Raw genomic sequence first — 72,089 nt, 5'->3', positions numbered from 1 at the left:
TTTTTGGCGACTCCACTGGGGAGGATTTCTATTTTAATTCCTGAATTTGTTTCGGCAATGATTTAGAATGAGTGGATGAGACTCGAAACGTTCTAAGTATTTCATGTGCGTAATTTTGATTAACATTATTGTCATACGCATAAAAAAGATCTCATTGGAAAGACCATTCGTAATAAGTTAAAAACATAGGATTTTACACGTAGGAAATTTGAGAAATATCTTTCACAACTAGGACCGAAAAAAAATTGCGCGAAACTGAAAAATTTTATTGAGCACAGAAAGCTGCTGAGGCATGTAGGAATTAGCGCCAGGGGCCAGAGCATTGGCACCAGAATTTTAACTGTAGCGCCAGACTCCAGTATTGGCGCCAGGCGCTACAGCTAAAACCTGGCGCCAGTCTCTGTTTGCTAGTGCCAAATTCTTCCAATACCGGGCCAGAAATATGTGTTCTAATTTCGACCAGTTTTTCGTATTGTTTGCTCGATCCTTCTTCCTGATTGAATTTTTTCTCACTTTTCTGAAACCCATATGTGTTCTACATGTGGACATAACCCTCTAGGAATTCATGCTCCATCTACCTGATTGAACGCTCTGAGCAACAAAGGGTACATCCGAGATTGTTGAATTCACCAAACCATGGAAGCGAGTTTTTTCTAAAACTCGCGGTGTCCCATCCACTCGCGCCAACCCTTCACGGTTAGGCTTTCGCGCGGTGCATCCGGACAATTAACCATGGACCCTTTATTGACTAAACCATATCCCGAACTTTAGAGAACTAGAGCCATAGTAAGGTTGCAAACTCATTGCATCATATTGTGCCTACTTGACTAATTGTGCATTATTTGTTGTGCATATATTCTATGTTTTCTTAACCATTTGTTTGACTTGTGTTGAGATCAAATAAATTAATGACTTAAAGAACTTTGCCTAATTAATTAATTAATTAATTTGAGTCAATAAAGTCTAATATTTTAATCAGAATTGACCTAGTACGACTTTAGGCATACCCCTGTTGATTAATAACACCGAAAACAGTCCCAGATTGAAGCTCCAGCATTGGCGCCCAAGTCTGGACTGTAGCGCCACTCTGTGGAGTGTGGCGCCTGGTGATAACTCTGTCGTCTGGCGCTACACTACACAGTGCGACGCCAGTCCTGTCGTTTTGCCGACAGTTCGGATTATTGGTCGAGTCATCACCTAGTGTCTAATTAACCAGTTTGCTAATTAATTCGATTAATTTTCGCTTTCAATAGTACTTGGTTGAGTCATTAATCGAGTTTAGGCACTAAGTCCCATGGTCTTAAACAAGAGTCCAAACATGTCACTTACACTCAACGCACACACCAATACACACACTTTGACCATGTCTAAGGGAGTCTTGCATGCGCGTTTTTTCCGTCATTTTTTTAAGGGGGTAAGTCGGATATTAATCCTCCAATTTAAAAACTATACTTAGTTCCCTAAAAATATGTACATTAATTTTGGCAAAAATATGCACCCAATTTTTTTATTTTCTCTTTTTTAAAAAAACCGTAAAGTCAAGTCGATTTGAGTCAAGTAATTAAAACGCAAAATGGTTTAAATTACAGCGCGTGGTCAAGAAAGGAGGGACGGTTAATCAAAGACAACCTCTTCGTACAAGTCCAACTTTTCGACAAACCCATAGCTCGTAAGAGGAAAGCTAAGACCATAATGGCAACACAAGAAGAAGTCAATGAGCTTAGGAACCAACTGGTTACCGTGACTGAACCACTGAAGCTCCTCACACTTAAGATCGATGATCCCGTGAAACAACAACAGATGGACCTCATGCAAGAGAGTTGAAGCAAGCTATCTAGCGACTACAAGTTTCAAGGGCTTACTTCACAAGGGGTCTCGGTGGACAAAGATCTTCTTCCGCAGAAGTTCAATGCCAACGACATCCCGAAATTCAGGGCAAATGATAATCCTTATTTTCATTTAAGAGCATTTGAAATGATAATGAGTATTAAGGGTATCGATAAGAAGGTTTTCCCCTCTCTGTTCTCACTATCTCTCGAGACCGTTTGCCAACAATGGTTCTTCTCTCTCGAGAAAGAAAAGACCTCTACCTTGGAGTCCATAGCAAACGCTTTCGTTGATAGATACAAGTGCAACATTCAAGTTGAGACCGACCATAGGGAACTTGAAATCCTCAAGCAGAAAGAGAACGAAGGCTTCACCTCTTTCTTTAATAAATGGAGAGAAACCTCAGCTAAGATGATCGAGGTGCCAAGTGAAAAAGAGTCTGTGAGGTTGTTCATCAAAAACCTTCAAGAAAAGTATTCCAAACATCTCAAGTATCAAAATAATCTCCATACCTTCAAGGCCGTCTACGACATTGGGATCAATATTGAAGACGACCTGGCTAAGTTAAAAGCTGCCAACAATAACTCCAACAGTGGCTGGAAAGGAAAGAAGAACGACAATCCTTCTTCTTCCAAAACCACCCACTCAAACAACGTTAGCACTTTTAATTTAGGAGAAGTCCTTGCTATGAACAATCAAGAACAAAAGAAACCATTTAGGAGAAACTTTACTCCTATTGGCATGAGTTATGACACCGCATTTGATCGATTAAATGCAAAAGGTCTTATAACTCTTATTAGACCATTTTGAGACCCACTAGTCGAAAAGAGGTCGGCTAATTAGAACCCCAATGCACACTGTAAGTATCACCAAGGTAGGGGCCATCTCACCGAAAACTGTTGGAAGCTTAAGGAAGCTATCCAAGACTTAATCGATAACAACAAGATGCCATTTCCCCTTGCCAGTAAGAAGCCAAGCATTGATAATGCACCTCTCGCTCACGCCTTGGCTATCTCTGATGACGAAAACGAGGTTGACCCCTCGTCTCTCATTATACCTGTCAAAGAAATCCATGCTATTGAAGAAGACGAGAAGATATTCTTCGATGCCATGGATAGTCTTCCAGAACCGGCGAGTAAAGAGGACATACAATCGCTCACACTGTCTATGATTGAAGGGTCGCGCTTGATACGTGAAACTCTCAAAGCTATAAAAGAACTTCAAAAGAAATATGACAAGGTTCCACTCTTGAAAGATGAACCCAAGAGAGAATTCACACCCATGAGAACAACTTATGAGGCAAAGCATTTTCCTTTACAAGTCACTGAAAAACCCAAGAAGAGTAAGAGAATTTACACTCCAATTGGGATCCCATATGCACAAATGTTCGAAATGCTCTCCGAGAGTGGTGAGATCAAACCTCTCGAACCAATGAAAAGGACAGATAGGTATTACTGTCAGTATCATCAATCAGGGGGTCACACTATCGAAAACTGTTTCAAATTCAAGGATTTAGTTTAGAAAATGATTGACGAAAAGAAACTAGTCCAAGTTCTACAAGAAGACGATGCAACCATTAATGGAGTTTGGGACAGTGATGAAGAAGACATCTATTTAAAAGACATAGTAGGATCTCCACCTTATGTGTCGTACGCCATGGATGACTTTTGGGCTGTAGAAGACTCGTCGATAGACATCCTCACAAGATTCGAGAGAATGCAACCTCCCGTTTCAACACAACCTATGCCGACCACACAACAAGTTCCCATACCTATCATTGAAGACAATGATATCGTTAAGCAGTTTAAGGAGACAAAAGTTGAAATGAACGTATGGAAACTTTTGGCGACATCTCGAGAACATAGGGCGGCTGTAATGAATGGCTTGGACAAAATAGGGATAAATTCTGACACTACTCCTGAGGGGTTAGCCAACTTCCTCACAAGTGATCTTCCTAGTCCAATTAATTTGATCACCTTTTCTGACAAGGATTTACCTCTAGAAGGTGACAAACATTACAAAGCATTAAACCTCACAGTAGTTTGCAAGAGAATGAATGTTCCTATGACTCTTGTAGACAATGGATCGGCCATCAACGTCTGTCCACTTAGAACTACGAGGATGCTAGGCATAAGGGGTGAAGATTTAACTCCGTCTACACAAGGAATAAGGGCCTACGACAACACCCGACGTCAAGCTCTTGGTAAAATTACCCTGAACGTAACGGTGGGAGCAATAGAACATGCTACTACTTTCCAAGTTGTAGGCATTAAAGCTTCGTTCAATTTACTGTTGGGGCGCCCTTGGCTTCATGACCTAAAGGTCGTCCCCTCATCTCTCCACCAACAAGTAAAAGCTATAGTTGGGGGAATTCCTATCACCATCGATGCTTCGCCTATGAGGATCAAGTCTATAGAAAATCCAATCATAAATGTGGAGCACGACGAGGATGATGAAGACTTATGGGGCTTTAACGAAGAATTCTCCTTAATCCAAGAGGATGAGAGGACCCCTCTTTGCCATGACCCCCATTCCAACATGGTTGTGAATGCTATGCTGAAGAAACAAGGACATTTTTCTAGGATGACCCTAGGAAAGAATAAAGGAATAGCAAAGTCGCTGGAGTCACCTGGCCTCCCTAACTTAGACACTTTCGGACTTGGTTTCGAACCAACTTGGAAAGATCTCAAGCGAGCCCAGGAAAAGTCAAAGGCACGTAGAGACGCTCGCATTCAAAAGAAAGCAATCCCAATGGATCAGTACCCTATTACACTTAATGGTGAATTTATAAAAGAAGGAGAAGACTATCCATGCCATGAATTTCCCGAGCCATTTGTTGTAAACAACATAAGGCAACCGGGATTTGAGATTTTCTTGGATTGTTATTTCACAGATGAAATCCTAACTCCTGTCCATAAAGAGAAAGCACCCCCATGCTTTGACTTTAACGTCATGGGATTACTATTTGGGCAAGAAAAGTATGAGCCAACTTACAGAGAAGACAACTCCTCGCTCATTCCGACGGTTCTACAAAGAGAAAGCTTCGATCCCTCGAAGCTAATCACTCCAGCTGAAGGATCACTACAAGGGTGGCGCAAGACTATCAAGGTGACTACTCCAAGCGGAAGAAAAATATCCATCACGACAGGGCAAGGACCAATGTTTGAAGAATCGTCTGAGTCAGAGTCAGAGTCAGAGTCTGAGTCGGAGTCTCTCCCTATAGAGTCTTCTAGGTCTTTAGTAGTAGCCCCTTCCCATCCTATTTCTTCTCCTAGAATAGTTAGTGATCAAGTCCCTGAGGACATATCACTCTTTGATGTAATGATCTCAGAGTATAATAATATTTCTCCTTCTCCTTATTTCTTGTGTTCTTCTCTAACCAAAGATGACGAGCATTGCTTAACTAACAATGAAAAAGACAAAGAAATTATTAAAGCAATGGAAACACTCAAATAGAAAACACCGGTAATTGAAGAAACTGAAACGGTTGATATCTCAAATGATTCAACCAATAAAAGAGAAGTTAAAATCGGATTAACACTAAATGAACAAGAAAGAACCGATTTAATTAACTTACTTAAAGAATTTATCGATGTATTTGCTTGGTCATACGAGGATATGCCAGGCATTAATAGAGAAATAGCTCAACACACTATACCACTAATTCCAGGAATGAAACCCGTAAAAAAAAGTTACGTCGAATGAAACCCGACGTAGCTCTTAAAATAAAAGAAGAAGTTCAAAAACAAATAACTGCAGGTTTCATCAAGGTATCTAAATACCCCGAATGGGTCGCCAACATCGTCCCAGTTCCGAAGAAAGACGGAAGGGTAAGAATGTATATCGACTATCGAGATCTAAATAAGGCAAGTCCAAAGGACGACTTCCCTTTACCACACATCGATATTCTGGTAGATAACACGGTAAATCACGCGCTCCTCTCGTTCATGGATGGGTACGCAGGTTATAACCAGATTCTCATGGCAGAAGAAGACATGGAGAAAACAACATTTATAACACCATGGGGCACTTACTGCTACACGGTAATGCCATTCGGGTTGAAAAACACGGGTGCTACTTACCAACGCGCAGCAACTGCCTTACTCCATGACATGATGCATAAAGAAGTCGAGGTATATGTCGACAACATGATTGTGAAATCAAAAGACCGTCCAGGCCATCAAGTAGCCTTAAGGAAATTTTTCGAAAGGCTAAGTAAATATAATATGAGGTTGAATCCATCTAAGTGTGCTTTTGGAGTCACTTCAGGCAAGCTTTTGGGTTATGTCATAAGCTCTCGAGGAATAGAGATAGACCCAACCAAGATCAAAGCAATCATGTCAATGCCACCGCCTAAGACTGAGAAACAGATTAGAGGATTTATTGGCCGGTTGCAATACATAAGTAGGTCCATATCAAAATTGACGACAATATGTGAACCAATCTTCAAAAAGCTTAAGAAGAATGTACCAGTGATATGGGATGATGAGTGTCAAAATCCTTTGAAAAGATCAAAGCCTATCTTGCAAATCCTCCCGTATTAGCACCAACACTTCCCAGAATACCTCTTAGGTTATATTTGACGGTTACCAAAGAGACAATGGGAGCCATGCTAGCACAAGAAGTAGAAGGCAAAGAAAACGCAATCTACTATCTAATCAAGAAGATGCTCGAATACAAAGCACGCTATACACCACTCGAGAAGTTGTGCCTCGCCTTGGTGTGGGCCACAACCAAGTTAAGACATTACATGCTAGTGCATACCGTCTTCGTAGTCTCCCGATTAGATCCACTCAAGTATCTATTTGAGAAATATAAACTCAATGGACGCATATCGAGATGGATAGTCAATCTAGCCCAGTTTGATGTAAGGTTTATGCCATAAAAATCTATCAAAGGATCTGTGGTGTTAGACTTTCTAGCAGACTTCCCAATAGAAGACTCGACGCCAATACAAGACAATGAATTTCCAGATGAAGACTTAATGGTCACTGAAGATGATACCTGGACCTTATACTTCGACGGAGCCTCAAACCAAAAAGGATGTGGCATTGGAGTATTACTAGTATCACCTAAAGAAGAGCATGTTCCAATCTCCATAAAGCTTGATTTCGACGTTACCAACAATGCTGCTGAATATGAAGCATGCGTGGTATGCCTTGAAACAGCTTTGGCATTCGGAGTAAAAAAGTTAAGGATATTCGGAGACTCTTATTTAATTATCAATCAAATATCTAAAAGGTGGAAAGTAAGGAGCGAAAGCCTAGCCCCTTACCAAACCTATCTGGAAACTCACACCGACCAGTTAGAGAAGGTAGAATACACATATCTACCTAGGGAAGAAAATCAATTTGCTGATGCCTTGGCATGACTGGCCTCAATGGTTAGGATTCCCACGCAAATCGAGCAAATGCCTCTAACTATAGAGAAAAGGCACAAACCAGCATACATCCAGGTTATAGAAAACTACGAAGTAGTCCAAGAAGAAGAAGAAGAAGTAGAAGAACCGTGGTACACGGATATACTCAATTATGTCACCAAAGGAGAATACCCTCCCCATGCTGACAAAAGAGCAAAACGAGCATTAAGACTCTTGGCTTCCCAATATGTACTCATAGGCAACGAGCTACATAAAAGGGTACTTAAGGGTCGAGCTCTCTTATGTGTAGGAAAATAGGATGCACAAAGAGCAATGAGAATAGTCCACGAAGGAATCTGTGGCACTTTATAAATGGCAAAATGTTAGTCCAAAAAATAATGCGAGAAGGATATTATTGGACTACAATGAATAGAGATTGCCATCAATATGTAAAAAGATGCCCTAAGTCCCAAATATATGCCAATTTACAACATGTTCCTCCATCCTTGCTCTACACCTACACATCGCCATGGCCATTCTCTACGTGGGGAATTGACATCATCGGCAAGATCACTCCCCCAGGAACAGGAGGCCACAAATATATACTAGTAGCAATTGATTACTTCACAAAGTGGGTCGAAGCGCAATCATACGCTAAACTCACTGCAAAACATGTAGCACTCTTTATCGAGAGGAATATTATTTGTCAATGTGGAGTCCCACATGAAATGATAAGTGACAATGGAACTCACTTTCAAGCCGAATGTGAAGAATTGTTACAAAAATATAGCATTCAACATCTTCATTCTTCCCCTTACAGACCTTAAGCAAATGGAGCAGTCGAGGCAGCTAATAAAAATCTAAAGACTATCATTGAGAAAATGACGGAAAATTATAAGGATTGTCCTGACAAACTTCACTTCGCATTGTGGGGTTACCGCACGTCAATCCGTACATCAACAGGAAATACACAATTTTCCTTAGTATATGGAATGAATGCCTTACAACCTGTCAAACTAGAAATTCCATCTCTACGCATCGCGTTAGAGAGCAAACTCGATAAAGTTGAATGGACTAGGGCAAGATATGAAGAGCTAATTTTACTCAATGAAAAACGACTAGAAGCTCTACATCACACTCAGTGTTATCAAACTCGTATGGCTAGGCATTTTAATAAGAAGGTCAAGACAAGAAATATCAAAGTAGGAGACTTGGTGTTAAAAGCATTAAGGAAAAATGTTTTAGATCCAAGGGGAAAATTTAGACCTAATTGGTCTGGACCCTACATTGTCAAAACAATCCTGTCAGGAGGTGCAGCAAAACTAACTGATATGGATGGCAATGAGTTCTCGAACATGACAAATCTTGACCAACTTAAGAAATACTACCCATAATTACTTGAGTAGGATACTCAAGAGAGCTACGTCTGGCCTGAATCCTTAAGAAAGGATACGTAGGCAACCCTTTACGGGTGCGGCCACTTTATTTTTCGACATTCTCGCATCCTAGAATTAATTAAAAATTTGACAGAATATCGGCGAAATATCGGTGTCGCAAAGCAAAATCTGGCGCCAGCCAACGACCATCAGCGCCAGCTGACGGCAATGTCGCCTGATGCCAGACTGATGTGGTTGGCGCCAGTTGCAGATAAGCGGCGCCAATTCACAGCTAAATTCTTGGCATATTTCAGTGTTTTTCGGAAAATTTTCGACTTCCGTACTCGAAGAATTTTTGGAAAATTAATTTTTTTCGGTTTTCATTGCTTTAATAAAATAAATTTAAAGTAAATAATTAATTAAAAGTTGAAATTTCATTAATAAAATAAAATTACATTATTGATATAATTTTAATAAAGCTGAAATAAATTAACTTTAAATAAAAAATATAAACTAAGTCTAGTAATTGGAAATTAAGCAATGCTCCTAATCTTTCTTTTCTTTCCTAGCCCTTTTCCAATTTTTGTCTGCTTCCTCCTCCTCATCCATAACCTTAGCTAGTAGGCATCCTTTAGAGGACCTACATTCAATCTTATAGTAGATAGTTTCCCCTTCAGGTAGGACTCCATGCTTCTTTTCTACCCAAACCTTTTTATCTGTGGTGTCAGCTTTCCTTTTTCCTTTATCTTTTGGTGTACTTTTCTTCCTAGGCATTTTAGGTGTTTTGAATTCAACTCTTTCACCTAAGCGCTCCTTGGCAGGAATCACCCTGTCACCTAGACGACTCTTCACATCAGTTATACCCTGATCTTTCTACAAGTCCTTTGAAGGTTTCCTCAGCAACCATTTCTTCACATCATTGGGCAAGGAAGGAGGAACGTTTTGGGTAATTACTTCCCATAAAGGTCTAGTACTCCAATAAGCATTAAATCTGGCTACTTCCTGGGAGATAGGGAACTCGTAGGGAGGACGAAGATCTCCGGAAGGAATATTCTGAAGCAAGCTGTATTGTCTTTTTACTCTGCAAGAATAGTTATAAGTCATACGAGACAAAGCTGGAAGACGGCAGAAAGGTTGCTTGTTGACACCAACCATCCTTTCTATTTTCCACCATGGGATGACCCACTTGATAGCAAAATTGCGAGATTCGAAGACCCTTCTCCACTCATGGCGCCCCATTTTAGAGAAGCGTTTCTTCCTCCTCACGAAGCAATTTGGAGTGTACTTCTCAATGTTGTCCTGAGGGCTAATTAATTCTAGCCTTTCCATTAGCCACATCTGTAAAAAAAAAAAAAAAAAAAATTGCAATGCAAATAAATTATTATTACTGTACAAAAATATATTTTTTGATTTCTGTAATTAAAAATATTATTTTTCTACCTGTAATAAAATTGGAGAGCCTCGAAAAGGTACTTTTGGGTTCCTTTTAAATTCATCAAGACTAATCATAGTCTCTCCAACTATCAATGGCATTGGATTTCTCCCTGATTCAATTTGTTCTAGTATAGTGGTTATAATTGATTGACCCTTATTATTTTTATCACTACTAAGGAAAAATTGATTAAGCATGCAAAATAAGAAAGCCCTTCTTCTATAAATATGAAAAGATTCAGAAAGAGGTTTATCAAAATAATGGCGAGCAAATTCTTTCAAATTAACTATGTTGCCATCTACTATTTTTGATAAATCCCTTTCTTTTAAATTGAAGAAGCGTTCAAAATCCTTGTAATAATATGCATCTATTCGAGGGATTACTATGAGGTCTATTGCAGGGAAACCTAAAATAGCACCAAATTCTTCCGGCAAAGGGCTAATTTCATCATACCCTATTCTAAAGCAATGAGTATCAACGTTCCAATATTCTAGAGCGGTATGAATGAAATCTAAGTCAAGATCTACCCCTTTGATACCATAAATTCCCCCAAGTGAAACAAATCTAATTCTTTTCTTTCTTTGGCATTACGAGATCGACACCATTCATGGGTGTATTGGGTAAAAGTTTTGGTGACTAGAGACATGATATTATTTTTCTAAGGCCAAGAACTATTTTATTTGCTGAAATTATGAAAAGAATCGGCTGGGCAGGGGGCTATTTATGCACGAATTAGGAGCAGTTTTAATCAGAATAGAATACGGAGTCAGCGCTACTTGGCGCTAGACGCCGCGATTGGCGCCAGACGCCAAAGCTTGGCGCCAGACGCCAAAGCTTGGCGCCAGACGCCAAAGCTTGGCGCCACACGCTAAGTGTAGTGCCTGGCACTACACCCAATTGCGTGGCGCCAGCTGGCGCCAATCTGCCACGTCATACGCGCTTTCTAAAACCGCGTTTTTACCTTAATTAAAGTCTGCTATTGACTTTACGACTCCCTTAACTTTTTCTAAACATCTTTTTTATTCTCTTTTTTAAGATCAATATAGCTATTATATTAATTATAATATTCCTTTTGGATTTTATTTAGGTTAATTTCCAAGTTTTTTTTATAAACCCAAGCTTTTATTTGACTTTTCCTTTTTTTTCATTTTTTTTTTTGGGGGAGAAAGTCGGATACCCTCCATCAATAATAAAAATGTTTGAATTTTTGCGCAAAATTACTTGTCACACTTTCTTGCACACACAAACATGCACATAATACTGTAAATAAAAAAATTGAAAAAATAAAAACATGATAATAAAATAAACTAATAATAAGTATATATATACAAAATATGTCTAAAAAATGAGTCTAACTAAAAGGCAAAGTTCTATACAAAGTCAGAAAAAAAAGAAACACGGGAACAAACTACGGCGCCGGGGGCGTACACCCATCATGTCGTAAAACTGCACCGTACGAGGAGTAACCTCTCCACCAGCTCCGGCTCTAGCTCCAGTCTCCGCAGGAGGAGGAAAACTCAACGTGGGTCCACTCCACCCGAGATCAACCTAAGGCTGAGGCTGCGGAGGCTGCTGCAATGACGAGCCAACCTCGTACATCCCAACACCTCTAAGAGCCGAGGTAGCCTCTCCCTGGCCTACCAGTGCAGCATGAGAACCCTCAGAAGAAGAACCCGAGCCCTCCGCCACATCAGTACAGGCAGCCTCAGAGCGACCGCCTCTACCCCCTAACGTAGTGTGGCGACGCCTCGAGCTAGACCTCGCCGGATCCCTCCGCATGTCAGGTCTCGTGCGGGTATGAGAAGCAATAGGCTGACCCTGCAAAAAGAATTAAAATCTGAAACGAGGCAAAATCAAAGCGGTAATGCAAAACACATGAAAGAAAGACTACCTCCTGAGCGGCGTCGTCCCGACGGTAGGTAGCCGTATTCCTCATCCGCACAAGTTGGCTCCGGAAGGCATCTATACATCGCGCCATCACCGAAACCACCTCGCGTGAGAACTGTCAAAGAAATAAGTCAGTAAACATGCGTAATATATATGGACAAAAATTGCAAATAAATAAGCTTACCCGAGTCTGGTTGCGAGGAATCGACCGCTCTACGAAGCGCTCGTCCTCAGGAGCCGAAGGAATCATCTCCTCGATCGTCCTGTATGTCCCCTGGTAATGGATAGACATACGGGGTGGCACGAACTCAGCAGCATCGTCCTAATTAAGCAAAACAAAGTCAGTATAGCATTACTTGGGGGCTACTTACAGAAAGTAAAAGCTGAAAAATCGTACTGTCGCATCCTCTGCCGGTACAGGAACCGGAGCTAACAACGGCAGTAGCTCCTCCGCATAGCATCGCCCGGGGATCGTGCAAGATCGCCAAGGGGTACCAGCTCCCTCCGACATGCTCAACAACCTCGCGGCGTCAAACATGTGGCGTGGTGGAGGAGCAGGAACGACAAAAACATCGGAGGAATGCTTTCTAGAAACCCTCTCTCCCAGGTATGCGATCGCTCCGTAAGTCCCCAGGAAATAGTGACACTCAGCAGAATACTGTGCGGCTAACCCAGGGACTACCAAGCCAACCCATAGCCGGTACACCACCTCAGGCTCCTGCAAAGAGCATCAATCAGGCAAGGATCTGCTAGAGCATCACAAAATAGCAAATAAGAAAAAATCGTACCGCGATGATCCAATCTCGGACATATGTAGTGGACATCCCCACACGGCGGCTGCCCCAAGAAGAACTCACTGGAAACCCGCGCGGCGACGGTCTCGCCGGCGCAGCAGAAGGGAAGTACTCGTAGAACCAGATATATAAGAAGTTAAAATTATCAGCAAGTTCTAGCTAAAGTGTAGAGCTAAACTTTATAGGGAATAATGTTTACCTCTACGACCCTCCAAAAGCCGGACAAAGCAACATTCGTCCCAAAGGACCGGTGTCAACACGAGTCTCTCAGCGCACGAATGAAGTCAGCATAGGCGAAGCTAGCCCAGTCATAAGTCCCGATCCAATGTAGATCGCGGACGGCAGGAAGGTAGTAAAGCAGTGCCCTACTACCCTTGTCAGGGGAGAACGTCCCTGACAACAAAATAAGCGCAAAGATGCGCACCCGCTGCTCTCGGGTGGTCGCATCATCATCGAAAGCCGCTGCTAGAGTCGAGAGGCGAATCCCCCTAGCATTGAACTGAGACGACTCGACCTCAGCTCGGGCCCGAATGGTAATCGGCCCCAACATCTCCTCAACCTCGGGAGAAAAGACGTCGATCCCACTGTCGAACGGCAGTGGCACAGAGCTGAACTCCAATCCTGTGATGAGACTGAAGTCCGTAGGAGTGACCATCATCTCACCCCAGGGAAAGTGGAAAGTGTTGGTGGTGTCCCAGAAGAACTCCACTAGAGCACGCACTACGTGGTGACCCCCGCTGGAGGCAACCATCGCCTCGGAGGTCTCAAACAACGCAGCGAGACCGCAGGACTCCCATAGGAGTCTCGTCTCGACATCCCTGGCGATGTACATCTTGTACAAATCGCCCAAGCCATCACAGCCGGAACCGTGACAGCGCGTCCTCCCAACAGTGATGCCTCGTCTCACCCTCTCAGAAATATGGTGGACGGGGGCAAAGAACAAGGTCCGCTCATCCCACTCGGGGAGTCGACCAAGCGAAGTGGACGGCGCGGCGTCATCCTCCACGGGCTCATGCTCTCGTCGAGTGTCTCGGGACCGTGAACCAGAGCCTCGCTGTCTAGCCATGCTATATTGTGCAGAATTATCATAAATTAAGGTTCTATAGTATCTAAGGTTCGCCTAGTCGCATGATACTATGTTCGCAAAAAACAGCGTACATAGTACCAAAGCAGAGCACAAATTCAAATTGAGCATATACGGCATTTTTCAAGCAATCAAACAATTTCTTGAAATACTATAGTAATTATTGTGACAAATTGGACAAGAATTGCTAGCAAAAACATCAAGAACAAATCACATTGCATTCCCGACCTTAAAAGGTCCAACAATGGCAATTTGCTCATTTCTTCACCAAATTGAGTCAAACAAGTCTCAAATTACTCCCAAGGCAATATATAAACATAATCAAGCAATTTCATGGCATAAAATTTGATAAATAAAGAGAATTAAGCATTCTAAATTTCGAAATTTCATGAAATTCGAATATAAACATGTGCAAAATTCATAAAAACCGATGTGAGTTTGAAGAAAACTTAAATATATCGGTAAAATGGATGAAAAGAGCTTTAATTTGCAACAAATTTGAGTGAATTCGGTTGAGAAACGAGCAAGAACGAAGCAATTTAAGTTCTGTGATTTTTCGAGCAAGGCACGGCGAACAAAACAACGAAAACGAAGAAGAAAGGGGTATTTAAGGAAAATCCCGTTCTGGCGCCAAGCGCTAGGCTTTGGCGTCAAAAATCAGGCTTGGCGCCTAGCGCCAATCCCAGCGCCTGGCGCTAAGGCCATTTGTGTGGCACTGATGCTTTTTTAGCGACGCTAGGACACTCAGTCACACAGTGGGGTTGTTCTACCTTTTTGCAATATATTTTGGGTTCCTTGGTACGCCAGTTAGCCCCTCTAAGCAATTTGACATGATTTTTAGTAATTGGCTTGATTGCATAAAGTGATCGACCTGAGGAAAGATCGTCTCACTTAGCTTAAAGCGCCTAGGCATTGGCTCATTAACAAAAGGCACTGACATAGTGGTTCATTCGCAAAAGGCACCGACGTAGAGGTTCAAAGCAACAAAAGCGCCGACGTACAGGCATAGCGGGAGCAAAGTTCAAGCGAGCTATTAAAGATCGACAAGCGGAGATCTTCGGTAATTCCTTTGGAAAATTATCACAACAAATGAGGATGGCTTCAAGCGAGGATATCTTCGACGACATTCCCTAGATTGTGGAGAGTTGTCACAAACAACTGAAGGTAATTTCAAGCGAAGTACTCTTCGACCATGTTCCCTTAGACGTGGAGGATGGTCATAAAGCGGAAGAAGATTGTTTCAAGCGAAGCAATCTTCGATAGTATTCCATTGACGTGGAATATTATCAATGTGGATGAGGATTGTTTCAAGCGAAGAAATCTTCGATAGTATTCCCTTGGACGTGGAATATTATCAATATGGGAGAGGATAGTTTCAGGCGAAGCAGTCTTCTATATTGGAAGCAGTTACAAGCGTAGAAGTTTTCAAGCGGGATGATATTCTCTGGGCAGGAGGTCATCAAAATAACAGTAAAGCAGCAGCAAATCGGTTGCTTTAAGAGATGTGTGCTCGACGGTGCAAGATGCGCGTTTCTTAACTCTTTTATCTGTTTGACTAATGATAGTTTGCAGGTATCGGCGTTACAAGAGTGATTTAGGATCGCCGAACGTTCTGAATCATTCTCCGTCCCTATCGATACTTTGACTTTTATTTTCGAAACTCGCGTTTCTCCAAACTCAGTCAAAGTGGGGGCTTCTGTAGACACCCATTTGTATCTCCCAAAAACCAAACCCGGTGATGAGTACCTTTCACGTCGAATCATAATCGAATGAAGTGAAAGTGTGGAAATTTTAATGTTGTGGATAGTTTTAATTTCTTTTCTTTTTTCTCTGTTTTTGAAAACTTATTTTAAGAAAATAGCCAATCCAGTTTGGTTGGTCCATGATATGGGTCCAATAATAGTGTAGTTGGATGAGGCTTGACAAAATCTTTCCAACGATATATTATAAGCCCGATTCCGATGAATATTGAGGAAGTTATGGCCAATTTACTAAACTGGGCCCGGTTTGAGCCTTATATGCGGCCCAATGATCTAGGGGAGGACTTAATATAGATTTATCATTCGTAATGCAATTAGGAATTGTTTTATTCTTCTAGATTCTTCTAGAAGGTTCTTTTCATTCCTAATTCAATAAGCATTGATAAATTGACTTTTGTTGACTTTTTAGAGTTTTAATTAAAATCAAAGAGCATTTTTGAGGGAAATACGATTTTATCCTCATGTACGCGCGCTTTCCAAAGCGCTTAGCTTCTGCTAGCGGCGGGGCGGCAAGGCCATTAAGTTCAGTTGGATTTCGGATTTTCGAAGGACGCGACCCCCAACCCACGGGGGGAGCAATTTTTATCTGATTTTAGGAAAACGCGTGAATTTCCAGGTTAGCGCCGAACGCCAGCTGTAGCGCCTGGCGCTACGCTTGACGCCAGGCGCCAGGGTCAGTGTCTGGCGCCAATAGCCAACGTTTTAAATTTGTAATGTTTCACACTTAATAATTTTTTTATTTTTTTTTTTGAAAACAACGTTTTAAATTTTTAATGTTTCACACTGAATAATACATAGGGGACATTTTTCTCAAAAAAAATAAAAAAATAATAATGTGGATTCAGTACTACATAGGGAATTCCAAATTACAATACACTTTTTTGTCTTCTTTTGTTCCTTTCTCTTTCTACGTATTCTACTCTTTCTATCTTCTCTTCTCTTCTATCTTCTCTTTCCTCCATTAAATCAAGTATTCAGATGCATGCAAAATCAAACTTAATCCCCTCTCTTTTCTCTTTCAAATTTCAAAGGCAGCATGTCATTTATTTTTGCTAACACTTCTTTCATTCTTTGTTCATTCATTCAACAACCAACCACCACAACTCGTCGTCGCCGGCGATCTGTTCAATGACCCAGAAAATACATAAGTGAAATCGGAATTTTCAGGCGACCAAAAGCCCTATACTTTTGTTGTCTATATGTGTGTTGTAAATTAGCAATTCACAAAATTTTTGTAAAATTTTGAATTAAACCCTAAAATTTTAAATTACAAATCTTGATTATCAACTATTTCAGACACTTTTCCGATCCCCGAGTTGACACTTTCCCGGAGCCGTGTCAAGGGTCGTGTCTCGTGTCCTGTCGACACGCGACACCATTAATTAAACCATTTAGGGTAAGATGAAAAATGAATAAGAGGAGGGAGAGAGGTAGGTGACGGCTTTTATACAATTTTGATATAGGGCTTTTATACTAGGGCTTAAATGATAGGTGTAACACCCCAATAATTCTCCCTTTTCCAAACCACTTAATTTAAATAAAATAGAGGAGAACCATTGGCATGTTACCGCCACGTGTTAAAACGTTAAGGCTTTATCAAAGTATCGCAGTGGAAATCCAACTTAAATCTTAAAATAATATAATTTAGAAAACCAATAAGTCAAAGCTTACAAATTGGAACCATAAAGACCCTTATTTAAAACCAAACCAGTTATAAAAATCCAAAACATAAACGGAGTAGCAAAGCATAAATAAGTTCAACACAAGAATCGAATACTCTCAATCACACCAATCCCTTGACAATGCGTATGTCAAATCCCCGAACTCCACATCATCAAGCTAACCTTGCAATACTTCTCCCCAATAATACAAGTGTAATAATTGGATCATCACAAGGTCATTGGAAGGCGAAGGCCATGACCAAAAGAAAACATACACAAAAGCATGCAATCAGCATCCCATACAAACAATTAATCCAATATAATCCAACGTGCTTGCATCCAAAATTCCATACAAATTAAACATAATCAATTGACCAAAACATGTCTCATAAACATAAGCACATGAATTAATTAAATGTATAACCAAACAATTTTCATCCAAGTGTTCTCTAAACATGAAACTAAGTTCTTTTCTTTTAGTACCTAAACATGATACTACTTACAGCGAAATAAACATGTAAGTACCTCGTATAAACAATCCTTTGTGCCACTTTTAATCAATTATTAAAAGTTTCCTAGGGAATAATCACTTCCTAGAAAACAACCAATAATCACAAATTAATACCCAAACTAATTTCCAGCAATATAACTTTTATTAAAACTCCTTAAAACTTCCTTTAAAACATGTTTTTATGCTTAATTAATTTTTAGAAATTGAATAGATACAAAAGCCCCAATTTAATTGCTCATAAGAACCCTAAAATCCCAATTTCAATAATTAGAACCCTAGGTTTTAAAATTTTAAAATCTATAAATTATAACAATTCTAATATGAAATTATTAGTTAAAGCATCAAAAATATGATTTTGATACTAAAAATATAATATTTATACTACAAAATAAAAACCCAAACACAATTAACATTAAGCAAAATAATGAAACAAAGGAGGAAGGAGAAAAGGGGGCGGCTGCCGGCAAGGTGGCAGCGGCGCCAGGGTCAGATGGTCGGCGTTTCGGCGACCGACAGCGGCTGGCGGTGAATAGTAGCAGTAGCAGGTGGAATTAATGAGCATGGCTCACGTATAAAAGGAGGAAAGGGGAAAGGAAAAGAAAGAAAGAAAAGAAAAAGAAAGAAAGAAAGAAAAGAAAAAGAAAGAAAGAAAAAATAAAGGAAAAAGGAAATAATAGAAATAAAATTAAAGGAGAAAGAAAAATAAGGTTAACCTTTTGTGTGGGAAAAATTTTGGGGATTTATGAGGTATTAATAGGAGATAGAGTAGTAGGGTAAGTAGGAATATTGGGCTTCATAAAAAATAATGGGCCAATTAAGGAATAAATGGAGTAGGCTTTATTTGTATTCACATGAACTATAGAATGATGGTCAATAAAATAATTTTCCACGCAAAATAATTTGAAACTTTTTAAAATAAAATCCGAAAAAATAGAAAATAAATATTATAAATAAAATAAAATTTCATTTATAAATTATTTAAAATCACGGGGGATTACAATAGGTTCCGGTTTCATGTACCCTATAGGGAACCTATAATAACAGGGTACCCTACAGGTTGGTCCAAAATTTTATTACCCGGAACCGAAACCCAAACCTGTGGCAACAAGTTCCCATTTTTATTACCCAGATCGGAACCTTGTCTACAGGTTCATCGGAACCTGTGGTTCCTAGCAGGTTCCGGTTCTCAAGGAACCCTAAATTTTTGCTCACCCCTAGTAAATAATGAAAGTAAATGCTTAACACGAGGTGCATTCTTTGTATCTCTGTGGATTTGTTTATTTGAGAAAAAACAGAGAAGATTTGCAAAACCTGCATTGGTACTTCTTTTTATTGGTATGCTTCTGTGTTGTGCAGAATGGAGTACCAGAAACCATTGAGACTCTCAGAAAAGCTGGAATAAACTTTTGGATGTTAACTGGAGACAAGCAGGGAACTGCTATTCAAATTGCACATTCTTGCAATTTTGTACCCCCAGGTACTTTAATTTGTGCTAATTGTTGTTTTCCTTTTATATCGGTATATAAATTGGGTAAAGCCCCAGAGATATGAAAACCAATCTTGAAAAACATGAAGCCTCAAATCTCAGAAGTTTCACATATACATTTTCTATATCTTATATACAGACGCCTCCTATGCTTTGGGGATCTATTTGTTAATGTAATAGGACATCAGCAATATCTCATTTGTCTAATATACATTATCTCAAATGATCCATTTGATAGAGAGCCTACTCTTTTCCTGAATCTCTGTAATTTCTTATTCTGGTAACAATAACATTTATAAATGGTTCCTCATGTTTAAAGTGCTTCATGCTAATATGAATCTCATATGTGTGGTACGAAAACTTTAAATCTACATGAACAACCTTTCAATGCATCCTTTTCCATGTGCTAGATACGTTCTACTCCTTGTGTGCTCAAATAAACGCCCTATATGCCTTATGCATATGTTTATTAGATGGTAATAAAATATTAAGATAGTGGAGATTGGTTGAGGTTTTTTTTTTTTTTTTTTTTTTTTTTTTTTTTTTTTTTTTTTGGAAAATAAGAGAAATTTTATTACCAAAAGTAAAAGTTACAACTTACAAAAGCTAAGTTATAACAAACACCAAACCCCACAGACCTAACAAACATGCCAACCAATCACCAAACAGTTCAAGCTCAATCTCCTGCCACCTTCTAGGAAGGGTACAGGAGAAAGAGACAAGAACACCCTGAGCACAAGCTTCCATCCACCTTCTAGGAAGGGTTCTGGAAACAAGGCCCAAGAACACAAAGACAAGCACATAGCAACAACAATAAACACCACCCCTGCAAACTGTAAAAAGCAAACCTCCTCCTAGACTCAGTTGCAAAAGCAACAAGACTAGACAAAAGAGGGTAAAACATCACTCCAGGGATAACAACAAAACAAAACACCAGAAATCAACAATAGCAACACTGATTTGCAACAATTACAACCAGCAAAATCATCAAAAATCAGCAAAAACAGTAAAAAAAAAACCAAAAACAGCAACACAGACAGCAGCACTAAAGTGCAGCAACACAAACAGCACATTGCAGCACCACAAACAGCTACAACACAGTGCAGCAACTCCAGCAACAGCGGCAACATCTGCTGTCAGAACAGCAACAGAGCAGCAACAGTTCAGCAACAGTACAACCAGCAACAGAGGACAACACCTCAGCAAACCAGCTGCTGATCAGCACAGCAGCAAAACAGACAGCAAGGTAAAGCAATCAGCAACAGCAACAGCAGCAGCACAACAGGGCAGCAGCAGCAGCAGTAGAGCAGCAGGGCAGCAGCAGCAACAGCAGCCAGCAGCAGAGCATCAGGGCAGCAGCAGTAGCAGAGTAGCAGCAGCCAGCAGCAGAGAACAAACCAGCAGCAGCAACACAACACCCAATAAACCCAGAAGAGCAGCAAAAGAAAAAACAGCAACAACAAAACCCAAAATTAGAAACCAGCACTCAGAAGTTAGGAATCAGAAATCAGCAAGAACCAGCAACAACATCAGAAAACCAGAGAAGCAGAAGCAGCTCCTAAACAGTCAAATATTTGCTTCCTGCTGGGATTCTACATACTGAATGAAAGACAATATCCCTAACTAGAGCATCAACAGATTTGCAACAACCAGTAAACAATACTGCATTCCTCTGAATCCAAATACCATAAACTGTTTCAGTGAAGGTTACATGGATCACTTTGTTTTTCAATCTTGAACTTCTGCAGATTTTCTTCAACCAATCAATCAATCTCATCACTAAACTGCTGAACAGGCTTGGAAACATGTAAGATACCCAACACCTTGTTCCAAACCTGTCTAGAGTATTCACAATCAAAGAATAAGTGTTGAACACTTTCATTGCTATTCAAACACAAGAAACACCTTGGATCACAAGAAATACCTTGGATCACAAGAAATGTTCCATTGGAGCAACCTATCCTTAGTGACAAGCCTATTCCACAAAGCTAGCCACAAGTACTTTTAGGAGTTGCTAAGTTATGACAAATGACTCTCTTCCAAGGAACCTTAGGGACTTGAGGTCTAATAGCAGCATAAAGCTTCTTGATTTTCACTTTGTTGCCCTGTATGAAACCATCCCATCCCCCTTGGTTGAGTTAAAGTGAATAAAAAAGGAATACAAGAGAGGTTTGGTCAGTCATGTCTGCTTAGGGGGCCTTATGCACATGTTTATTAGATGGTAATAAAAAATTAAGATAGTAGAGATTGGTTGAGTTAAAGTGAATAAAAAAGGAATATAAGAGAGGTTTGGTTAGTCATGTCTGCTTAGGGCTAGGTGCCTGTCACCAAATTCAAGAAAATGTCTCTTTTAGGATAGGAAAATTGCCCCAGAATAATCCCAGCTTTGGGGCATCCGTTTAAAATAATCTCACTTTTGAGTTATTTTTAAATAATCCCACCTTTACCCCCCGATCTTTTTTAATGGTCCCATTTTACTTGGAACCGGTTGATATGTAAACTTTATTTTTTAAAAAATTAATTGACACGTGTCATCATGTGATTGGTCAAAAAATAAGTTTTAATTTTAATTTTGTTTTAAGAAATGATTATTAGTAATTAGCTATTAATTAACTATTTTAAACTTTTTTTCTAAAAAAAATAAAATTAAAACCATACCAGCTCTACCACCTAGGTTGCCGGCAGCCATGTTAACCCCCAGCCACCACCAACGGACCCCACAAATTCTCTCTCCTTTACCCCTCGCCATTTCTCTTCTCTCTCCTCCGACCCAAGCTCCTCTTCTTCTGCCACCGAAACCCGCATATACATCGGCTACACACTCCTCCTCCTCGGTTGCGGCGTTTGAACTGACTACTACTTCCCTCTCCCTGAAAACACCAAGCACAAAAAAGCCCAACTCTTGATGATCTTCATACCGTCTCTAATTGGAGTGGTACCCATGAATTTCATACCAGTAATTTCCTTTAACCAGAATCAATTTGGACCTTGAAAAGCTTGTTGATGAAGCCCATCAAAAGTCCCAGAAGAAAGTCGACAATTCAAGGGGAAAGGGGGGTAGCGGTCAGCGCGGCGCTCAGATGCCGGGGGGCAGGCAGGACTTTGGGCAAATCCCAAATTTCTTTAGCATTTTTACAGCCCATAACACGATTGTGTTCATGGGGACCAAGACCACAGTGAAGTAATTTAACAGCAAGTGCATTAATTTCCATTTTTTCAAAATCTTCCTTATCAAACTCAGACATGGGTTTAGGTACTACCTCATTTTCACCAACGGTTTTGGTGATTTCGAAATCACCAACTTCAATAACTCTCCAAACTTGGTAGTTCTCAGCTTTGATAAAACTTTCCATCCTGTTCTTCCAATAGGTGTAGAACTTCCCATTGAACATAGGAGGACGCTGTGTAGAGTAACCTTCTTCTAGTTTCTCGTGATTGTTCATGTTGCTTCCAGGAACTTAACTCGTCAGGGTTTCCTGATTTCTTCGAGGAACAGGCTCTGATACCAATTGTTGACTCGAATGAACAATACAAGAGGGAAGGTGAATTGTATTGTAGAGGAACTAGGGTAATTTTTGCGGAATTTATAAAGGAACTGGAATAAAAACTAAAAGTGCAAAGAGAGATTTTACGTGGAAAACTTCTTGGCCCTAATCAAGAAGAAAAACCACGACCACAAGGGATTTTAACTCAACTCTTAATAATAATATAGCAAACAACCTATTACAAATTAAGACTCTAAACTCAAGTTCCTCTATGAACTTAAGCTCCCTTTAACTGATCCCTCAATCAGTTGAATTCTCAAACACTCTCTCTTTCTCCTTGCTTCACTCAAAGCAATAAACACTCTTAGAGTTTCCCCAAACTCTAACCCAATACAACTCAAATATTAAACTCTAAATTGCTAAGTACAAAGACACTCAAGGACTTAAGTGGATTATGACTCTTTTTAAAAGCTAAAAGACTGTAATGCTCAAGTGTATTTTTCCAACTGAAAACCAAGGCTATTTATAAAAGAGTTTGGCAGTTAAATCGTACTTGCCTTGATCACCACTTAACCACAACTTCCTTAAACTAAGGAAGTGCAATTCGTGGATACTTGGGCAGCAAGCTGAGCATATTACAAGAAAGTGGTTTAATGCTTCCTATTTTCTCTCAACTCCCTTGACCAAGTGAAATAGCCGTTTATAAAGAATATTTTACAAATTAATTTTTCCAAAATAATAGGATAAAATTAAAACTGAAAATCTTTTTAACTAACAAGATATTTTAACTCAAAAAGATATTTTTCGAAATAGAATTAAAAAAAGTTAAAATATGGAAAGATAAAATCTTTATCAAATAAAATTAAATCCACTTAAATCCTATCAATTGTAATGTACTTAACACAAATACAAGTTGCCTAAAGTAAAGATAAAAATACATTAGACTCCTTAATACTCTGAGAAGCTTCGACTCTGAAGCTGCAGTTCCTCACTCAAGGAACTTTCCTTTGAAGCTTCAACTCTTGAGCTTCAGTTCCCTTCAAGGAACACGACTTGATTGATTTCTTTATTCTTCCATAACTAGCTCTGATCTTGTTCCATGCTCCCTTCTCAATCAAGAATTTCCTAGCACAAACCTGTCAAAAATCAAAGCTAAAACCGAAAGTTAAACTTGTTATAGGTTTGCTTAGGTTCCTTGAGTCATCATCAAAACATATAAGGTCAACAATATTCCCCCTATTTGATGAATGACAAACCTAAGCAAACTTAGTAAAATAAAGAAGTAACAATCAAGTAAATCAGAACTAACTAAAAAAAATCAAATAACAAGGAACTGAATTTAAATTTTATACCTTATATACCTTAGTTACAGATGGATGGAGAAGTCAACAATTGAGTTTGCCTTACTTTTCCCCCTTTTGGCTTTCATCAAAATTACAGTATCAGAGCCTGTTCCTCGAAGAAATCAGGAAACCCTGACGAGTTAAGTTCCTGGAAGCAACATGAAAAATCACGAGAAACTGGAAGAAGGTTACTCTACGCAGCGTCCTCCTATGTTCAATGGGAAGTTCTACACCTATTGGAAGAACAGGATGAAAATTTTTATTAAAGCTGACAACTACCAAGTTTGGAGAGTTATTGAAGTTGGTGATTTCGAAATCACCAAAACCGTTGGTGAAAATGAGGTAGTACCTAAACCCATGTCTGAGTTTGATAAGGAAGATTTTGAAAAAATGGAAATTAATGCACATATACATCTAAACACAGCACCATTTTAATGGTTTGTGTCCAAAGCATAGAACAAAGCACATATAGGCAGAAATAGTATGCAAATAGTCATAAAGCAAGCAAGCAACATCCATATTAACAAACTGATGTTCCTCCAGAACATCAAAAACAAAGGAAAATACCCTGTTTAATTGTTTACAGACCAAAAGAAGCAAAATAAACCAAGTTTAATACAGACCAAAATCAAAAGATAGTTTGATAGATGAGATAGACAGAAAATAGGATTAGGCTTTAGGGGCTGGGGACTTGTGCTCTTCTCCTGTTTCCTCAGCCGATTCTTCTTCAACAACAATATTTTCCAGCTTCTTCAACAAATCAGCCTGGCCTTGAGAGAGAGTTGAAGTGCTTTCCTTCATTGCTGAGGTGAGTTCCTTAGAAGCATGCACCAGGTCTCCTACTAGCTTCTCAAGAGCCCCAATCCTCAGGAGCAGAGTTGGTCGAGCATCAGACAGCAGCTTGACAGCATCTTTGAGTGCCTTCAGTTCCAAGGTGGAACTCACAGAGCTAAAGGCAGCAAATCTTGTACCTACACTTACTGGAGTAGAACGAGTGACATTGTCTTGCATAAATATGCCCTGTTCCCCCTGAACAAAGGCTTTCTCCTCACTGAGATCCACAAAAGCAGCTGGAGCCTTAGCTTTCGTTTTTGGCTTAACAGCCAAACTAATGCTCTTCCTTTTCCCAGTACCAGAAGCACTACTTTTCCTGCCCTTCTTTTCATAACTTTCTTCTTTTTCCTTATTTTCTTCCTCTCCCTCACTTTCCTCTTCTTCCAGCCATTTGTCCAACTCCTCTTCCTCAGTCAGAACCTTAACTCCTTTCTTAGCCTTAGGAGTTTGTTTTGGAAGGAATTAGGTAACACCATCAACAACATGCAAGTTTCTACTTTCAAGGGTTTTGGGTTGAACAAAATGATTGGTTTGTAGTTTGAGATGTTCACAGTTCTCCACAAAAATACCAAAACTCTCAATGAGAGTAATGATCAGATTTGCATATCCAACTTTCAAATGGTTTGCAAGACAGTGGGTGAGGTGTTTTATCATGATGGAAGGGAAATTGATTTGTATTTTGTTTTCAAGGCAGTACATCAGCATAGCATCAAGGTGGTTAGCCTCATGCCTGTACTGAGTTCTTGGAACAATGGCTAAATGCACAAAGATAAACAACAGTTTTTGAAGGGGAAAGAACAGATTATGATTAGTTTGGACTTTGGACACCTTTCCACCAATTGATTCCACAATATCTTTTATGGGCACATCTCCTACACTTTTATCAGTAGCTCCTTTAAAATATTCATCAAACCCCTCATTTGGAGTTCCAAAGATAGCACATAGATAATCAGCATCAAAACTAATTTTCTTATTTTTAAATCTTGACACACAAACACCATCATAATTCTTAAAATTCGCACAGAATTATTTCAAAGGAGCATGAGCAAGCACATTATTGTAACTTTCAATAAACAATTGCACCCAATTTTGAGCCTCTAAGATTTCAAGTAATTCTAGAATACTTACTTACTTCACACCACGGCAAGTTGATGCAGAAACCATGAATGAAGCGTTCAGAGCTTGCTTCGATTTTCTTTTGAGATGGAGACTTTTCCAACTGAATTTTTTCTCCTAATTCCTCCCAGCCCCGATCCTCGAGTTCCTCCAGCTTTCGTTTCTTTGACTCAGCAGGCAAGTTCTTTGGTTTTTCAATAGAGGGTTTTGTTTGATTTTCTTGCTCGATATCCATGGGTGAATCTTTTTGAGGGGTAACTTGAGGTTTTGGTGAAACATCCATGGGTGAATTCGCTGAATCGGTAAAATGTAGGGTGTATTTTACGGAGTGAGGAGGTGAGGAACAGTGTGTAGGGTTTGGTGTCATTTTATAGGGATGGAATTTCAAAGGGTAAAAGAGTCGGTGGAAGAGTGTGGAAGGTTAATTGAATAGTGCAGGTGTCGTTTGATGAAGGATAGAGAAATTACTTTTAACTTGGTCAGTTTAAAAATTAATGTGATTTGACATGAAGGGTCTAGGTTAATTGAAGATAATTTTTGATCAGAAACTTTGAATTGAATGCAAAAAGTCACGGGTATTTAATCAACAATTTTGAGAGATGAATTTGAAATTTAAAAGATAAGCAATGAAGGATAATTCAAAATAAAAGATAAGATTTTAAGTAGATAAAATTAATCAACTGACTAGTTAATTAATTCTCAAAAAGATAGAACAAAATCTTGTAGATTATTTCGGAGGAATTAGGAACAAATCAACATAGTTTGTTATAACACAGACATGCCTAATGCAATTTGATTTCTTCACATACAGCCACAATCCCATATGTAATGCCATACATTCTAATGCTTAGGACTATGTTTTCACATATTCATACTGTGTAAGACATACATTGCATACATAGTTGACTTTTACCTTTGGGGGAACTTGAGGTCTTCTTAACTCAATTGTATCATGCCAAGTTCCATGCGCATCTTTTCAAATTTATCCCTGCTCAAAGGCTTAGTAAGAATGTCAGCAATTTGATTTTCAGTATCACAAAAATCTAACTTAATTAAGCCTTTTTCCACATTATCTTTAAGGAAATGATGCCTTGTATGAATATGCTTTACACGAGAATGATGAACTGGATCTTTTGAAATACATATAGCACTGGTATCATCACAATAGATAGGAATGCAATCATACTTCATACCATAGTCTCTTAACTGTTGTTTAATCCAAAGAACTTGGGAACAACAAGCAGCAGCAGCCACATACTCAGCTTCAGCAGTTGATAGGGCCACTGTATTTTGTTTCTTGGAGCCCCAAGAAACTAGACATGGTCCGAGGAACTGAATCATTCCTGAAGTACTTTTCCTACTCACCAAATCTCCTGCATAATCAGCATCTGCAAAACCTTTTAAATCAAAAGTATCACTTCTAGGATAGAAGAGACAGAGATGGTCAGTTCCTTTGAGGTATCTTAGGATCCTTTTTACTGCAGTGAGATGTGACTCCTTAGGATCAGATTGAAACCTTGCACATAAACCAACACTAAAAGCAATATCAGGTCTGCTAGCAGTTAAGTATAAAAGGGATCCGATCATACCTCTGTATTTGGTTTGATATACACTAGTTCCTTGTAGATCTTCATCTAACCTTGTGCATGTCCCCATTGTTGTATGGTTGGTCTTTGCTTGGTCAAGATTGTATTTCTTCAGTAGTTCCTTGGTCAAGATTGTATTTCTTCAGTAGTTCAGTTCCCCCATCATACTCATCTCAAATTCACCACTCATCAATTCAGCAAAGTACTTGCACAAGATTTCGTTAGTTGCTCCAAAAATGATATCATCAACATATATTTGCACGACTAACAAGTCAGTTCCTTCAGATTTTAAAACCAAGGTTTTATCTACTTTTCCTCTTTTAAAATCATTTTGAAAAAGGAACTTAGAGAGCCTTTCATACCAAGCTCTTAGTGCTTGTTTCAGCCCATAAAGAGCCTTATCAAGCTTAAAGACATGATTAGGAAATTGGGGATTTCCAAAACCAGGCGGTTGTTCCACAAACACCTCTTCTTCAAGAAAACCATTTAAGAAAGCACATTTAACATCCATTTGATATAATTTAAAACCCATAAATGAAGCAAAAGCAATTAATATTCTAATAGCTTCTAACCTGGAAACAGGAGCAAAAGTTTCTCCAAAGTCAATACATACCTTCTTGTTGGTTATAGCCTTTCACGACAAGTCTGGCCTTGTTCCTCACTATAGTTCCATACTCATCCAGCTTGTTTCTGAAAACCCATTTGAGCCCTATTACCTTTTTATTTTTGGGTTTTTCTTCTAGATGCCAGACCTTGTTTCTTTCAAATTCGTTGAGTTCATCTTGCATGGCAATTATCCAGTCAGCATCTTTGAGAGCTTCTTCATGATTTCTTGGCTCAATTATGGATAGAAAAGCTTGGAAGGCACAGAAGTTCCTCATCTGTGATCTGGTTTGAGTTCCTCTGCCAATGTCACTTATGATGAGGTCAGCGGGGTGAGAGCCTTGATACTTGAAGGGCTTTGTATGAAACTCTCGGGCAGGAACTCCTATTTGAGGCACTTCTTCTTCTACTTCCTCGGGTTCCTCTATGTTGCCTGTTTCTTCATGATCTTGTTTCTCTTGAACTTCAGGTGGAGGAACTTCAGCATTTTCTTAATGACCTTGTTCGAGTTCAATTTTTTTTCCTTGGGATGATTGGTTTCCTCTTCATCATCCTCCCTGTCTCTAACCATACCAATTTCATAATCATTAGAATCTTGTTCCTGCACATTCATAAACATATTAGATTCATCAAATATCACATGAATGCTTTCTTCGACACACATAGTATTTTTACTGTAAACTCTGTAAGCCTTGCTGTAGACACCCATTTGTGTCTCCCCAAAACAAAACCCGGTGATGAGTGCCTTTCACGTCGAATCATAATCGAATGAAACGAAAGTGTGGAAAGGTCTAGCGTTGCGGAAAGTTTTATTTATTTTCTCTTCTCCCTGTTTTTGAAAACTTTATTTTAAGAAAATAGCCAATCCAGTTTGGTTGGTCCATGATATGGCTCCAATAGTGGTGTAGTTGGATGGGGCTTGCAAAGGCCTTTCCAACGATATATTATAAGCCCAATTCCGATGAATATTGAGGAAGTTATGGCCAATTTACTAAACTGGGCCCGGTTTGAGTTTTAAGTACGGCCTAATGATCTAGGGGAGGGCCTAATATAATTTATCATTCCTAATGTAATTAGGAATGGTTTTAGTCTTCTAGAACATTCTAGAAGGTTCTTTTCATTCCTAATTCAATTAGGACTCTTCAGAGTTTTAATCAAGATCAAATAGCATTTTCGACTGAAATTATATTATTTTATCTTCCAGTACGGGAAATTTATCAGATTTTCGAAAACGCGTTAAAAATCAGTTTGGCGTCCAACCCCAGGCCTTGGCGCCTGGAACCAGGATTGGCGCCAGGCGCTAGCCACTGGTGCTGGCGCCAACTAGCCAGGGCTGGCGCCAAGGTTGTTTTTCGATCTTCAGACTCTGTTTTGTTAAATTATCTTTTTTGGATGATTTTCTCTATAAATATCGTATCAAAAAATCCGTTTTCAATCATCAACTCTCTTCATTCATGAATTCTCATCAACAATTAGTTTTAATTAGCATTCACCAATTCTGTTCATTCATCAAGCTTTCATTCATTCTTTAGCATTCTTTTCTTTTCTTTCTTTTACTTTTTCATACAAAATTCCGCATTCGTAAGATCTTGATACACCTAGCCATATTCGAAGTTGCCTTCGCCCTAGACGTGAAAGGTTTTAATTTCTGAGGGTTTGGTCCCAAATCTCTATTTCGATTATTTAATTTGATTGCTTTGATTATTATTTTCCTTGAAGTTACTAACGTGTGTATTTTGTTATTAGAAAGAGGTACGAGGCATCCAAGTAAGTACTTTAATGGTTTAATTGGTATTATGATGTAGAAATCATGCTTAGATTGTTATTTTGATTCCTAGTATCATGTCTAGGGTAAATTTAATATCAAGTATGATTAAAAGTACGATGCTTCCTATATTCTTCCTAATATTTATTCATGTTAGGGTTAAAGATTTGATTTTTAATGCTTAGTGACATGCTAGGGTTTGTTATTAATCTTGTTAGTATCATGCCTAGGATCTTGCTATTTTTATTATGCTTTAATATTAACATGAATATGATTATGATTATAATTGCTATAATGATTATGAATATTATTAATATGATGATTATTTTCTTTTATGATTATTATCATGATTATTTCAATTATAATTTATTTTTATGATGATGATATTCATTATTATGTTGCTTGATGCTTATTATTTATTGCTTGATCACACCTTTTATTGCATGTTTAAAGGGAATTTGTATTTGCAATCACGCTTAATAAGATAATTGATAATCTTGTTAGGGTTAATGTGATTATAAATTCAAGTGATCGCCAATAATAGTTTATTTGTGCATTAATATTCAACCAACATAGATTAAACAGGTTTAGGGTTAACCTATTGATTGCATGTTAATCAGAAAGCGCACATGAATACGAGCAGAATAAAGTAGAGGCCTATTATTAGGGCAGGTTTAATCTCTTTTAGGTTGGATTTGTACCATCATCCCCGAACCCTTATTTGGTTCATGACCTTATGGAGTTGACGATCTCTTGGATCGTTAAGGGGTGTAACCTTCACCTCGTGAACGGTTTACAAGTTCCTAAAAAAACTTGTTGGCGACTCTTTTGCTCTATCTTCTTCCCTTTTGGACGCCACCGTACTTTAGTGTATGATCACAGTGGGGTTCAAGCTAGTGGGATTTTAAAGGCTTGAAATTATTCCCTACAGTTTTTGGCGACTCCACTGGGGAGGATTTCTATTTTAATTCCTAAATTTGTTTCAGCAATGAACTAGAATGAGTGGATGAGACTCGAAAAGTTCTAAGTATTTCATGTGCGTAATTTTGATTAACATTATTGTCATATGCATAAAAAGGTTCTCATTGGAAAGACCATCCGTAATGAGTCAAAAACATAGGATTTTACACGTAGGAAATTTGAGAAATGTCTTTCACAACTAGGACTGAAATAACACCACACGAAACTGGAAGATTTTATCGAGCACAGAAAGCTGCTGAGGCATGTGGGAAGTAGCGTCAGGGGCCAGAGCTTGGCGCCACACTTTTAGCCGTAGCGCCAGACGCCAGTATTGGCGCCAGGCGCTACAGTTAAAAGTTGGCGCCAGTCTCTGTTTGCTGGCGCCAATTTCCCCCAATACCGAGCCAGAAATATGCGTTCTAATTTCGACCGGTTTTTCGTATTGTTTGCTCGATCCTACTTCCTGATTGAATTTTTTCTAATTTTTCTGAAACCCATATGTGTTCTACATATGGACATAACCCTCTGGGAATTTATGCTCTATCTACCCGATTGAACGCTCCTGGCAACAAAGGGTACATCTGAGAGGTTGAATTCACCAAACCATGGAAGTGAGTTTTTTTTCTAAAAACTCGCGGTGTCCTATTCACACGCGCTAACCCTTCACGGTTAGGCTTCTGCGCGGTGCATTTGGACAATTAACCATGGACCCTATTTGACTAAACCATATCCCGAACTTTAGAGAACTTGAGCCATGGTTAGGTTGCGAACTCATTGCATCATATTGTGCCTACTTGACTAATTGTGCATTATTGGTTGTGCATATATATTCTATGCTCCTCTTAACCGTTTGTTGATTTGTGTTGAGATTATAATTGATGACTTAAAGAACTTTGCCTAATTAATTAATTAATTAATTAATTTGAGTCAATAAAGTTTTTTCTTTTTTTTAATCGGAATTGACCTAGTACGACTTTAGGCATACCCCAGTTGACTAATAATGACGAAAACAGTCCCAGACCAAGGCTCCAATATTGGCGCCAAAGTCTGAGCTGTAGCGCCACATTATGGTGTGTAGCGCCAGACATTAACTAAATCGTCTGGCGCCAACCACCATAGTGTGACGCCAGTCCTGTCGCTTGGCCGACAGTTCGGATTATTTGTCGAGTCATCACCTAGGGTCTAATTAACCAGTTTACTAATTAATTCGGTTAATTTCCGCTGTCAATAACACCTTGTCAAGTCATTAATCGAGTCTTGGTCACATAGTCTAGCCACATGGTCATGACACGAGTCTTAACATGTCACCTACACTCACTAGTCTTAGCACACACTTATAGTACACATCACCATGACCATGTCGTAGATCCATGCATGAGTCGGTCTTTCCGTCATTTGAGTTGGGGGGTACATTCTATTCCTAATTCTCCATACCCCTCCATCTACATCATTTTCCTTCACATTCTATCCCAATCTTTCTTCACTTCCTCCATCCATTGCATGTTGAATCGAGTTTGGGTCATGTGATTGACAAACAAAAAATGAGGGTAATGATGAAACAAATGCACAAGGCAAGCTTCAATGACAGGATTTCATGACCTCTTTTTCTATTTCTTTTTCATTTTTTTCCTTTCCCAATAAGTCTAGCATAGGCACGTTTTCTTTTCCTTTAGATTATTTTTGTAGTTTTTCTTTTCTTTTCCCTTTTTAATAAAATGAGCACTTATTTTCTTGCATATGATCATTTCATTATATTGCATTTAAAAAAAAAATGTCGAATTAAACACAAGGTATACCAATGATTTGAGGCACCCCTTGTAGCCACATCATATCTCCTTTCGCCTTTCTAATTTATAAATCCTTTCTTCATAAACCACTTTGAGCTTCGTCTAACGATAGACCCTTCTTTTTTCAACCTACATCTACCTAACCTTGGGATGGGATGGCGTGCAACTTATGCAATTCTAAAGAAAGCTTGAGCAAATTCAAAAGAAAGCAATAGCAAAAAATAAGCAATAATAAAAAACGAAAACAAGTGTACAAAAGGGCAAGTGTTCCAATGTCTTTGATATGAAAATATCTTTGATAAGAACACGTCTCAGATTGCGTCTTTTATCGAGTGCTCGGTACCGTGCCTGAGAAACATGAATGCCAAGTGAGTGATAGACCGCATGATCGGGATTGCCCACACTTATAAAAATAAAATAAATGCTAAAGCAAAAAGAGCTAAAAAAGAATAGAAATTCAAACATGAAAATACAAAGATTCAAAAGCGAGGTTGCACACCTTGGGGGCTTATCTAGGGTCTTGAGCCTTTATCCCCTTCTTCTTTAAACCTTTAGCCTAACCACGTTACAACCCTTAAAAAGACCTTTTTTGAGGTATACACACTTGTGCGAGGTTCGGCTAGAGCTACGTTCGGCCTGATTCCTAACGGATACATAGGCAACCTCACATCGAGGTGCGGCCGTAATAAACATGCATTCATATTCACATTCACACACTTGCACCATAATCATATCAAGGGATCTCCAATGCTCATCCCTATTTACTTAGAGATAGACTTGGGGGCTTGATCCTTATATCATTAGCTTGCCTAGCTTAAGAGTCACCACCATTTGACTCTTTTAATAAATAATATCTTTTCACACACTTAGCCTTTTCGGCGTAACTTTATAATCACTTTCACACACCGCACACATACATGACCAAATATATTTCCCTTAGGAACCCTTTGTCATGAAATCTTAACGCTGAAGCATGCTTCGTCAAAATCACTCGTAATTGTCATTGCATCACGAAGTATGAAGTGCTTAGCCTCCGTGCCTAAGTTACCCAAATACTTTCATCATGGAGTCAACAGTTGAGATAGCCTAGGATGAATTAATCCTTGAACCTTGAGGGATAGTATCAAACAACATTTGACTAAGCTCATTCAACATGCATCTTCAAACTTTTGATTTTCTTTTTCACGTCTTTCTTTTTCGGGAGAAAGTCGGTACCCTCCACAAAAATGACGGAAAATTTTTATTTTTGCTTTGCATTTTCGAGTCGCACGATCACATTACAATGCACACACAAGTCATGTACACATTGAGTCATGTCATGTCATATCACTTTGATTTGAGTCTAACACATGTGTCATTTCACTTTGAGTCGAGTCAACCTCGAGTCAGTCAATCATATCGAGTCAAGTTTATACTTTGAGTCGTGTCAAGTCGATGAGTCAAGCAACATTAAACCTTAGGTCAACCCTAAGATAACATTAAGCCTTAGGTCAACCCTAAGATAATTAAAGAAATTGCCAAAGTTCTATAGTCAAAAATAAATACAGGTGCAACAGAACAGGGAAGACCCTACTCCAGCGCCTGGCGCTAGAAATATCTCAGCAACGACAGAACTCGAAGCCTCTCAGAAAGGTGATTTCGACCTCGTACAGCAATTTCGGGTTCCTTAGTACGCCAGTTAGCCCCTATAAGCAATTTGACATGATTAAGTAGTCAGTTTGATTACAATCACAATAAGTGGTCGACCTGATGAAAGATCGTCTCACTTAGCTTAAAGCGCCTAATCACGGAGACACCGACATACTGGTTTTAGCGGAATAAATTTCAGGCGAGCTTTAGAGATCGACAAACGTTGGTCTTCGGAAATTTTTCTTCAGAACATTATCGCAACAAACATTCAAGCACCGAAGCTCTATTGTTCAGAGACGCGTGGACATTTCATCAAAGCTCTTTTGTTCAGAGACGCGTGGACATTTCATACAAGCTCTTTTGTTCAGAGACGCGTGGACATTTCATACAAGCTCTTTTGTTCAGAGACGCGTGGACATTTCCTATTTTCAAGCTCTATTGTTCAGAGACGCGTGAACATTTCCATCAAAGCTCTATTGTTCAGAGACGCGTGAACATTTCCATCAAAGCTCTTTTGTTCAGAGACGCGTGGACATTTCATACAAGCTCTTTTGTTCAGAGACGTGTGGACATTTCCTATTTTCAAGCTCTTTTGTTTAGAGACGCGTGGACATTTCCTATTTCCTACAAGCTCTTTTGCTCAGAGACGCGTGGACATCCTATTATCAAGCTCTTCGTTCAGAGACGCGTGGACACATAATTCAGAAGATCATATCAAAAAGAAGCTCTTTGTTCAGAGACGAGTGAACATCGAAACAGCAAGGTGGCGTTCCCTAGATTGCGGAAAGTTGTCACAAACAACTGAAGGTAATTTCGGGCGAAGTTGTATTCAATCATATTCCCTTAGGCATGGAAGATGATTATAATGCGGATGAGAATTATTTCAAGAGAAATAATTTTCGATAGTATTCCCTTGGACGTGGAATATTATCAATGCGGATGAGAATTGTTTCGAGAGAAGTAATTTTCGATGATGTTCCCTTGGACGTGGAATGTTATCATAGCAGGGAGGATAGTTTCAGGCGAAGCAATCTTCTAATTTGGAAGCAGTTACAAGGCGTAGCGGTTTTCAAGCGGGATGTCATTCTCTGGCTTGCAGGAGGTCATCAAAACAACAGTGCAGCAGCAATCGGTTACTTTCAGAGACGTGTGCTCGACGGTGCAAGATACGCGTTTCTTAACTCTTTTATCTGTTTAACTAATGCTAGTTTCGCAGGTATCAGCGTTACAAGAGTGATTTAGGATCGCAGAACGTTCTGAGTCATTCTTCGTCCCTATCGATACTTTGACTTTTGTTTTCGAAACTTGCGTTCTCCAAACTCAGTCAAAGTGGGGGCTTCTGTAGACACCCATTTGTGTCTCCCCAAAACCAAACCCGGTGATGAGTGCCTTTTACGTCGAATCATAATCGAATGAAACGAAAGTGTGGAAAGGTCTAGCGTTGCGGAAAGTTTTATTTCTTTTCTCTTCTCCCTGTTTTTGAAAACTTTATTTTAAGAAAACAGTCAATCCAGTTTGGTTGGTCCATGATATGGGTCCAATAGTGGTGTAGTTGGATGGGGCTTTCAAAGACCTTTCCAACGATATATTATAAGCCCAATTCCGATGAATATTGAGGAAGTTATGGCCAATTTACTAAACTGGGCCCGGTTTGAGTTTTAAGTACGGCCTAATGATCTAGGGGAGGGCCTTATATAATTTATCATTCCTAATGTAATTAGGAATGGTTTTAGTGTTCTAGAACATTCTGGAAGGTTCTTTTCATTCCTAATTCAATTAAGACTCTTCAGAGTTTTAATCAAGATCAAATAGCATTTTCGACTGAAATTATATTATTTTATCTTCCAGTACGGGAAATTTATCAGATTTTCGAAAACGCGTTAAAAATCAGTTTGGCGTCCAACCCCAGGCCTTGGCGCCTGGAACCAGGATTGGCGCCAGGCGCTAGCCACTGGTGCTGGCGCCAACTAGCCAGGGCTGGCGCCAAGGTTGTTTTTCGATCTTCAGACTCTGTTTTGTTAAATAATCTTTTTTAGATGATTTTCTCTATAAATATCGTATCAAAAACTCCGTTTTCAATCATCAACTCTCTTCATTCATGAATTCTCATCAACAATTAGTTTTAATTAGCATTCACCAATTCTCTTCATTCATCAAGCTTTCATTCATTCTTTAGCATTCTTTTCTTTTCTTTCTTTTACTTTTTCATACAAAATTCCGCATTCGCAAGATCTTGATACACCTAGCCATATTCGAAGTTGCCTTCGCCCTAGACGTGAAAGGTTTTAATTTCTGAGGGTTTGGTCCCAAATCTCTATTTCGATTATTTAATTTGATTGCTTTGATTATTATTTTCCTTGAAGTTACTAACGTGTGTATTTTGTTATTAGAAAGAGGTACGAGGCATCCAAGTAAGTACTTTAATGGTTTAATTGATATTATGATGTAGAAATCATGCTTAGATTGTTATTTTGATTCCTAGTATCATGTCTAGGGTAAATTTAATATCAAGTATGATTAAAAGTACGATGCTTCCTATATTCTTCCTAATATTTATTCATGTTAGGGTTAAAGATTTGATTTTTAATGCTTAGTGACATGCTAGGGTTTGTTATTAATCTTGTTAGTATCATGCCTAGGATCTTGCTATTTTTATTATGCTTTAATATTAACATGAATATGATTATGATTATAATTGTTATAATGATTATGAATATTATTAATATGATGATTATTTTCTTTTATGATTATTATCATGATTATTTCAATTATAATTTATTTTTATGATGATGATATTCATTATTATGTTGCTTGATGCTTATTATTTATTGCTTGATCACACCTTTTATTGCATGTTTAAAGGGAATTTGTATTTGCAATCACGCTTAATAAGATAATTGATAATCTTGTTAGGGTTAATGTGATTATAAATTCAAGTGATCGCCAATAATAGTTTATTTGTGCATTAATATTCAACCAACATAGATTAAACAGGTTTAGGGTTAACCTATTGATTGCATGTTAATCAGAAAGCGCACATGAATACGAGCAGAATAAAGTAGAGGCCTATTATTAGGGCAGGTTTAATCTCTTTTAGGTTGGATTTGTACCATCATCCCCGAACCCTTATTTGGTTCATGACCTTATGGAGTTGACGATCTCTTGGATCGTTAAGGGGTGTAACCTTCACCTCGTCAACCGTTTACAAGTTCCTAAAAAAACTTGTTGGCGACTCTTTTGCTCTATCTTCTTCCCTTTTGGATGCCACCGTACTTTAGTGTATGATCACAGTGGGGTTCAAGCTAGTGGGATTTTAAAGGCTTGAAATTATTCCCTACACTTGCTATTTGATGCATAGCCAAGGAACACAGCTTCATCACTTCTTTCATCAAATTTTCCTTTGTCCCTTTTTCCATTATTATGGACAAAACACCTGCATCCAAAAGCTCTAAAGTGAGAAATATTGGGTTTTCTGCCCTTAAACAATTCATATGGAGTTTTATTGATGATTGGTCTCATCATAACTCGATTTATAATATAGCAAGCAGTGTTGATAGCTTCAGCCCAGAAGTTCCTTGGAAGTCCACTAGCTATGAGCATTGTTCTTGCCATATCTTCTAGGGTCCTGTTCTTCCTCTCCACAACTCCATTTTGTTGAGGAGTTCTTGGGGCTGAGAAGTTATGATCCATGCCATTTTCTCTGCAAAACTCATCAAATCTTGAATTTTCAAACTCAGTTCCATGATCTGACCGAATGTGGATAATTTGATTTCTACTAGTCTTCTGCACTTTCTTGGCAAACGACACAAATTCATCAAAGGTTTCATCCTTGCTAGACAGAAAAATCACCCAGGTGAATCTAGAAAAATCATCAATAATAACTAGAACATATTTCTTTCCACTTCTACTTTGAACACGCATGGGGCCACACAAATCCATATGAATGAGTTCCAATGGCTTTGTGGTGCTTACCATGTTTTTACTTTTAAAGGATGACCTGACTTGCTTGCCTCTCACACATGCATCACAGATATGTTGTACGAGGAACTTGACTGAGGGAAGCCCTATGACCAAGTTCCTTGCTCTAAGTTTATCCATGAGTGAGAAACTAGCATGTCCAAAACGTTTATGCCATAATAAAGGATCATCATTAATGGCAATCAGGCATGTAAGGTTGTTCCTTGGGACTGAATTGAGATCCACAATGTAAGTTGTTCCCCCTCACTAGGAACTGCAAAAGAACTCATTGATTAGTTTCAAGAACCCAGGTTTCCTTGGGTTCCTTAGACGTTGAAGCAATATCAGATTTTTTAACCCAAACTTGCTTAACATTCTTACTAACAGATTGTTCCTTTTTATAACAAGTATTCACTAAGTGACCTGTTTTCCCACAAAAGGAACAAACTTCATGGCTAGGTAAATCAACATATTTCTTTTTACCTTTATGCTTAGATCGAATGTATCCTAGTCCTTCAGTTCTTTTGGTTTGAGCATTCTCAATCCATTTAGGTACACCAAGCAGACCAGTGCTTCTTTCTTTTTTGATTGCAAGTTCCTTTTCTAAATTAGCCTTTTCTATTCTTAACTCATCAAGATTGTGTTTTAATTTTTCAAAATCTTCATTAAACTTAGGCAATGATTCAGAAGAGGAACTTGACGACTTGAAATCAGTACCGGCAAGCTTGTATTGAGTCAGTTCTACATTAACCATTATATTTTCATACTTGAGTTTTTCATTCATTTCTTTTAGAAGAAGATTCTTATCAAAAAGATCAAAGAATCTGCCTTGAACATCAGTACGCTGGTTCTCAATCCAGGTACTGTGTTCCTTACAGATTTTAAGAGCTTTTTCACATTCATTAAGCTTTTTAATATCTATTATCCAATCATCTTCCATTTCTAAAATGTAACCAATAAGTACTTCTTTAGGAAGAGTTCTAAGATAATTAGGATCAGCACGTACCTCTTTATCCAGTTCATCATTGTAGGCCTTTTCATCACGTTTTGCCATTAGACATAAATTGGCTGTTTCTTCTTCAGGCTGTTCCTCCTCATCATCACTCTCAGTATCTCCCCAAGCAGCAATCATAGCCTTCCTAATGTCTGTTTTGCTGTAAGGAGTTTTGTTGCTCTTGTTCTGTTCCTTGGCCTTCCCTTTACCTTTCTCATTTTCCCACAAGGGACATTCACGAATAAAGTGATCTAGGGATCCACATTTGTGACATCCAGAATCAGCCTTTGAGTTAGAGGACTTCTTGGTGAAGTTCCTTGTTCTATTATTTCGATTGAACATTCTTTTGAACCTTCTCACCAACATAGCCGCTTCTTCTTCATCTACCTGAGATTCTTCTTGATCACCAGCTTTGAGAGCTAAACCTTTTCCTTTGTTCCCTTCACTATTGCTTGTTCCTAAGTGCAACTCATGAGTCATGAGGGAACCAACAAGTTGCTCAATGTTGAATTTTATGAAGTCCTTAGTTTCTTGTAGGGCAGTCACTTTGGCTCTCCATCTTTCATCTTGAGGGAGGCTCCTTAGAACTTTCCTGACCTGCTCATCAATAGGTATTTTCTTTCCAAGAGAAACAAGCTCATTAATAATGTTAGTGAACCTTGTTAACATTTCCTGGATAGTTTCTTTAGGTTGCATTTCAAAACGTTCATATTTAGACATAAGCAAATCAATTTTAGAGCGTTTCACTTCATTAGTTCCTTCATGTGTTACTTGTAGCAAATCCCAAATTTCTTTAGCATTTTTACAGCCCATAACACGATTGTGTTCATGGGACCAAGACCACATTGAAGTAATTTAACAGCAAGTGCATTAATTTCCATTTTTTCAAAATCTTCCTTATCAAACTCAAACATGGGTTTAGGTACTACCTCATTTTCACCAACGGTTTTGGTGATTTCGAAATCACCAACTTCTATAGCTCTCCAAACTTGGTAGTTGTCAGCTTTGATAAAAATTTCCATCCTGTTCTTCCAATAGGTGTAGAACTTCCCATTGAACATAGGAGGACGCTGTGTAGAGTAACCTTCTTCCAGTTTCTCGTGATTGTTCATGTTGCTTCCAAGAACTTAACTCGTCAGGGTTTCCTGATTTCTTCGAGGAACAAGCTCTGATACCAATTGTTGACTCGAATGAACAATACAAGAGGGGGGTGAATTGTATTGTAGAGGAACTAGGGTAATTTTTGCGAAATTTATAAAGGAACTCGAATAAAAACTAAAAGTGCAAAGAGAGATTTTACGTGGAAAACTTCTTGGCCCTAATCAAGAAGTAAACCACGACCACAAGGGATTTTAACTCAATTCTTAATAATAATAGGGCAAACAACCTATTACAAATTAAGACTCTAAACTCAAGTTCCTCTATGAACTTAAGCTCCCTTCAACTGATCCCTCAATCAGTTGAACTCTCAAACACTCTCTCTTTCTCCTTGCTTCACTCAAAGCAATAAAACACTCTTAGAGTTTCCCCAAACTCTAACCCAATACAACTCAAAGGTTAAACTCTAAATTGCTAAGTACAAAGACACTCAAGGACTAAAGTGGATTATGACTCTTTTTAAAAGCTAAAAGACTGTAATGCTCAAGTGTATTTTTCCAACTGAAAACCAAGGCTATTTATAAAAGAGTTTTGCAGTTAAATCGTAGTTTCCTTGATCACCACTTAACCACAACTTCCTTAAACTAAGGAAGTGCAATTCGTGGATACTTGGGTAGCAAGCTGAGCATATTACAAGGAAGTGGTTTAATGCTTCCTATTTTCTCTTAACTCCCTTGACCAAGTGAAACAGCCGTTTATAAAGAATATTTTACAAATTAATTTTTCCAAAATAATAGGATAAAATTAAAACTGAAAATCTTTTTAACTAACAAGATATTTTAACTCAAAAAGATATTTTTCGAAATAGAATTAAAAAAAGTTAAAATATGGAAAGATAAAATCTTTATCAAATAAAATTAAATCCACTTAAATCCTATCAATTGTAATGTACTTAACACAAATACAAGTTGCCTAAAGTAAAGATAAAAATACATTAGACTCTTTGATACTATGAGAAGCTTCGACTCTGAAGCTGCAGTTCCTCACTCAAGGAACTTTCCTCACTCAAGGAACTTTCCTTTGAAGCTTCAACTCTTGAGCTTCAGTTCCCTTCAAGGAACACGACTTGATTGATTTCTTTATTCTTCCATAACTAGCTCTGATCTTGTTCCATGCTCCCTTCTCACTCAAGAATTTCCTAGCACAAACCTGTCAAAAATCAAAGCTAAAACCGAAAGTTAAACTTGTTATAGGTTTGCTTAGGTTCCTTGAGTCATCATCAAAACATATAAGCTCAACAAATTGTTATCTAAAAATTGATATTACATGGACGTATGGGTGTTCGTGAATGCATCGTTATTATTTTTTGACCCTTGATTGCAGCTTGTACAGCTCTTAAAGTCATGTGACTATAAAACATTGGCTATTGGTGATGGTGGCAATGATGTAAGGATGATACAGCAAGCTGATATTGGTGTTGGAATCAGTGGGAGGGAAGGATTACAAGCTGCAAGGGCAGCCGATTATAGCATTGGGAGTTTGCATTTTCAAGTATTTTTTTGTTAATTTAACTCCTCATCTCATATAATTAATTGTGGTTTTGTTTTTAGTCATGAACTTTCGTTGTTTTTTATGTTTTTTTTTTGTTGCTGTGTCAAGTTAATTATCTTTATTACTAGTTATGGAATTTTTGTTGGACTTAATGATTTTGATGATGACACAACCTCACTTACTTACAAACTAATAAGTGCTTGATTGTTTAAGTGTGTACTCAGTTATAAAGACCAGGAGAATTAAGTGTCTTGTAAAAATACCATGAGAAACAAGAAGGCCAGAAGCAGAGCTAGCCATATAGAAGAGTTCCCTCACAGGAACTGGCGCTTCAGAAATGAAAACTGGAGAAGAGAAGGTTCCCTCAGGGAACAGAAGCTTCAGAGAAGAAGCCTCATCAGAGAAGAGAAGTTCCTCCCAAGGAACAGAAGCCTCGGAGTAGAAGCTTCATCAGAGAACATGAAGACTAAATATATTTTTATATTTTAGGATTTATGTAAGTATAAGATATTAAATGGCACTCGAAAAATCTGTGTGGAATTGGTCTAAAGAGATAAAATTGTGCATGCTAGTTTTTAGGTAAGTGGTTAAGTCTTTTAACGATTATCTTTTTCTTAACCAAAAAGATTTTATTTCTGATTTTCTAAAAATATCTTTTGCAAATAAAATCTCCCACGTTTTCTAAAAACTTGCGGCCTACTCCTCCATGATTTTCTTCAAGTCATGGTCATGCACATTAAGGAGTTCATGTTTCCTTAATTTTAGGAACATGATCTTCTTAGTGGGTTGGAGTAGTGGCGTTGTGGATTTGCTGCACAAAGAAGTTTTTCTTAAACGAATTTTGGTCTATAAATAGCTGTTGATTTCAGATGGAAAAACTTACCCTTGCTCACATAAGTTTTCAAGCTTTAAACGAGTTAAGAGTCAAATTCCACACAAGTTCATTAGAGTGTTCTTAATTTCCTTATACTAGAGTTTGTTTTTCTTTCGAGTTGTAATTGAGGAATGGGGAAGTTCGAGTGAACATTTGTGTATGAGAAAGAGAAGAGAGAGAGAGAAGAGAAAGAGAAGAGAAAGAGAAGAGAGAACAGAGAAGTGAGAAGAGAGAAAGAGAAGAGAAGAGTAACAAGTTGGGTGACTTGTTCCTCAGGGTCTCAAGTTCGTTAAGGAACTTGAGTTTGAGTCTTTAGCTTGTAATAGGATCATTTGCCCTATTATAGTGAAGATTCTTTTCCCAAAATCCCAAGTGGTCGTGGTTTTTCTCCTTGTTAGGGCCAAGGAGTTTTCCACGTAAAATCTCTCTTGCATTCTTTAGTTCCTTTAGTTTATCTTTCAGTTCCTTTAGCTAACTTAATTTTAATTCCGCAAAAAGTTAGGCTAAATTCTCATACTACAATTCAACCCCCCCTTCTTGTAGTATTCTTTGGAACAACAATTGGTATCAGAGCCTAACTTCTAGGAAAATCAGGAAACCCTGAAGAAGAAAGGTCTTGGAGAAAATGAATACTCATGAGAAGCTCGAGGAAGGATACTCAACACAGAGGCCTCCTATGTTCAACGGCAAGTTCTATACCTACTGGAAGAACCGCATGGAGATCTTTATCAAGGCAAAGAACTACCAAGTCTGGAGGGTCATCGAGGTTGGTGATTTCGAAGTCACCGAAACAAATGCTCAGAACGAGGTAATCCCTAAGCCTATGTCTGAATATATAAAAGAAGACTTTGATAAAATGGAAATAAATGCTATGGCTGTGAAATTGCTCCACTGTGGACTTGGACCTCACGAACACAATCGTGTTATGGGGTGCAAGAACGCTAAGGAAATCTAGGATTTGCTGCAGATTACTCATGAAGGAACTAATGAGGTTAAACGCTCAAAAATTGATCTACTTATGTCTAAGTATGAAAGATTTGAAATGCAGCCTAAGGAAACCATTCAAGAGATGCTAACCCGTTTTACTAACATCATAAATGAGTTAGTTTCCCTTGGTAGACAGATTCCTACAGATGAGCAGGTTAGGAAGGTTCTTAGAAGTCTTCCACAAGATGAGAGGTGGAGAGCTAAGGTGACAGCCCTTCAGGAAACGAAGGACTTTACCAAGTTCAATATTGAGCAACTAGCAGGTTCTCTCATGACTCATGAGTTACACCTTGGAGTCAACAATGAACCCATGAGGAATAAGGGATTGGCTCTTAAGGCTGATGAGGAGGAAGACTCAGAAGTAGAAGAGGATGAGGCTGCCCTAATTGTGCGAAGATTTAAAAAGATGTTCAAGAAAGGCCGAACCTCAAGGAACTTTGGGAAAAAGACCTCAAATCCAAAGCCTGACTACAACTGCCACAAGTGTGGATCTCCAGATCACTTTATCAGAGACTGTCCCCTTTGGGAAAATGATAAAGGGAAAGGAAAGGCTAAGGAACAGGGAAGAGAAAAATTCAGCAAAGCAAACTATCAAAAGTCAGACATGAGGAAGGCCATGATAGCAGCCTGGGGAGACTCAGAAAGTGAAGAAGAAGATGATGACCAACCAGAAGAGGAGACAGCCAATCTCTGTTTAATGGCCAAATCAGATGATGAAAAGGCTTACCTTGAGGAACTCTAGAAAGAGGTATTTCTTGATCCTAAACAGCTTAAAACTCTCTCTAAAGATGTCTTGATAGATATATGTCTAGAAGAAGAAGAATTCTTTAGAGATACATGTGTAAAGTTGAAAAAATGTGAAAAAGCTCTTAAGGTTTGCAAAGAACATGGTGCTTGGTTGGAAACAGCCTATGCCAAGTCTCAAAGCAAACTAAGAGAGCTTGATTTTAAATACAAACACATAACTGAGATAGCTGATAGGATTAAGAATGAAAGTATTCTTCTGAATGTTGAACTAACTCAGTATAAGCTCATGAATTCTGATATCAGTTCTAGCAGTTCCTCAAGCGATCAATTGCTTAAATTCAATGTTGATTTTGAAAATTTGAAAAATGAGCTTTCTACTTTAAAAACCCAAAAGGATCAACTTGAATCGGAACTGAATGCTAGAAAGAATAGAAGTATTGACCCAAAAGTCATACCTAAGTGGATAGCTGAAGCTCAAGGAAAAAGAACTGAAGGTCTTGGTTATATGACCAAGAAAGGTAAGCAAAAGAAATATGTTGAGCTTCCTAGCATGAAGGTATGCACTTTTTGTGGTAAGACTGGACATCTCTATGGACAGTGTAGGATAAGAGAAGAAGCTAATAAAAGAAATGTAAAACAAGTGTGGGTCAAGAAAACTGATATTGCATCCACGTCTAAGGAACCCAAGGAAACCTGGGTTCCTGATCCTAATGCTTAGTTTTCTTGCAGGTCCTAGTGAGGGGGAACAACTCGTGGTATCTCGACAGCGATTGTTCAAAGCATATGACAGGTGATAAATCAAAATTCCTCTCACTAGAAGACTACCCTGGAGGAACAGTAACCTTTGGGGATAATAAGAAGGGCGAGATCATTGGAAAAGGCAAAATTGGTAGATCAAAATCTCATTCCATTGATAATGTGTTCCTGGTCGAGGGCTTAATGCACAATTTGCTCAGTATATCACAATTTTGTGACAAAGGAAACTCTGTAAGTTTTACTTCTGATTCTTGTAACATCATCAACAACAATTCAGGAAAGGTTGTTCTAGAAGGAACAAGAAGAGGGAACACTTATACAGTTGACCTCAACTTAATCCCAAGGAACAACCTTACATGTCTGAGTGTTGTTGAAGATGATCCCCTACTATGGCATAAACGTTTTGGACATGCTAGCTTTTCATTACTGGACAAGCTAAGATCAAGGAACTTGGTTGTGGGACTTCCTATTATCAAGTTCTTACAGAACAAAGTTTGTGATGCATGTGTGAAAGGCAAGCATGTTCGCTATCTTTTAAATTGAAGAAAATGGTGAGCACTACAAAGCCTTTGGAATTAATCCATATGGATTTGTGTGGTGCCATGAGAATTCAAAGCAGGAGTGGCAAGAAATATGTTTTGGTTATTGTTGATGATTATTCTAGATTCACTTGGGTTATTTTTCTTGCTAGTAAAGATGAAACTTTTAACGAGTTTGTTGCCTTTGCCAAGAAAATACAGAAAATCAGTGGTCACTCCATAGTCCATCTCAGATCAGATCACGGAACTGAATTTGAGAACTCAAGATTCGATGAGTTTTGCAGGGAAAATGGCATGAATCATAACTTCTCAGCTCCAAGGACTCCCCAACAGAATGGAGTTGTAGAAAGGAAGAATCGAACCCTTGAGGAAATGGCTAGAACGATGTTGATTGCAAGTGGATTGTCAAGGAACTTCTGGGCTGAAGCCGTAAATACAGCATGTTACGTCCTTAACAGAGTAACAATCAGAAGTATCATCAACAAGACTCCCTATGAACTATTCAGGGGAAGAAAGCCAAACATATCTCATCTTGGAGCCTTTGGTTGTAAGTGCTTTGTACATAACAATGGTAAGAAAAACCTAGGGAAATTTGATGAAAGAAGGGAAGAGGCCATATTTCTAGGATATGCCTCTGATAGCAAAGCTTATAGAGTTTACAATAAAAGCTCAATGTGTGTTGAGGAAAGCATTCATATAATCTTTGATGAAGTTAACCAGTTTGTGAGTGTACAGGAACAAGAAGATGATAATGATTTTGAAATTGGATTGATAAGAGACAGGGATGAAGAAGAGACCCAAAAGCAAACCAAAGAAAAGCAGCCTGCTCCAGAAGAGGATCATCAAGAAAATGGAGAGGTTCCTCAACCAGATGAACAGGTGAATGAGGAACAAGCAGAAGAAGCAGAAGGAACAGAAACAGAAGCTCCTCAAATTGGAGTTCCAGCAAGGGAATTCCAACCCAGGCCATTCAGGTATCGAGGTTCCCATCCAACTGATCTAATTATCAGTGATATAGGAAAAGGAACTCAAACAAGATCACAGATGAGGAACTACTGCGCATTCCATGCATTTCTGTCCATTCTAGAACCAAGAAATCATCAAGAAGCCTTGGGAGATGCTGATTGGATAGTGGCCATGCAAGAGGAACTCAATGAGTTCGAAAGGAACAAGGTCTGGCACCTTGAGCCAAAGCCTAAGGGAAAGAAAGTAATTGGGCTCAAATGGGTGTTCAGGAACAAGCTTGATGAACATGGCACCATAGTAAGGAACAAGGCTAGATTGGTTGTAAAGGGCTACAACCAACAGGAAGGTATTGATTTCGATGAAACCTTTGCTCTTGTAGCTAGATTAGAAGCTATTAGAATTCTAGTGGCTTTTGCTTCTTTTATGGGTTTCAAACTCTATCAAATGGATGTGAAATGTGCTTTTCTAAATGGTTTCTTAAATGAGGAGGTGTTTGTTGAACAACCTCCAGGTTTCGAAAATCCAAAATTTCCAAATCATGTTTTTAAGCTTGATAAAGTTCTCTATGGGCTCAAACAAGCTCCAAGAGCCTGGTATGAAAGGCTTTCAAAGATCCTACTGAAAAATGACTTCAAAAGAGGAAAAGTAGACAAAACTCTTTTTCTTAAATCTCGAGGAACTGATTTGTTAGTTGTACAGATCTATGTAGATGATATTATATTTGGTGCTACTAACAATGGTTTGTGCAAGTACTTTGCTGAGCTAATGGGTGGTGAATTTGAGATGAGCATGATGGGTGAATTGAATTTCTTCCTTGGACTTCAAATAAAGCAAACAGCTGAAGGAATAATGATTCATCAACAGAAGTATGTCTAGGAACTTCTGAAGAAGTACAACATGGAAAATGCCAAGACAAATCATACACCTATGGGAACAGCAACAAGACTTGATGAGGATCCACAAGGAACAAGTGTGGATCAAACCACTTACAGAGGTATGATTGGTTCATTGTTATATCTAACAGCCAGTAGGCCTGACATTTCCTTTAGTGTTGGATTATGTGCTAGATTTCAGTCTAATCCTAAAGAATCACATCTAACGGCTGTTAAGAGAATTTTGAGATACCTCAAAGGAACAGATGACCTGTGTCTGTTCTATCCTAGAAGTGATGACTTTATGCTTAGAGGATTCACAGATGCTGACTATGCAGGTGACCTAGTCAATAGGAAAAGCACCTCAGGTATGGTTCAGTTCCTTGGCTCTTGTCTAGTTTCTTGGGGTTCCAAGAAACAAAATACTGTTGCATTATCTACTGCAAAGGTTGAGTATGTAGCAGCAGCTGCTTGTTGCTCTCAAGTCCTTTGGATAAAACAACACTTACGTGACTTTGGTATTAAATTTAATTGCATTACTATCTACTGTGATAACACTAGTGCAATTTGCATATCTAAAGATCCAGTCCATCATTCAAGAGTTAAGCATATTCATATAAGGCATCATTTCCTTAAGGATAATGTTGAAAAGGGTTTGATTAAATTAGATTTCTGCCAAACTGACAATCAAATTGCAGATATATTAACAAAACCCTTAAATAGAGAAAGGCATGAGAAGATGAGAATGGAACTTGGGATGATTAAGTTATACCGAGAAAAATGCATCAAGTTCCCTCAGGTATGAAACTCAAACTGACATGCTTAATCTGTTGTATACTGTGCACAAGTGTTATATGTTTAATTACATAGTTAAGACAGGTTGTAAGCAGGAGTAATATTTACAAAGGGCATGTAAATTTGAAAGACATAGAATATGAAAAGTCCAAAATTGGTTGCATGAGCCTTGTTGATTTGTTCCGTGTATCAAGTTGTATTTGCAAGTGTTCTTTACTAACAATATTCAAAAGATAAAATTGTTGTGTTTATCTATTTTTCAAAATTCCAAATTCTTTTTATCTAAACACAAAAATCGGATGAATGCATCTAAATTCATCATTATCTTTTGTTCAAAAAGTAGCCCACTTACACTACTCTCTTGAAACACGGTTTGCGTTTCCCTACGCAATAAATATGAATGTCAAATAAACTAAATTCACCTTACCTCCCAAACGACACCTCACTTCACCAATTTACCTCCACCATAAAAGATGTCAGCCTCACACAAATTTACACCACACAAAAATTACCTTCTCTCTCATCACTCCGATCTGTGTTCCAAAAGGATGGAAGGTGGGATATGGTAACCTACTTACCTATGTTTTCGAAAGCTTTGGCATCTCCTTTACTGATAAAGAACCTCTGCCCCTCAAAAACACCGAATACATGCAATCTATTTTCCTTGAAAATCATAAGATGAAGGTTGTGGATGGATGTTTTGAAGTTGTGCTGGAGGAAAAGGAGAAAAGGCCTAAGGAAGTAGGTGGACTAGCTGAGGGGGAAGAGGAGAGAGCTACTGGGATCATAGAGGGAGTAGTGCAGGATATTCAGGAGGAGGAAGAGGAAAAGGTGGTTGAGGAAGTGAATGAGACAGGGGGAAGGAAGAAAAGGAAGAGTTTAAGGCTGATGAAGAAAAAGGAGCCCTCTGCACCCATTTGCATTGATATGACTGGGGTGCAAGAGGAATTGCAGAAAGTCTCAAGCTCTCCTAGTCTGGGCAAGTATGCATCTGCAGGAACAGGTTTTGCAGCTTTCAGTTCCCCATCAAAGGCTCCCAGCGAGGAGGTCAAGGAGATGAAGGATATGCTCCTGAAGGTGTTGAAGGAACAAGAGGATTCAAAGCAAAACATGGCTGAACTGAAGAAGAGCATGCTCATTCTGAGCACTGATGTCAAGAAGCTGGTCTCAAGCTCTGAACAAGGGAGACAGTCCATTGTGAAGGACATAGTGTCTCAAATCAGTAAGAAGCTGGAGGATCTTGCTGTTGATGATGACCAGAGCATTGCATCTTAACCTGTCTTTCCTTGCAACCTCTTTATGTTGATGAAACTTATGTTTATTTGCTTTTGGGAACAATTTTTTATTTGGTCTGTAATATTGTGGGCACTTTTTAATTTCTTTGGCAAACTTGCGAATTTGGTACATTTGGCCGATGTTTTTAATCGGTTTTGGATGATGAATGTCTATGTTTCTTTTGCCTATATGCTTTGTGAATATTTTCTCTCTTACATGCTTCTTGTCTTAACACTAAACCACTAGTTGGTGCTGTGTTATGGTATACTATACGTGTGTGTGATAGTTTTTGATAATGCCAAAAGGGGGAAAAGGATGCAAACTATCAAGGAAACTTAATCATTCTATGGTCTCTGTTCGAAATCTTCACAAGCTGCCTAATCTCTACATACAGGTATAATGTATATACAAGTTTTTTCAGTTTTTCCTTAAGTTATTCATTTATGCATTGTTTATTTCCTTAAACATTAGTTTCCATTCTGCATTGTATTTTGTTTTTGCATTTCCTTTCTTTAGGAATAAAATGGATTATCTCTGTTTCCTTGTAAGTAAGTTTGGTTTGTTTGTCATCATCAAAAAGGGGGAATATTGTTGGACTTAATGATTTTGATGATGACACAACCTCACTTACTTACAAACTAAAAAGTTCTTGATTGTTTAAGTGTGTACTCAGTTATAAAGACCAGGAGAATTAAGTGTCTTGTAAAAATACCATGAGGAACAAGAAGGCCAGAAGCAGAGCTAGCCATATAGAAGAGTTCCCTCACAGGAACTGGCGCTTCAGAAATGAAGACTGGAGAAGAGAAGGTTCCCTCAGGGAACAGAAGCTTCAGAGAAGAAGCCTCATCAGAGAAGAGAAGTTCCTCCCAAGGAACAGAAGCCTCAGAGTAGAAGTTTCATCAGAGAACATGAAGACTAAATATATTTTTATATTTTAGGATTTATGTAAGTATAAGATATTAAATGGCACTCGAAAAATCTGTGTGGAATTGGTCTAAAGAGATAAAATTGTGCATGCTAGTTTTTAGGTAAGTGGTTAAGTCTATTAACGATTATCTTTTTCTTAACCAAAAAGATTTTATTTCTGATTTTCTAAAAATATCTTTTGCAAATAAAATCTCCCACGTTTTCTAAAAACTCGCGGCCTACTCCTCAATGATTTTCTTCAAGTCATGATCGTGCACATTAAGGAGTTCATGTTTCCTTAATTTTAGGAACATGATCTTCTTAGTGGGTTGGAGTAGTGGCGTTGTGGATTTGCTGCACAAAGAAGTTTTTCTTAAACGAATTTTGGTCTATAAATAGCTGTTGATTTCAGATGGAAAAACTTACCCTTGCTCACATAAGTTTTCAAGTTTTAAACGAGTTAAGAGTCAAATTCCACACAAGTTCATTTGAGTGTTCTTAATGTCCTTATACTAGAGTTTGTTTTTCTTTCGAGTTGTAATTGGGGAATAGGGAAGTTCGAGTGAACATTTGTGTATGAGAAAGAGAAGAGAAAGAGAGAAGAGAAAGAGAAGAGAAAGAGAAGAGAGAACAGAGAAGTGAGAAGAGAGAAAGAGAAGAGAAGAGTAACAAGTTGGGTGACTTGTTCCTCAGGGTCTCAAGTTCGTTTGGAACTTGAGTTTGAGTCTTTAGCTTGTAATAGGATCATTTGCCCTATTATAGTGAAGATTCTTTTCCCAAAATCCCAAGTGGTCGTGGTTTTTCTCCTTGTTAGGGCCAAGGAGTTTTCCACGTAAAATCTCTCTTGCATTCTTTAGTTCCTTTAGTTTATCTTTCAGTTCCTTTAGCTAACTTAATTTTAATTCCGCAAAAAGTTAGGCTAAATTCTCATACTACAATTCAACCCCCCTTCTTGTAGTATTCTTTGGAACAACAATTTTTAATTAAGAAAAGTTAACATTGATTAGGGAAACTAAAATCTTCTTAGCCTCTCTTCTTCTTCTTCTTCTTTTTTTTTTTTTTTTTTTTTTTTTTTTTTTTTTTCATATGTGTTTAATTTGTAAATCTTATGAAGGAAATAAAAAATATCAGTTAAAGCAATTGCTTGTTAAGTCTGAAAATATACTTCCTCCGTTTTTTAATACTTGCAACACACTTTTTCACGGTAATTAAAAATAGTGGGCCTCACATGATTTGATATACTCAAAATGAGGTTGGCCATGACCTTTAAATAAGGGTAATAGTGCAACTTTTAAGTATTGTGACATTTCCATTTTAGGAAAGTGTTGTTAGTATTAAAATACATAGGAAGAATTTGTTTGCATTAAATTATTTCTTTTGTTGAAGTAGGTTAGCTTATCTGTTAATGAGACAGGAAAAAAGTTAGTAAGCTTATCTTCTTATTTCCTTTCCCTCAATCATCAGCAATTTTCTTACAAAAACTTTCCTAGGACTTTTAGATCTTGGCAGCTTAGTTGTATCAGGTGCCCAATGTAGCCTTCTGTTACACGTAATGGATAGACATTCATCCTTAATTGTGCTAGAGGGTTTTTTATGAACCACTATGCGAGAAGTATCAAGTGGTCCTTGGCAATAAATTATATATTGTTAAGAATTCTAGATACCACCTCCGTTCGTCATAATACAGTTTGACTTTTTACTCTATTTATATTCTAACTTTGACTATAGCTAATTATTAATTTATTAAATGAAAAAGAAAAACAAAAAAACAGAACAAGCATTACCATGTCAATTGTTGTTAAATAAGTGTAATTAACAGTTTTATAATTTCACTTACATATAGTCAATTATTCCAGAATGGAGGAAGTAGTACATAAAGTGAATGGATGGAATTATCCATTGATGAATATGGAAAGATAAGAGTTGATATAGGGAATGAGAAAAACCACGGTATATAAACATGGCCTTGATCTATTGGTAGTTTCCTATAAATGTATGAGTAATATTGTTTCCTTTTTTTTTTTGGTAGAAGATTTAGAGTTGTGTCCAAACTTTGTCCATAAATAAGTTTTCAGACTTGGATTTATCCAAAAGGCACCTCTTATATCATTTTCTTTTTATATTTTATCAACTCAGGCTGTCAGTCAGTTGCCGATATTTGGGTCTTGATGATTTTAAGCGACTACCATATTGCCATACATTCAAAAATCCTGATTGTTAATTGTAGGTTGCCGGATCATCTCTCTAACTGAAGATGATTGAACATATTTTGACCTTATAAAATTTATAGATATTACAGATAATTCATTTTCAAGCTAATTTATGGAAGAGGAGCATATTGTTTCTGATTAAGAATTTAATTAGTATGGTAAACTGTTTATTACATGTTCCTTTTTAGATAAATATTTTGACATGGATCTTGGAAGTCTCTTAAACACGTTGGATGTGTTTTTGAGGCTTGACTTTGGTCTAAAATCTTATGTAAATGTGTCTCACAAGTATATCTCAATTGCAGGATTCCAATATTTAAAGAGATTGATTCTTGTGCATGGACGCTATTCATATAACCGCACTGCATTTCTTTCCCAATACTCCTTTTACAAGTCCCTAATTATCTGCTTCATACAAATATTGTACGCCACTCTTAAAGCTCTTAATCTTTGTACTTTTCTTTTATTTGGCTTCATTAATACAATTTACCTAACTCTTCTGGCCTTCTGGGACATTCAGTTACTCTTTTGTTTCAGGCATATCTGGAACTAGCCTTTTCAATTCTGTCGTTTAATGGCTTATAATGTTTTCTACAAAAGTGTTCCTGTGCAGCTGTGCTAGTTAGTGTCCTTGACAAAGATCTAAATGAGAGGACAGTTATGCAGCATCCCCAGATCTTATTTTACTGTCAAGCTGGAAGGTCTGCACTTTTCTCTTGGAGCTTGAAATATATGGTTCACTAAAGAAAACAAAAAAATTAATTAATTTGTTGGTTTGCTTCCTTGTTAAATGCATGTTTAGTTTGATGTCTTCAGAGATGATGGAAAGAGTAGTTTAAATACTTAGTGAAATCATTTAATTTTGCAGAATAATGGGTAAAAGACTGATCAGGATATGTTGGTGAAAAACTTATGATACATTATTACATTCTAGTCGAATTTTTTCGTCAGACTGGGTGAGACAGATTAAATCTATATTTCTCAATAATTACATGAATTTGCTCGGCATTGATTTCATATTTATATGTTACTTTAAGAGAATTCTTTTGATTATAACTCTTATTGGGATAAATTGTTTATAAAAATTAAAATCTCTCTGATTTAGCATTTAATATACAATCAGCTGAGTGTACTGTGTGTCTCATAGTTGCTCCTTTGTAACAGGGTTCTGAATCCAAGTACCTTTGCTGGGTGGTTTGGACGGTCTCTTTTCCATGTACGTATTTTAATCCTCATTTGCGTCTATAATGTTGTAATTCTATTGAGAATAGTGACGAAATGAAAGTCCTTAGTGAGTTCGTGCACAAATTTTAAGCATAACAATTAATTTCTTCAGGCATTTCTACCCCCTTGAGACAATTTTCACTAGTTTGATCATCTTTATCTGCCACCTTAGGAAAGTCTATTCACACACTGTAAATTCCTGCCACCTTAGGAAAGTCTATTCACACACTGTAAATTCCTGATTGCATTTGGTACTGGTTATCCATCAGGGACTGATGTATTTAAGTTGCATTTATTTATTGAGCTAATTTCCTATATATTCATCTTCTTGGTTGTATTTAACCGGCCAAGTTGATGCAATATGCAGGCTATTGTTGTATTTATTATCAGTTTAAATGCATATGCTGGTGAAAAAAGTGAAACGGAGCAGGTAGCTATGGTTGCGCTGTCTGGATGCATTTGGCTGCAAGCTTTTGTTGTAGCACTGGAAACAAAGTAAGCCCTAAAAAATACTTTACTCTGATTGCAAGATTTAGAATATGCTGGTTGAAGAAAGTAATATGCTGGCGAGGAATTTCGAATAAAAGATGTAGGTTTTTTTTTTCCTCCCCAAGTCCCCAACCCCCTCCCCCCAGTTAAAGGCAACTCCCTTGGGATCCAATGTGGGTCTCTTAAACCTTTCATCATTAAATGCGGTTATTAAATTGCAATTTCTGGAGCTATGTATTTTAAAAAGAGAGATTGGGGTGGTTCACACTTTGGCCCAGTTATGTACCTCGATTGGTTTGATCTAAAGTATTATTATTTCATACTTAGCCCCCTTGTTAGTTTATCCTGTCAAACTTATGTTCTTGTTTCCCTGGTTTTAGTTCTTTTACGATATTACAGCACCTTGCAATATGGGGGAATTTGATTGCCTTCTACATCATCAATCTCATTGTCAGCACTATTCCATCTTCAGGAATGCACACAATCATGTTCCGGTTGTGTAAGCAACCATCATACTGGATTACTATGTTTGTAAGTCTCTACTCGATGGATATCTGTTAGACTCCCTATAGATACCTTTCCTTGCCTGCTGCTTTCTTCTACTTCTGTTTTTTTTTTTTGTTGGACTGACAGAAACCTGTGTGTTTGTTTCAGCTAATTGTTGTTGCGGGAATGGGTCCCATACTAGCTCTAAAATACTTCCGCTTCACATACAGACCAAGTAAGATCAACCTATTACAGCAAGCTGAGCGCTTGGGTGGCCCCATATTATCCCTAGGTAATATTGAACCGCAGCCTAGGCTAATTGAGAACGAAGCTATACCCATGTCTGTAGCTCACCTGAAGAGGACTCCAGTGTTCGAGCCTCTGTTGCCTGGCTCGCCGAATTCCACCAGAAGGTCATTTGGCCCAGGGACACCATTTGAGTTTTTCCAGACACAAGGCGGGTTATCTTCTAACTACTCGAGAAATTGTAAGATGAATTGATTCTGCAGCATGATGGGAGTGTATAGCTTATCATACATAGCCCTTGTATTGTTTGTAATGTCATCATTTAGGCTAAATATAGAATGCGAGTATCATGTGTATAGAGGGAAAAAAAGGGGTTTATGCACATTTTTTGGGTATGGGGTTACAATATTGAGTTTAACCTTGTAATAACATTCTATTTTCAGAGTGACATTCGCAAGGATGCTTATCTCTAATACTTAGGGGGTGGTTTTCACTCATCGCATGGATTCTATGTTGTGGTGGTGGTTGATCAAACTTTGTATTAATTGGGATAAATCAAAATCAAAATAAAAATGTAATTACAATAAAAATCTGAATAAAAAATTAATAATGTATTATATATTCAACTCCTTTTGCATGCCCCCGGTTTACAGTAATTTTATTGTACATCGAACATTTTTACGAAAAAGTGACCCTTTTTCTTTATAAAAGTGACCCTTTTTCTTTACAAAAGTGACCCTTTTTATTATAAAAGTGATTCATATTTTCACAAAAGTGTCCCCTTTTTTACAAAAATGACCCTTTTTTTCCACAAAAGTGACCCTTTTTCTTCACAAAAGTGACCCTTTTTTTTCACAAAAACAGAGTATTAAAATAAAAAAAATAAACACAAAATACAAAGGTTACCCCAATGGCTCTACTTTCATCCCGTATCTTTATCTCTCCTCAAAACTAAACATTTCCACCATTAACAAACCTTCAAATTCTCTCTCCTCCATCAAAACCTCAACCCCTTTCTCCCTCTCCGTTACCAACTGCAAGCCCTCATATTTTTCCCTTCATAGTTGTCGTCATCGTCACCTCTGCCGCCATAGTCATCACCACCTCCGCCGCTGCCATGTTTGCCACCATCAAAGTAGATGAGGTGAAATGATAAAAACCCACAATAAGGTATATATGCAATTGGGGTCGAGGTATTCGGAGTTGTTGTAATTCCGGACTTCAAACTCGACAAATCGGGGGATGGGGGGAGGTCAGAAGCGCTGGAATCAGGGGATTGGGATGGTTAGCAAGGTCGAAATCGGAGGGGGACGCCGGATTCTTAGGAGAAGCTAAGAGAGTGGCGACAGGAGTGGTGGTTTGGCAGTTGTTGGTTGTCCCAACTTCCGCCATTCACTAATTTACTGAACACCGGCTTTTTTTAAAAATTTGTGTTATATATTACTTGCTCTATTATTCTTGTGGACATGTTACTTTGTCATGCTTCTCATTGCAAAATTCAATCAGTTGCGTTTAGATAATATCCTTAAATTAAGGATTTTTTGAGAAATAACCCGCCCACTATTGTTATTGTTAACTTATCATATTAGTACCCGTCAACAAAAAAAATATATTATATTTTGGAAAATTGTCAAAATAATACAAATTTGAGCGGTTGGCTATAAATAATTCAATCTTTTGATTATTTCTAAATAATACAAATTTTGTGGAGTTTTCGCCTAAATCAAGTTATAATTGGTTATTGACTTGATTAACAGATTATATGGGACACATGTCAAAATATTATCGGTTTAGCAATTTAATGTGATTATTTATTTATTTATTTATTCATTTTTAAAAGATTATTAGCCACCGCTCCACCCTTCTCTGCCCCCCGGCACCAGCAGCGTAGATCCAACCTCCCCCCATATCGGCGCCGACCCCCTTGCCTCTTCCGTCCAACTGCCAACCCATCCCGAAACCACCATTCTTCTGCCCACAAAACCCCCTAAAACTCATCCCCACCTTCAAAAACCCTAACAAAAACCCTAAAGATGATGGGAAAGGTTTGATTAGGGTTTTTCGGTGGTGGGATATAGTTTTAGGGGATTCCGTGGGGAAAGGAGGAAGATTTCGAGGTGAGGGGTTATTGGTTCAGGGAAGTGGGAATGGGAAATGGGGATGCGCGAGAGGCGTGAACTAAGGAAGTGAAAGTTGGCAGCGGTGGCCGATGAAGGAGAGGGGTTTAGGGAACTTGATCTTTCTTGATTAAAATTGATAACTTGATCTTGATCTTGCTTGATAGAAGCTTGATTGAATTTTATCTTGCTTGATAATTTGATCTTGCTTGATTAAAACTTGATTAAACTTAATCTTGCTTGATAACTTGATCTCGATATTTCTTGATTAAAGCTTGACTAAACTTAATCTTGTTGCGTGACTCACATTTGATCTTGTTAAGTAGCTCGAATAAATTAGGGTTTGTTTGGCATCAGTTTTGGTTTTCAGTTTCCTGTTTTTTTGAAAACCAAAAACCAAAAACAAGAAACAAAAAAAAAAGGTGTTTCCACTTTTATGTTGTCAGTTTTCAAAATTATCATAATTTTAATAAGTTTATATAATTTTTTATTCATTATGGGACTCATATCATATACTTTTAGAAAACAAAAAACCAAAAAACAGAAAACCACAGCAATGCCAAACGAACCCTTAACTATTATTAAAACAGAAGTTGCTGACGTCACCATTGCCCACGTGTCGTTTTTTCTCAATAAAAATTTTCTCGCCTAAATGCAATGATGATGTTATTTTTTATTTTTTATTTTTATTTTATTTTTTATTTTTTTTTTTGTGTAGAGCTATTGTATTTAACATTTTTGAAATTTAAATATTAGAATTGAAGCTTCTATATTATAATTAAAATCGATCAATTTATTGTAGGAAATTGAAATAATTTTAAATAGCACACGAATAAATGACCTCCTACATTCAACTATATATTAGACAACGTTGAACATATACTATATCATAATTTTGATGAAAATAAAAAATTTTAAATTACAAACTATACGCAATTCTTATTTATATTAATGTATAATAGCGATTTATTTTTAAAATATACAAATTAAAATTAGGTTTTATATAAGCCATGCATCGCACGCGTTCTAACCTAGTAGGCTAATAAACTCGGCTTGGCTCGTTTCATTTGAATTATGGACAAGAGATTTTCATAATTTTTAAGCAACGTGAGTTGCACATGTTTATGAACTTTTTTAATGTTAATTAACACATCTAGCTAGATGAAGTGGTATTTAAACATATAAGTATAGCTATGATTGTGTAATCACAAACTATTGAGTTAGTCCTACCTGACCAATAGTTGTGTCAGTCGCGCGGGCTTGTTGGCCCGGTCATCTTTTGTTCAGCCCAATAATCTTATTAATGATGTTCAGCCCAATTTCTTTTAATTTTTGTCCAGTCCAATATTCCGTTTATATTTTCTCAACGTTTATATTTCCTTTTATTTTGTTTTCCCAAAATGAACCTCCATTAATTTGAAGTTTCCCTATTTTCCTTCTTCTTCTTCTTCATTCACTCGTTTTCGATTTATTTTCTCTGTATTTTCTTATCGTTCTTCTTACATTGTTCTTCATTTGTTCATCGTTTGTTGATTTCTTTTTTCTGCATTTTTTTTCTTCGTTGTATGAAAGACTTTAGTCTTACTTATTATCGTCGTAAATCAACGATGAGGTCGAAGAATGCTAATAAACCTTCGTTAACTTCCGATGATTTTGATTCTTCTCAGTTGAATTGTGCTTCTAGGTATACATTTGAACGTTTTTTAGTTGTTTATTTTTATTCAATTTAGGTATTCCAGTCGGTTTTTGCTTCCTATGATATTTACTGTTGATGTTCTTATTTATTGATCATTATGTTAATTTTGATGAATTTATTTTTTGTTTTACTGTAATTTACTTCTTTGATTGCTTATTATTGTTGTTGAATTTCTTTTTTGTATTTGATTAAATTTTATTAGGTTTTTAGTTCAATTACAATTTGTTCCACAATTTTGTGCTTAAAATTTCATTGTTGATTTGCAAAAAATCGCCGAAGAAATCTTCGAAGAGAAAGCGAACTGCCGAAACTAGGTTTGTTTTGTCGTCGTTGTAATATATGTTTCGTTTTTAACTATATCTTCGAATTCTTGATTGATATCCTCTATTGTGTTGATGATGTCTTATGTGTATTATGTGTATAATATCTTGTTTTTTGTTTTACTGGTTTTTGTCACTTTTTAATAAGGTTTTTTTTGTGTTTGTTGTTGATATTCTAAATTGTTTGATGATTTCCTCTATAGTTGGGCATTATATCCTTTATTGATCTAGATATATTTTTTGATAATTTGTCTGATGTTTTGCATTCTCATGATGATGTGCTGCATTGCAATATATGATGTCCTCTATTTTGTTGATGATTTCCTCTATTCTATTGGTGATGTTTTATGTTTTGTTGATGATGTTCTCTTTTACTTTGTTGATGTCCTTTAAATGGTTATATAATTTCCTCTATTGTTTTGTTGTTATAAGTTATTTTATTTAGTATATTTTGTATTGTGTTCACTTTGTTATTTTGGTTTATTGTTATTTCACTTTGTAATGAGTTTATTTTGTACTTGTTTATGATATCCTTAATTGTGTTGATGACATGCTGAATTGTTGGACTTATATTCTCTATTTCTGTTTAAAAATTTTGGTTTATGTTTTGCATTTTGTTGTTGATGTCCTTCATTGCATAAATGTTGTCCTCTATTCTATATTGTATTATGTGTATAATATGTTCTTTTGTTTTATTTTTGTCTAACTTTGATTATATCCTATATTTACTTTATGATTTCCTATATTGTTTTACATTATATCCTTTATTATAAAAATGATGTCCTCTATTCTATTGATAATTTCCTTTATTGTTAGATATTATATCCTTTATTGCATAATTATTGTTCTCTATTTTTAGATATTATATCCTTTATTGCATAAATAATGTCCTCTTTGGTGTTAATTATATCCTTTATTCTATTCATGATGCCCTATATTCTGTATTTTTGTATCTAATTGATGATGTCTTATATTCTGCTATTTATGTGCTATATTTTACACATTGTATTTTATATTGCTGAATACAAGTGAAATAATCTTCTGTGAAAAAAAGTTAAAGCTGATGCATCAAATCCTCAAAAAAGAAAGAAGTTGGATAAACAAGTTTTTGATTTGAGGTATTAGATTGTGAAAACATTATTATATTTTTTTTATATCTTTTTTCTTTGTTTAATCAATTTCTTGTTATTTTTTGTTGTTCCAGTGATATAACTGAAGATGATATGACAGATGTTACAATTTCCAGCCAATCTAGTGCACCATCAATGTCATATTTTATAAGTCTTTTATCTAAGGATCAGTGGTGGTCTGATGTTGAAGACATTGAGTTTGGTGGACTATTACATATGAAATTTTCTAAAGATCTAAATAGATCTTTATATCAACCTTTTGTTTTGAATGGTAATCCTATTGCTAAAATTTTGTTGGTTGGTGATCAAAATATTTCTTTTAAAAGTGCTGATTTACACAATGTTCTTGGCATTCCTCACACTGCTACACCAGTTATTGAGCTGTCTAAAAAGGAGGTAGGTGAAAATCCAGATAAGGATATAATCAAGGAATGGAGATACTACTTTGGTTTAGACAATGAAGAGGACGCTGGAGTTGTGAAGCCCCAGAAGAAGAAGTTTAATTTTGTATCTAGAACGGCTCCTTTAAAAGGAGGAAAAGTTGGTGACAAAGGTATTGGTTTCTTTTATTGTGTGATATTATATTGTTTATTGCTTTTTTTATATCCTTTATTGTTTTTATGATATCTTTCTTATGTATACTAATGTAATTATTTTTTTGTATATCTAGCTGATATATCTTGTGAGACTAGGAAGATGTCTTCTGAAGATATACCTGAAGAGGAGGCTGGTGCAGCTAAAACTGTTGCCAATAAGAGATATGTTCCTTTGGATGTATTTAAGGAAAAATTTCTGGCTTTAAAGGATGGTGGATATGAGTTTAAGAGACTTTTTGTTGTTTATACAATGATTAATTTTCTAGTACCTTATGGTGACAAATTTCTTAGCATTAGTTGTGTTAAATCTTTGAGAGATGTTAATAAAATCAAAGATTTTGATTGGTGTGGTTATATTATAAGGGCAATGTGCAGTTCTATAGAGGATTTTCAAAAGTTTTTGGTTGAAAAGAAAAAAAAGCCCACAAGTCATAGTAAGTATTTGAAGAATATTGGTGGGTGTTTGCCAGCATTATTGATTGGTTTTGTTCAAAATGTGCATTTTGTTGGTTGGTGATCAAAATATTTCTCAATTTGGAAGTGGTATAGTGTTGTCAAATATTGCTGTTTCTAGCATAGTGATTGCTGAACCTGCTTCCAATGTTGGTCAATCTCCAAAGGAAACTGAACAAATTCAGAAGGATGTGCCTTTAAGTCTTGAATTTAAATCTGATGTGCCTGAGGTTTTTAGTTATGATGATTCTGATTTGTTTGTAAAATATAAGATTCCTAAAGGTTTTCCTTCTAACAAAGAAATTAAATCTATGGATATATCAGTAAGTTTTTATTCTTTTTATGTTTTATATGTTTATAACATTTCTATATCCTTGATATTGTTAAAGATATCCTTTGTTTTCTGTATCATTTATATTCTCCTTATTATCATATCCTGTTATGATTTGATCATATCCTTTATGGTGTTTATTTTATACTCTTTTATGTGCATCACATGTTGTATATTTAGTTTGATATCCTACTCATTAACTAAAACGATATCCTCAATTTTATGAATTGTAATCTATACCTCTTGTTTCAGTTCTTTAAATGTTTTAATAATATTATTATAATTTGTATCATATATATACTTATCCTTGATGTTGTTAATCATATCCTATGATTTCTTTAGCAATTATATTATTCTTATTATCATATCCTGTTATGATTTAATGATATCCTCTATGTTGTTTATTGTATCTTCTGTCACTGCATTTTATCCTGTATACTTATTTTGATATCCTATCATTTAGAATGATATCCTCAATTTTATGAATGATATCCTCTATGTTGTTTATTATATCCTCTGTTACTACTTTTATTTCATTTCCTTAAATGTTATAATAATTTCTTTTATTCTTGATTAATATCTTCTATATATATTTTGATATCCCTTTTGTATTTATAGATATCCTGTAATTTATTCATTAGGTACTGTATACTTATTTTGGTATTCTTAATTATTTAAATTATATCCTCGATTTTTTGAATTATGTTCTAATATTATTTTTTTTGTTTTCTTTTCAGGATCTTGATAAGAAATTGTTAATTATACAGCGCAATATTCAAACTAAGGCTCAAGTCGTATTCACCTAATCAAAAATAAAACCTAAATTCACTAACTATGTAGATAGGGAAGAAGGGTCGAACCACAGGGAAACAAGTCAATTTACTCCTAATTAATTAAATGCAATATAAATTATCAAGTAACAAATTGTTGTAAAAAGGTAATTAAATACTAAAAGGTAAGAGTAGGAAGGGAATAAAAAGGGTATAAATCAATGAAGGGAAAACCTAGGGCATAGGTTCACCTAGGTTCACTAATAAACAATATTCCAAAGCAAATCATAATAAGCAATCATCAAGCATCAATCAATCAGATTATAAAGGGCTTTCGCTACGTATTATAATCACAGAGTTAATTTACCGGTATTAAATCTCATCTTTCGAATCTCGAATTAACCATTTATAAATTAGTCCGCCTATTTAAAATAAGCCTAAACATCAATTCTCATCTGTCGAATCTCGAATTAATATTGCTAAACTCATACAATTAAATCTGGCCAAACCTAATTACATAGCATTAAATCAATCAATAGGAAATTAATCAAGCATTGATAATCAACAACCACAATTACCCCTTCATATTATTTATTAGATCCCCATAAACCCTAGAAATGAAACTACTCAAGCATAATTAAATCTAAACTAATCAAATCAAAAAAGCAAGACATGATGAAAGAATTAAATAAAATAACTAAAATTAAAAGAGAAGAAATTGTTACCAAAAGAAATCTGGATTGAGGAATGAAGTTAAGAACAATAGTTGAGAGAATTTAAGAGAGAGAAAATATTCTAAGTAGAGAGAGAAAATCTAAAAGAGAGAAGGTAATCAAAATTACGTACAAAAATCGTACTTAAACATCCCTAAAACAAATCCTAATCGAAAACTAATCAGGTCCGCTAAAAACACGCGCCCGATCGGGCCCGCCTTTTTCCTTCGCCCTTCCTGGTGCGCTGCGCCCGATCGAGCCTACGCTCACCCGATCGGGCGCGTCTTTTTCTTGCTGCTTCTTTGTGCGTGCCTGCCCAATCGGGCGCAAGCTTGCCTGATCGGGCCCGGCTTCTTCTTCGAGGCTTGGACTTCGATTGGGCTCGATTCTTCGGCCCAATCCGGATTTCCTCTTCGGGTCTTGAATACTCGATTCAATTGCTCCGATATCACATACCGAGCCCTTAATCACCGGCTCTGATGCAAGTCTAAGCATGGAGAACTTCGAAGATTTGCTTATCATGCATCAAGATAGTTTATCCCTAAACATTGATTCAAGCCAAGCATTGCATGGACACTTTCTTGGATATCAAAGCAAAGCCACGGTTTGCTTAGTGGTTTTTCTTGGAGTCTAGTTCACTTTCTTGAACTTTCTTGAATTTTCTTTACTTAGATTTTTGCTTACAAGTTTTTACCTTTCACTTGAAAGGGTTTTTCTTGGTTCAAGCATTAGGATCTTTAATCTTTATTTAGTTGCTTTTAAAATCAGTTAGTTAGCAAAATAAATCAGTTTAGGCGTGTGCTTGTTCTCCAAGGAGATTGGCGTATGCTTGTGCTCCAAGGTGCTTGCTCTTCAAGCAAGTTAGAATTTAGAAACTTTCCTAATCTTCCTAGGTAAACTAAGTCTATAAATAGGGCTGTAAAACACACGAATTATATATAGATTAATATTCAGATTTATTTCTTAAGTTGCATACTTGAGTTTTTGGTTGATTGCGATCAATTGCTGTTTTGCTTGTTTTAGATAAAACATTCGTTTGGATTGATTAATTAGGTGGATTCTTAATTGATTAATCTTAGTTTTTGTTTAAATCTTGGTGGATTTCCTGTATAGAATTAGACTTAAACATATCCCTTGTGTTTTGTTGATTTTCGGATCAATAATTCACATCATCTTTGGTATCAGAGCAGGTTTGCGCAACTTCGGTAAACATTAAACTGGGAACAATTGGCTGGGAATTTTTACGTCATTCTTTTTGCATTGAACTCTAAAAACGTCCAGCTATCACCATATAAAATTTCATAATTTTTAGTTGAGTAACGCGTTCTACACAGCTTCAAACGTTTGGTGTTTGTGTACTGATTTGCGGTTGGGAGTCCGGTTTTTGTGTTGCCTAGTTTTCCTTCAAGATTCGATCTTTTAATCAAGATTTTTGCATAAAATGACTTGGTTTGTGTAGGAATCATGAGTGACGAGGAGGTTCCACAGGTTCCAAGGGGATTAACCTTAGAACAGGCTCAAAATCTTAGAAGAGATAGGCGAATTGACGAGTTGGCAGCAAGGATGGATGAGATATTAAAAAGGCTTGATACTCTTGCTGGAGATTCTTCAAGGAAAGGGAATTCTAACCCTAATTCTTGTTCAAGTGAGGAAGAACAACCAAGGAGGAACCCAAGGAGGCCACGAAATAATTATTCCTCAAGTGATGAATCACCAAGGCCTAGGAGAAGAGATCGACCAAAGGATGATGATAGGAACCTTAGATTAGATCTTCCCGAATTCAATGGGAGTATGAATGAACCTGAAAAATACTTTGAGTGGATTAGAAGGGCCGAGACACTCTTTGATTACAAGGAGTATGATGAAAGGAAAAGATGCAAATTGGCTGAATTAAAACTGACCGGTTATGCTAGTCTTTGGTATGATAATCTAAAGAAGAAGAGGCATAAGGAGGGGCGTGCAAGAATCTCAACTTGGGAACAACTCAAGAAGCACATGAAAAAAGGTTCGTACCTAGTGATTATATTCAAGATGTTTATCTTAAGATGCAACTTTTTAAACAAAATTCTATGACTGTTGAGAATTATATTGGTGAATTTGAAAAGTTATGCATGCTATGTGGCTTAGAAGAGATTGTTGAGCATAAGATTGCTAGATTTATTTTGGGGTTGAATGATAATATTGCTGAAAAAGTTAAATTGCAACAATATTGGTCCTTTAAGGATATTTGCAAGGTAGCTTTGAAAGTTGAAAAACAGATAAAGGGGAAGAAAGGGACGTACACTAAGCCCTTTGTAAAAGGTTTCACTAAACCTTTTGAGAAGAACAGCTTGGAGAAAAGTGGTTCTAGTTCGAACTACAAGGAGACTAAATCAAAATTTGAAGCTCCTAAAAATCTTGTTGAAGATAGGAAGTGCTTCAAGTGTGGTAGTGTTGGTCAGATTGCAACTAATTGTCCATTAAAAAGAGTAATGACTGCTCAAGAGTGGGAACAAGAACAAGCTAAGTGTGAGCAGGGTAGTGACTATGAAGAAAAGAACGAAGAGGAAAACTTTGAAGAAGAGGAGGGGCATATTGACGAAATTGATCCCGAGACTCATGGTCAAAGTTTGGTTCTAAGAAGGGCGCTACACTCTAAAACCGTACCTATGGAAAACAATCAAAGGGAGAAAATCTTTCTTACAAGGTGCAAGGTAGAAGATAGGTTGTGTGACATGATCATAGACACGGGGAGTTGCACTAATGTGGTATCTACTACTTTGGTGGACAAATTGAAGTGGCCAACTACTGAACATCCAAGCCCTTATAAGCTTCATTGGCTTAATAATTCGAGTGATGTTAAGGTAACTAAACAAGCCTTAATCTCCTTTTCAATTGGTAAATTTCATGATAAAGTTTTGTGTGATGTTTGTCCTATGGATGCTTGTCATATACTATTAGGCCGTCCTTGGCAATATGATAGATTTGTGAAGTTTGATGGAAGGACTAATGTGTATGTTGTGAGAAAAGGAGAAAAAGAGAGACCGGTTGCTTTAAAACCTTTGATAAGCAACAAGTCTTCTAATGTTACCTCTAATTCGAAGAGTTCTTATTTGATTAGTGAGAGGGAATTAGAAAAAGAGATTTGCAGCAACAATGTGGTATATATACATGTTTCTAATGAGATTCGAATTGATCAAAATAAACAAGCAAAGAGGCCGTATGAATTGGAATCTGTTTTAGAAGAATTCAAGGATGTCTTTCCTAAGGAATTACCTCCGGGACTACCTCCTATTCGTGGGATAGAGCATCAAATTGACTTGATTCCGGGAGAACCATTACCTAATAAGGCGGCCTATAGAAGTAATCCGGAAGAAACAAAGGAGATGCAAAGGCAAATTAAAGAGCTTATGGCTAGAGGATACGTGAGGGAAAGTATGAGCCCTTGTGCCGTGCCTACTTTACTTGTCCCAAAGAAAGATGGGAGTTGGCGCATGTGTATTGATAGTAGGAGTGTGAATAACATCACTATCAAATACCGATTTCCTATTCCGAGGTTAGATGATCTACTTGATGAACTACATGGTTCAAAGTTGTTTTCTAAGATTGATCTTATGAGTGGTTATCATCAAATTCGAATGAGAGAAGGAGATGAGTGGAAGACATCATTCAAGACTAAGTTAGGGTTGTATGAATGGTTGGTGATGCCGTTTGGACTCACTAATGCACCTAGCACTTTCATGATGTTGATGCATGAGGTACTTAAACCTTTCCTTGGCAAGTTTGTTGTTGTTTATTTAGATGATATTCTGATATACTCTAAAAATTTGCATGATCATCTAAATCATCTAACAAGTGTGTTTGAAGTGTTAAGAGAGAAGAAACTCTATGCTAAGCTTGAAAAATGCTACTTCTTAGTGCCTAGTGTTACTTTTCTTGGTTATGTTGTATCAGAAGATGGAGTTTCAGTTGATCATTCGAAAGTAGAGGCTATTAAAACTTGGCCTATTCCTACTAATATGAGTGAAGTAAGGTCTTTTCATGGTCTAGCTTCGTTCTATAGAAGATTTGTCAAGAATTTCTCAAGTATTGTGGTGCCTATGACCGAATGTTTGAAGAAGGACAAGGGTAAATTCGAATGGACTAAAGAAGCTCAAAGTGCGTTTGAGTTGGTTAAAAAGAATCTATGTGAAGCACCTATACTTGCGTTACCAGATTTCTCAAGTCCTTTTGAAGTTGAAACCGATGCTAGTGGAGTTGGAATTGGAGCAGTTTTACTCCAAAAGAAGAGGCCTATTGCATATTTCAGTGAGAAATTGGGAGGAGCTCGATTGAACTATTCTACTTATGATAAAGAGTTCTATGCCATTGTTAGAGCTTTAGATCATTGGAGTCATTATCTCCGACCTAATCACTTTGTGTTGCATTCTGATCATGAAGCATTTAAGTACATACATGGACAACAAAAGCTCAATCCTAGACATGCTACGTGGGTTGAATTTTTACAATCATTTAATTTTTCTTCAAAGTACAAAGAAGGGAAATCGAATGTTGTGGCTGATGCATTATCTAGAAGATACACTTTGATTGGAATTCTAAATAGCAAGCTACTTGGTTTTGAATTGATCAAAGAATACTATAAAAGTGATGATGATTTTGCTACATTGATTGAAGAGTGTTCTAAAGGAGTCGTGGGTTCTTATTTGCTGCAAGATGGTTTTCTTTTCAAAGGAAATCGACTTTGTCTTCCTAAGTGTTCTATTAGAGAGCTAGTTGTTAGAGAAGCTCATGGGGGAGGAATTGCTGGTCACTTTGGCATTACAAAGACCTTGAGTATGTTACAAGAACACTTCTATTGGCCTAAGATGCTCACGGATGTGCAACTAGTTATTTCTAGGTGTGCAACTTGTCAAAAAGCGAAGGCTACTTTTCATCAAGGCTTGTATACTCCTTTACCTGTTCCAGATTCACCTTGGGAAGATATTTCTATGGATTTTATTGTGGGATTACCGAGAACACAACGGGGGAAAGACTCTATTATGGTTGTTGTGGATAGGTTCTCTAAGATGGCTCATTTTGTTCCTTGTCACAAAGTGGATGATGCTATAAAAGTGGCGGAATTATACTTCAAAGAGATTGTTAGATTGCATGGAATTCCGAAAACTATTGTGAGTGATCGAGATACAAAGTTCATGAGTTTCTTTTGGATGTCTCTATGGAAGCTTGTGGGAACTAAATTGCTCTTTAGTACATCTTACCATCCACAAACTGATGGACAAACCGAGGTTACTAATCGTACTCTTGGTGCGCTTTTGCGTGGGTTAGTGAGTATGACACAAAAGGATTGGGACATCAAGTTAGCTCATGCGGAGTTTGCTTATAATAGATCACCTACATATGCTACCAAACATAGTCCTTTTGAGGTAGTCTATGGAGTCAATCCGAAACTTCCAATTGATCTTGTTCCATTGCCCAAGGGTGAATTAATTCACAAAGATGCCGAGTCTAAGTTGAAGAGTATGCTGAAATTACATGCTCAAGTTCGAACAAGAATAGAGAAAGTAAATGACATGTACAAAGCTAGAGAAAACAAGCATAGAAGGCAACAAAGTTACAGTGTTGGAGACTTGGTATGGTTACATTTGAGAAAGGAAAGATTTCCAGGAAAATGCAAGAATAAGTTGATGCCTAGAAGTGAAGGTCCTTTCAAGATTGTTGAGAAGATCAATGACAATGCTTATAAGTTAGAACTTCCGGGAGAATATGGAGTTAGTGCTACATTCAATGTTGGCGATTTAGCTAAGTATATTCCTGATGAAGAACTTCGAGATTTGAGGACAAATTCTTTCGAAGAAGAGGAGGATGATGCAAGTCTAAGCATGGAGAACTTCGAAGATTTGCTTATCCCTAAACATTGATTCAAGCCAAGCATTGCATGGACACTTTCTTGGATATCAAAGCAAAGCCACGGTTTGCTTAGTGGTTTTTCTTGGAGTCTAGTTCACTTTCTTGAACTTTCTTGAATTTTCTTTACTTAGATTTTTGCTTACAAGTTTTTACCTTTCACTTGAAAGGGTTTTTCTTGGTTCAAGAATTAGGATCTTTAATCTTTATTTAGTTGCTTTTAAAATCAGTTAGTTAGCAAAATAAATCAGTTTAGGCGTGTGCTTGTTCTCCAAGGAGATTGGCGTATGCTTGTGCTCCAAGGTGCTTGCTCTTCAAGCAAGTTAGAATTCTAGTTTAATTAGGATTAAATTAGGAACTTGTCCTAATCTTCCTAGGTAAACTAAGTCTATAAATAGGGCTGTAAAACACACGAATTATATATAGATTAATATTCAGATTTATTTCTTAAGTTGCATACTTGAGTTTTTGGTTGATTGCGATCAATTGCTGTTTTGCTTGTTTTAGATTAAACATTCGTTTGGATTGATTAATTAGGTGGATTCTTAATTGATTAATCTTAGTTTTTGTTTAATTCTTGGTGGATTTCCTGTATAGAATTAGACTTAAACATATCCCTTGTGTTTTGTTGATTTTCGGATCAATAATTCACATCAGGCTCTAACCGGTCATGGGCTTCAAAAATGGTCGTGTCCTCCTAATGCTCGTAGTTGCTTCGTGAAAAATTCGGAAAACGCTCCAAATGTGCAATTTCCTACAAAACTCAAGCAAAGCTACAAAAACACTAGAAAACACAAATTAGTAATAAAAGTGGCTCTAAAGAGCCAAAAACACCACTAATTATGACCATGGGACGGGGGTAAAACACTATATAAATTGTGGACATATCAAAATCCCCCAAGCCAAACCTTTGCTTGTCCCTAAGCAAAGAGCTCCTCAATGAACATATAAAACATGCTTCATCCCAAATAAACAAAATCAAGCACAAACGATTCAAGGCAAATCTAATGAACATGCTTCAATGTCAATCAATCTCATTCATGTAATCATCCTTCCTCCCCAACAATTGTCAAGTAGAGCAAACCACATAAGCATATAGAATTCAAGACTAGTGCTGACACACTCAACTCTCATTTATGTGGCGAGTAAAAGATGTACTCGATCGCTCTCCAACCAACCCCTTTATTTGTGAACAATGCCCTCCCAACTCACACTCTCGTGTGTTTAAAACAATGAACGCTCAACCTACTAGTCAACTCGAAATATGTCAAATCATAAATTGCATTGATAAACAACACTTTCACATTCATACAACTCTTATGCACAAAGGTCGGAAGGTCTTTAAAGCTTGTAATGTAAGGCTAGGGTAAAGGGTAGGATAAATTTAGGAAAATGTGAGAGTATAGCCATGCTTAAGGGAGCCATATCCTAATAAAACCCAAGGTAACAACAAGTGATGACCAAAACATCTCCAATCACAGCTCAACTCCACAAAAATTCACCAAACAATCATATACACAACATAATCCCAACACTTACATATTCACTCACAAAGTATGATAATATGAAATAGAGTGAATTAAAACAAACTTTGAACTACTTATTCTTTTTTCTTCTTTTTTTTCAAACTTGAACTCTTTTTTTTTTTCTCTTTTTTCTTGAGCAACCTTCAAATAGAAAATTTGAACTTATGAAACAAATTTTTTTGTTTGCTATTTTTTTCCTTTTCTTTTTACCTTATATTGAAAATTTTCAACTTTGAAACGCAAAACATCAATATTTTCCAATCAAAATATCAAAGAACAATCACTCTTCTTTTATTCCCACATTGTGCAAATGATATGCACACCACAACTCCCTCACCTCACCAACTAATAGCTTCCCCAAGCCAAGCTTGGGACTAGTAACCAATGAGGCTCATATAGGCTTGTAATGTGGCTAAATAAACAATAAAAAGGGCACAAAAAACAACATGGGTAACAAGAAGGGAACAAATGTATCTAATATCGTCTGAAGCTACCAGCCTCAATCCACTTAGTGAAGTAATCGATGGCTACTAATACGTACTCGTGCCCTCCTGCTCCTGTTGGAGAGATTTTTCCAATTATGTCAATTCCCCAAGTTAAAAAAGGCCAAGGGGAAGTGAGATTGTATAGTTTGGATGGTGGAAGGTGTTGTAAATTAGCAAACATTTGGCACTCTGGACATTTTTAAACATATTGTATGCAATCATGTTCCATAGTGGACCAATAGTACCCTTGTCGTGAAATTATTTTTGAAAGAATTTTACCATTCATGTGAGGTCCACAAACACCTTTGTGAGTATTTTTCATAAGGCGTGTGGCTTTCGGTTGGCCTATGCATAATAAACTTTGATCATTAGGTCCTTTTTTGCATAATTGACCATTTACTAGACCATATTGGGCCGCAAGTGTTCGTAAGGCTCGTTGGTCTTTCGATGAAGTATTTTCGGGATATGTGTCATGAGTAATATATTGGAGGATATGATCATACCAAGGACTGTCTCCTTCGATGTCATTTGTTTCCTCTATTGCGTTGCAATACGCTGGTTCTTCTCTTCTATCAACGCATAATGGCATCATATTTAAGTGATCTGGACTGTTGATCATTAAGGCTAATTTTGCTAGAGCATCAGCAAATTGATTGTCATCCCTTGGGAGATATTTAAAATAAATATGTTCAAAATGCTCGATGAGTTGCTCTAGGTGTGCTTGGTATAATATCATTGTGAAGTTCTTTATTTTCCATTTTTTTAGTATATGATTTATAATCAAACTAGAGTCTCCATATACCTCTAATTTT

General features: G+C 37.2%; 1 pseudogene across 1 annotated transcript; it reads left to right on the top strand.

Annotated features, from left to right (window-relative positions):
- Positions 1–41,660: 41,660 nt before the first annotated feature.
- LOC145643021 (phospholipid-transporting ATPase 2-like) lies at positions 41,661–55,723 on the top strand (annotated as a pseudogene). The gene is made up of 8 exons (XR_014115738.1): positions 41,661–41,666; positions 41,718–41,871; positions 53,118–53,235; positions 53,333–53,513; positions 53,977–54,028; positions 54,404–54,531; positions 54,906–55,056; positions 55,180–55,723. The product of XR_014115738.1 is annotated as a phospholipid-transporting ATPase 2-like (transcript).
- Positions 55,724–72,089: the final 16,366 nt, after the last annotated feature.

This window comes from Chenopodium album, chromosome 8 (genome assembly GCF_948465745.1).
Source record: "Chenopodium album chromosome 8, dcCheAlbu1.1, whole genome shotgun sequence".
NCBI classification, from domain to species: domain Eukaryota; kingdom Viridiplantae; phylum Streptophyta; class Magnoliopsida; order Caryophyllales; family Amaranthaceae; genus Chenopodium; species Chenopodium album.
This window is presented reverse-complemented; position numbering and strand designations above follow the sequence as displayed.